Below are 70,629 nucleotides of genomic sequence, written 5' to 3'. Positions count from 1 at the left end.
CATATGTTACATTGTAACTTCCACAAATAGCGCAAAATTCACATATATATATGTCGCTACTGCGCGACAACTTTTTTTTTCCTTCGAGAAAAATGCGCGGCTTTAAAAGAGTTAATAATTATGTGCTCGTATCGTGTGTAACACGAACTTTATTGATTCGCGAGTCGTAGGACGTATCGTACGCCTCGTAATAAGCCATTAGGACACACGTGCTCGTATCTGAAAACGTGACATTTCAGTGCAGATTCGAAATATCGCAGGCCCGAAAGGACCGTAAAGCCGAAGCTTACGTCCGTATTTTTCAATAATCGATACATATTAGGTCGGTCTGCGAACAGAATTTTATACGTAAGCAAAAAACGCTTCTGACATAACTCAACTACAAATCCGTAATCATGCAGCTCTCCGGTTACGGGAGATACTTGCGTAAGTATCTCCTTACAATTTCATTAGAAATTCATTAGAATTACAAGAAAATGCAATATCTGATATTTCATCAAAATGAATTATGCATGTTTTCGTCGTCGCATTATCATATATTGGCTACAGCGAGGGGAAGTCAGTTTGTTCAATCGAGATTGCATTCTTGGTTGCATTCACCTTTCAAACTTGCGAAAAACTTCATTTTCTATAGCCCGGACGCTTACGCGATTGATAGTACGGCCTGCTATTCAACAGACGTGACACCCCAAGTTCACTAAAGCCTCGTAAACTCGGCCTGGACTTGGGCCAAATCGAAGTGCGATAGCACCAGCGTCGTCGTGCACATAACTATATGCGCCCGAAACAGCTGTTAACCCGACTTGTTGCACCGTCAACAGACGTTGCAACCACGCTGCAGCTGATGAACTTTGCCACGCGAGCGTGTAACAGGCTTCTTTGTCGAATATAATTATAAATTATGAACCGCGAGACCACGATCTTCGATTTAAAGTTCAGATACTGACGTGACTGGACTGATTGAAAACCATCCTATCTGTGTTACTCCACCAGACACTCATCAAAAGTCAAGAATTACGTCTACAATCTTTTTTTTTTAATATACATTAATGTGTTAATTAAAGTAGAGGTAATAAAGATGAAGATAATGGAATACACACATGTTTATTAATTATAATGTTACATTGTGTTGTTAATAGGATTTAATTAAAATGACGATGTTACGACAAAACAATATATATTATATGAACAACATAATATTTTAAAAAGAGAAACTGGAAATTTTCCCCCTTTGTCTCTCTTTCTCTTTTTTCTTCAATCAAGATATAAATATCATCAAGGACAAGGAATAATATTTTGCGGTTGTTTGAAAAACTTACTTTGAGAATCATTACCCGATTAACGATGTACATAGATAAATGCGAATTCGCACAAATTCACTCATCGATTTCTTAAGTGCATCGATTGTTTTCCGTTAAAACACATTTGGCCGGAATAAGGTGTCCCGAGGAAAGCTATAGAAAGCGGCGCGGATATTATTTCTGAAATCCGCTCGACTTCTCGACCCAATAACCGAATTTATCTTAACTCTTGCGAGGTAGAGGTCGTGGAGAAAACTCTAGCTATTTCAGGAAATAGGCTACGCGAAGATAATCTGCAATGCTTGCAAATGCATTCACGATCACGCGACGGTCGCGCGGCGCGTCGAGTCCGCGGAGCGCTGCCGCTGGGAGCCGCAAAGCAGCGAAATTTCCTTTAGCCCGGCGAAGAGATTCCGACGGAGCAAAGGAAACTATTTGCGATGAAAAAAAAAAAAAAAAAAAAAAAAAAGAGAGGCGCAAATTTCCGTGCCAGTAGACCGGGCCGTCGAATTTCTCGCGGTACGTCGAGCAGCACCGCGATGTCTCTGTGCGATGCGCTTTTTGTGCACGCTTCCGCTGCACCGTTACGATCGTTACGACACGCGAATTTTCGGTTCAAATGACAATCACCCGATCGGGCAGTCTCGTTATCGGTTATCCCGTTACACGTGTCGCAAGAAATAACGCCTGGGCGTGGCGTGGCGATACAATGGCAAATAAAAAAATATTTGTGCGCCAGCTATATACACCGTATATCGTCATCCGTATATCATAATTTAACGCATTTTATTTTTCATTGTATATTGGTTATCGAATTTGCGATCGATATTTCCTCCGGGGAGAATTTCGCCGCTTCTTAATATTCTCAATATCGAATACCTCGGTACCTCGGTGAAATTAAAATTCTCAAGAAGTAGACTTGACTTGAGTTTAGATGGACAATGAAGTTTCGTTATTCAATTTCATCTCGGAGGCTTAGGTTCCATAAGGAAGGTCCCCTCGCTTTCAAGCGCATGTAACTCGGTAGCTGTCGATGTAGCACGACATTTTTACGGAGAGGAAGGAAAGATTGATTTAGAAATTACATTTGTCAGACTGTCGCGGAAATTAATGCCAAAAATTCCGAATACATAGGTCACAATAAAAGAGTCCGACGTTTAACCGTGAAAGTCTGTAGAGATTCATCACGATTAGACAATTAAAGGCAACAAAAACGTCCGGCTGAATGATTACAGTCGATTATCGAGTCATCGACGTCCGCTGGGATTATCACCGCTCTTTTTGCGTCCCGTCTATCGCACAACATGTGTTGTATACAACACGAGTGGGAGGCAAAAGCGTATGAACAAACGCGCGAAGAGCCGTGTGCTCGTTCGGAGTGAGCGGCGGGTGTGATTGTTTAGTTGCGATTGTCGATCAATAGAGACAATCAAGCTCTTAATTATCGGGACGTGACTAACCATCGGTTGGAATTCGATATCGAGCTTTTCGTCGATTAGCTTCCGCGTAAAAGCTCCCTCGCTAACGTCGGGCCGCGACGCGCTGGCTGGAAAATAAACTCGCGTCGTCTCAACGTCGTTTCCTCTAAAATTGCGCCTCGCTCCATGTTATATTATGCCAGATATACCGTGTCTACACGCGAAATCTCCCGCTTGCATAAGGAAGTATACTCGCGATGGAAATTCGCGGTAACGACGATCTATACGGGGTGTCTGCGCCTCCTTTCGCCCACGATTTCCTTGATCTCTCTTTCTTCTGGAGACGATTTAATGAAAATTTAATCAGACAGTAATCCGATTCCGGTACCTCTTTCTACTTTAAATATCTAACGCAATTAACCTCTATTTAAAATTGGCTGAAGAATAACGCGGCGATATTCTTATCGCGTGAATGCTCTAGATTTTAACTTGATAGTTGTTGACGTTGGAAATTTTTTTCTTTTTCTTTTTTTTTTTGTTTGCGAACGATATTTCGATCTCGTCCAAATATTCGTGCGCGTAAAATTCCCCGAGGGACATTCTCTATATGTTATGTTATATATGCAACGAAGTTACTTCCAGCACGTTAACTCGCAGGCATTCTTCTGCCATCGCGGCTGATGTCGACTGGTGCGTCTATCTGTGTAATGACGTTCGCTCATAAACTCGTGAATCGCTCTCAGCCCTCGCTGCTATCAGAGATTGTTACTTACGCTCAAACACATGGATGTGGGTAGTAACAATACCAGCGACAACGGCGTGTAGTCGCGGCCCGAAACTCGCAAATGAAATAACAGTCGGCGAGAGCCCAATCAGATTACGGTGCGAGCAAGCAAAAGCACTCAGTGGTGGAAATGCTAGCGAGTAGTTAGTCCCGAGTTAAGTAACGACGCAAGACGCAAGAGTATCAGGCGGAAAGAGAGAAAAGAGAGAAGAGAGAAATTAAGAGAAAGAGAAAGGTGGAATCACCTTTTCTACAAGGAACGGACGAAGTGGCGTATCCGTACAGTCTAATTACGACGGGCAATTTAATGGCGAATTCAGAACTTCGGGGGATTCGTCTTTACTCAATTATCGTATGCATCAGACAGATCTCTGATGATATTCCGCATCGGAGATACTTGGAAAATAATTTATATGAATTTGTAATAATAGTAGAGAGTTGCTAAATGCGTACCATTTAAGTTACTTTTTGCTATATTTCTCACTTGGTTCTGATTTGCACGCCAATAAATGATGGAAATTACAGCTTGATATTTCTCTTATAGAAATTTAATATTGGAAAATAACGATTAATTATTTATTTTAGGTGTATTAAAAGCATTGTTATTTAATGCTTTTAATGCTCGAAATAAGTAATTTCCAATAAATTGGCTAATATTAAATAAAAATAAGAAATATTTAATCTTCCAAACAAAAAAAAAATAAGTCTGTTTCCAGTTTTTTTTGTAACATGATACAAAAGATGCAATTTAGTTAATTGGATATCTAAATTGGATATCTATGGCTCTCTTTAATCATGGTTCCTTTGAAAATATCAAATTTATGAATAAAGGTAATTAAAAATATAAAATTAATAAAAAAAATCACACATACACTTAATTAATATCTGTTTTATTAATATCAAAAAGATATTAAGTATTTAATAATTGAATAACAATAATAAAAATGTAAAGCCATTGAAATAAAATTGTTTTGAATTTGCTCTTGCAATTGACATATTTTTAGTTGTATTATTATCAATTATATCAATTTTACAATGTAGGAAATTTGATGATGCGATTTAACAAACTTGATAAATTCATAAAAATATTGATCGGATTTTTTTAATTGCAAATATTTTTTAATTGCAATATTATAAATTATTTTACATAAAACCTTTTTTTGTAAAATTATAAACATTTAGAATAAAATTGCATGAATACTTTATTGTCAACTATATAAATTGATAAAATTAATATCAATTGTATCAGATTTTTTAAAATGTTAACACAAAATAAAATGTAATCTAAACTTCTATCTATATTACTCATTCCTTTTTTATTTCAAATTTTTATCACTAAATATTTCTTATATGAAATAATAATACAGATAATGTATGATAAGATATGATAATAGTATGATAAGAAAATATTGATAACGTATACGATTTGGTCGACCAGTACGCATTCAGCGACTTTTTCCTATAGAGAAGAGTAAATACGCTTGTCGTGCGCAAGAATAGAATTATAAATAAATAATGCTATGTCAAATATCTAGGTAGTTTGCTCAGATTTTAAAGGCGGGCATAAAATTTTTAGGGAAGTAACCGGTAGTGCTCTCTCTTGGGGGAATATCTTTTAACCGACGGCTTTAACCATCTTGCTTCGCGGCTCGAGCGATATCAGAACGAACGACCTGCCCGCAAAGGGTATCAGCCCAGGATTAAATGGGGCGTAGTAATCGTTTATGCCGTAATTATATACTTGCATAATTCTAGATTCATAATATCACTGCTCTCGCGTCGCGACGTGGATTATCGGAGGGCGGTGCGGCGCGCGCGCGCGCGTGCGGCAAGTTTTTAATCGCGTGCCAAATCGAACGAATGAAATATGCGGCAACGATTAACGAGTAAATTAAATATCGATATCGCCAATGGTATATATCGTACTATAATCGTTTATCGAATGAAACGCTACATAGTAGTTAAGTCAAAATAAGTATATCGCAAAAACGCGCGGATGATACATGCGACCCGCGACGCGAAAGCGATTTATAAATGCGGGGCGAGCGATCGCAAATGCAAATACACAGGGGACAGGAGAATCTTTCCATTCGTTTGTTCTGTGCTATTGCGGCGATAAACACATTGTGTCGCGCATAATCGACCGCTTCGGAAACGAGGTAATAATGGCGTATCGCCGTAAGTTTCGTTAAGCCTCCGATATAAATCTATCTTACGGAGGCCATGCTCGGCCGGTCGCTCGCCCAGAAAATATTATGTCACCGAATCGTTAAACGGATGTTTAGCCAGCGTTGACGGGCGAAATCCGCTTAGTGTGATTAAGCCGCGTGGGCATTAAGAGGATAACGCTCCGCGATACACTCGGAACTTTGTCCGATGCCTTTGTCGAATACGCCGTATCCCGCCGAGCAGCGCCGTGATAATCCGATTGCCGATGTCGCTGGTACGGTCCGAACAACCGATGTACCTTGTTGCTCGATTGTATCAAAACCTGCTTCGGTCGCTAGCGTTAAGAGATCAATGTTTCTCAAAGCTTCGCGTGCCGACGAGAGCTTTGTCGTAGCGCGCAATCGTAAAATCAATAGCACACGCACAACGTGTAGGTATTTGTTGCTCATTTTTCTCACATTTGTGCCACATCGCGATCGCGCAAGAGGACGCGATAAACATAAAATGTAAACGAGAAAAGGAATTTCAGCTTCGTAAATGCAACGTGTTTCCCCGGGACGTATGACCTTATTAAGCGTTAGAAACCGATTTTCTTTTTTTAACGTGATCGGAGGGAGATCTATGGCGTTATCTTTTAATTTAATCTTTTCTGAGGAAGTTGTAATAGGAATCCGCACGCTTTGCTGACTGACTCTTGGGCGAAATTTCTACTTGTTGTCGGTGAAAGTATGCGAGTGATGCATCGATCGAGATAAAGTAGATCGAATCTGTATACCTTCGATCGAAGCAATTATCAGGGAAGGAGTAGATAAGGGATAATGATACGAGCTCTAACATCTGCATTTACATTTAGTCTCCGCAGTTTAACGTGGTTTCTATCTCAGTGCCATCAAAGGCTGCCTATTACCATTTACAATATTCATGGTCTGAGACTGTAAGCAGACCGTTACTACTTCCTATGTGAATCGTTACTATTTTCAATAGAGGTCGAGGAATTAAAATGAAAATCAACACGATCGAAAATTGCAAATAGTTCAGCTTGCAGTTAGTTGCACCACCATGTTCACGCGCGTGAACATCGCGGCACGTTAATTCGTGCTTTCGCAGCTTTCACGATTTGGCGAAAACCAACGTGTTCACTTGCTTATTTTTCAGCAAAAAAAGCAAGGATTCGGAATAATGAAAGGTAAATCCTAGTTTAACGGAAATATCTTTCTGGAAAAATTCGCGCAAAAATAGGCAGGAAGTATAAATCTTGGTTTCCTATGTACTGGATCTAATTCTAAAAGAAAATAAAGATGTAGTAGATCTCTCCGAGATTAAAGTTAACCGACTTTGCTCAAACTGTTCATAAATCCTAAAAATAGAATAAGAGGGTCACGTTCGACTTTTATTTTGAGAGATATTTGCACGGCGAGGGGAAAAAAGATACGCGAATGAAAGTGCAGAAAATGTCGATATCACTGAGACATGTATCGCGAGACGAATAACACTCTCTCGTCGCACTCGCGCGGAAGTAAAACATGACGCGGGAAACGATCCGAAGATCTATACGTCAAAAGCTTTCTGGTATTTTGCTTTTCGCACACATTTATATAGCTAACGCGACGAAAAAACGTAACCCCGTTTCCCTCCGACACAGAACAGAAATAAACCATTATCGGGGTAACAATAGCCCTCGACACTGAAACAATTGCGGCCAGTAATTGCGATCTTGCTAGAAGATTTAAGAGTCGAGCGACGCGTTTAGTGGCCTAAATATTGCGAGTGGGAGCTCGGTCGATGTTCGCGATAAAGACAAAACGGACGTTCCTCGACCAGTCGTACGATTTATATTGCTATTTGCTAAACGACAAGAAGTATATCGAAGTCATAATAGTTACCGTCATGGGACATGGCAAAGATGAAACGCGGCGTACATTCAATTTCATTCGAAATGGGTTACTGTATAGCCTGAAGAGGCTGAAAGGAGAAGGAGCGAGAAAGAGAGCAAAGAAAGCAACACGTGCGGCGTATTTTAATGGAGGCTTTAATAATTGCTGCCCACACCCTCGGCACGCGGGCATCAGGTGTCCCATTTAAATATTTATAAAGCCTCACCTCTTGCGTATCGTCTCGAAACCGAGATGCACGAAGCGGCACGCTGCCTTGTCCAGGAGGTAAATTTGCCGAGCAACGATGACGACGAGCATCAAGTTTACTTCATGTATTTTTCAACAAAACGCGTCCACGAAGATTCTCCGTTCAACGATTCGTGTCGCTCTTCGCGAATTTTTTTTATTTATATACGGGTTTCAAATACGAAATAAAAATTAATTAATTGAGATCGGACGGTTTGTGCGATAATGAATTTTTAGAGTTTTAAAATCGGGAAACATTTTATAGATAGAATATCGAATATTATTTGTGAAAAATTATTTAGAAACGAGAATAGCGTTAATATTTATATCAATTTAGCGGCATGAAAATTTTAGCCTTTGATAAATATAAAGCCTTGTACTTAATTTTCTCTCTTCTAAAGGGAAATCTTAGATAACACGATTCAAGTAGCTTTAGTATCATTCACGAAGTAACAACGTTTCTGTCTTTCCTAATAGGTCTTCTCGAACTATCGTGCGTAAAGCGGTGTTAAGCGGTATTCAGAACCTGCTTCGTTGCAATCATTAGACCTCTATTCAACGCGACCAAGTTAGAAATGCACGGCATTATGGTAAGGATATAACGTTTTCTATTATCCTGCCAGTTTCTGCGACCATGTCGCGACTGCGAATATCTAAGTCGGGAAGTAAACTTTTCAAAGAAACGCGAAGAAGAATGTTATCGTATGTGGAACCGTTTCTTCCTGAGTGTAAATAAAGTTCTGTTCTTGATACAGACATTCGAGGAGCATTAGTATTCAAAAGAGACGTGGACTTTTACATCTAAAATAAATCCAACGTTATTGTCCTAAACGTTTTGAAAATATAAAAATATAAAGTGTACAATTTTAAATTCTACAAAAATAAAAGTTTCAGCAAATTCTGTCCATTACTTTTTTATAACATGCATCGATTTAAAAAGCGAAAAAATATTATTTGCATTTTTTCTTTATTATAAAATAATACTTAATGATGTAGCTTTATAATGGTTTTTCATAAATTCTATCCACTGCACTTGACAGTATTCATCTCTTGAAGTCTCTTTTTAATGAAAAAGTTGATTATAAAAATATGGTCTTTTACTTCCATTTTATATTCTATTATTGCAGTGCCATTTAAAAAAAAATATACGCAAAGTAAATGGGGAAAAATATTTTTCAATTAAGCGAATTGTGCGGAATTACTGCATATGTCTTTCGCGTAATGCAGCGAGCATACGAGGATGCGTTTCAAATTTATCTTAAAATATTCCTGAACGTATTTGAGGAACCTGAACCTTCCAATTCCCATGATACCTATATCTTACCACGTTCTTCACGTTTATTTAGTACGCCTCCTTTAAGCTTTTTCAATATGACAAGCATTCTCGTTAAACTTCGTGAAATATGTGATGCAAAATATGTGAATATCGAGCGTGTAACATTCAATGGACTTATCGAGAATTGCATAATTGTAGGCGACTGTATTCAAAAAGTATAAATGCCGACAGTATCACGTTTTACGATCGTATTTGATATTCTCTTAATCTCCGGAAAAAAAATTTTCCCGTCATTGTTGTTACAAGTAACTTTTCAATGTTCTAACATCAGAAGAGGAACAGAGAGGAAGGGAAATATTTAAGAGCACTCGCGCACTAAAATGTGTCTGGAGCATTCGCCTCTTCTCTTTATTCTCTCTTGCCGCTTTAATAAAAGTATTTTCGTCGAAGTCTTCCGCCACGAATCAATTCCAAAGAAAATCCAATCGAGATTCGTGCTCCGTGCGTTCATGCTTGGATCTCGAATATCCTATTCTTTCTGTACTTCTGCCATTTCTTGGGAATACGATGTCGTCTGCATGTCTGGACATCGATGTTCTTTTTATTTATTGGAAAACAAACTCAAGCTTAAAAATACTGGAGATATCATGTATGTTGAGTTGCGCGAAATGTACCCAAAGAATCATGTAACATTTTATTAAGCACAAATATGATGTTTATGGTACAGCGAGAGCCAGTACAGTGGATTTTCCGAAATTTCCTGCATTCTCTCACGAGAGATACACTCCATCGAAATTTCATATAAATGACCTGTCTAAATTTATATTGAAAACCAGAAAGATGCAAACAACACTGATCCTTCAACAATCGAAATATTTTTTTACGCTACCATTAGTTAGCGTACGTGTTGTGTTTACAAAAAAGTTTTCAATCCCTACATACATAAAAACATATTTAGCATACAACAGAGCAAAATTTTTATGTAAAGTATAACAATAAATTATATAAAATACGGGTTATTTTCATGGCATTTGTCTCATTTCGACTAATTAAACGGGAATGGGGAAACTTTGGTATACAACAAGATATATGTGTCTCGAGAGTGTGACAAAAGGACTACGGAATTAAGGGCTAATTGTCACATTCATGAGCGTGTAATTTCCGCAGCTGGAGGCGTGCGGCCGACTTCTGTGCTGCGTGCAGAGGCTCTGCAGAAGTGCAACCGACGAACCCGCCGAGCATAAGATCAACGCTCGCGGTCGGCGAGGAGCAAAAGCGGAGCCTGAGCTGGTGGAGGGTCAGGGTCCCTCGGGCCCGGAGGATGGAATGCTCGCTATGCCCGTCAGTCCAAGTCCCGCGTCTACCTCGTCGCAGGAGGACGCCTGCAAACCGCCGCCGCGCAACTGCTATCGTCTCGTTATGCTCGGCAGTGCCCGGGTTGGGAAGACCGCCATTGTAGCACGGTAAACACCTGAAACTGACAAGCCACGACGTTTAGCTTTAAAATTTTTTTTTTTTTTTTTTTTTTTTTTTTCATTTACGATTGTCTATCATCATCCATCGATCTTCCTTCTATATTAATAAGAAATTTTATCACCACAATTTTATTAAACATATGATATTACATTATTTTCTTATATTTTCCTAAATAATTTTTTTAGAAGTAGTATTATATAAAGATATACAAAATTTTTTTATATTTTTTGCTTAAAACTAAAATATCTTCTATTTAGGTTTAACGTTTTCTATTAAGGATGATTTTAGTCAATCGGTGTTCTATGTTTCAATATTTCGTGTGTTTCGGGGCTCCGATTTCCTAAATTCTGTTGTGCTCCCTTTCACCGATCGATCACTAATAGCGAAAACAATGTTATTCAATTAATCTTTGAACCGCACTACTGGCTCCACCACTATGTGCCGCATTATTGTGTTTGCTATTGTTACTCGATCGCTGCCACCGTGCGATAGGATATCGAAAAACTCGGCCGCCTCGTGTCTCCAAGAACAAACGGAACATAATTCTTCCAAATTGGATCGAGCTGTTGAAATTGTGACCTACTCGTATTTCTTTTCTCATCGTCGAACGAAATCAGAGAATGACCGCGAGTTATTAAAGAAATGATAAAATTCCTCACTCTGGTATTGCGCGTCGATTAATGTCGCGGTTTTGGGAAATGTCGAAAATTTGCGGTTCGGTCGGTTTGAAGTTATGTCTACTATTCTAAATTGATCGCAATTACGAGACTCCCCTTGCATGTTAAGCGAGTTTTTCGCTCATGCGAGCGGACACTGACTACCAACGAGCCCATTTCAAAAATCGAGATAGACGCTTATTTTCTCATCCACAAATGTGTCTCTTTAAACAGTCGGTGTGATGATTAACTTCGTATTTATCATTCTCGTTCATTGGTTCGAACCCGTATCTTCGGAAAATACATAATTAAATTGCGGAAATGCTTTATTTATGCTTTTTCTGAAACGTGTGGAACACAAAGAATGAAATTATCAAATACTATTCATTAATTAACGTCGATGATACAAAAAATTTTAGAAACCGGATACGTATTTAAATTTAAAACCCAAAAAGTAACAAGCGAAAAAGATGGATTAAAAAACTGTGGAAATCAAAATGGACGAGAAGCGTCCATGTAGATAAAATCTCTGCCGTTTTACATTTCAGATTTCTATTCAACAAATTCGAAGAGAGCTACACACCGACGATAGAAGATTTTCACAGAAAACTCTACAGGATCAGAGGCGAGGTTCATCAACTTGATCTTCTAGACACAAGCGGAAACCATCCGTTTCCGGCGATGCGACGATTGTCTTTCCTGACTGGTAAGGCTTTACCTCCCTCGAGAAATGCACTGCTTCGTTTCAAGTAGACATCGCGTTCAAGGTGCCGCAAAGTATTCGCGCATTTCCGTTGAATATGAAAATTTAATTCTCGACAGTGACATTCCGCTTTTATCGCGGCAAAAATTGGTTCAAGAAAAATTAATGGATATTTGACTCTTGTATGAGCGGGTAAAAAATTGCACGTTAGCGGTCGACGTGTTGCAAATGCACCGCGTTGCATTTTGTATGAGAACAACGCCGCAGACTGTGGTAGAACGGGAAAAAAAAAGGTCATAAAGACTCAGACGCTTCTTTTTTTTTTCCACGAATACAGTTTCGTAAATCTTTAAGCATTCAAGAGAGCCGGTCGGTACATACGAAACGTCGGCTCATCTAAAGATTAACACCATACTTTTATCTTAATATCCTCCTCGACGGCCGAGGAAACTTTCGTTCTTTCGACGTGGCCAAAGAATGCCTCGAACCGTACCGATATTATGGGAAAAGATCGTACCGAATGTTTCTGTCGTCGGATACGCGCTTCGTAAGTTTCACGACTTTCGTCGGAATCCTCGACACCAATAGTTCACTATGTCGTGCACACGGGAAAAGTTCGGGGTAGACCGCCCGGGGTGAATGTCGGCTGTTACGAAATTTCAGCGAAGTTCAAATACGAAATTATAGCATCATGCGGTTCCGATTAAATTTTACAGAAATCTAAACGAGAATTGTATGTTCAACGTTAAAATATATTTTTCGAAAAATTAAAAGAACAGAATCGATGGAGTTATTCCTTCCTTGTTTATGTTGTTCTGTATAAACATTTTATCAAAGAAATCAAAATTATTGAAATGAAGAATTATATTTTAAATCACAATTCATTATTCTTTTCTGTTTGACTATTTTTTATTTTTCTCCTTTTGATAATAGTATGAGCTAAAATATAATATAAATTGATTGAAGCTCGCGTAAATATTCTTATTAATTTGTCTAATTGAGTCTCTCTCTTTGTATACAATACATATAATTCCTTAAATATGATTGATCTTGAATTTCATTTATATATTAATGTACGGCACTTCAGTACTTTAATTAATCTTCATGATCGTCACGATATTCAACGGTGTTAAACGATAAAATAGGATATTCGAGAACCGAGGAACGAGGGGTAAGAGGGTGATAAGTGGCAACTCGACAAAGTATCGAAGGACGTACGTTGTATTTGCGAAAACGAAATGGAAGAAACGTACGAGGGGTACGTTCGCTCGATAACTCAGTTTCGTCCACTTTCCTTTTTCTTTTCACCACTCGGTAGCTTTGTCCCTGCGGCACACGAGACCGTTTGTGCTCCGCTGATTTTGCACGTAGATCTCCCTTGTCCCTCGTCATGTCGCGTTATCACCTGTACCCGATAACCTGATATCGTATACCATGCTGTCGGATGCGCGACAATTGCATCAGTATCGCGATTGTCAAGACGGAGGACAGATCCTCCCAACTGAAAATACATATTTACGCTTGGACATATATACGTACAAACGTCACGTCTACCGATACAGAAACGTAATCTAAGTTATGATCTATGCATAGTATGCAATTCCCAAAACGACACTATCTGGCAAGACAATAGTGAATTATAGTATAACGCGACATGCTCACTTAGTGGCATTAAAATACGAAAAATTTGACAAGCTAATTTAATTTAATTTCATGATTGGGGGTTCATCAAGTGATTTTATTATACTGTCAATTATAGATTAATTACAGATTTTTATTTTTATTTTTATCTTGATAACGTAATAAAAATATTTTATGATTAAAAATTTCGTTAACGTTTATAATTGTATAAAAGTTTTTTTAATAACACTTTCGGAAATGTACACAATCGAAAAGTTTTGGTAACAATTTGCTCCCGGGATCTGGCTACCCCGATTCGCTATTTTTAAGCGGAGTTGCACAAATTGCATCGGACAGAACCGATATTCGCCTCTCAGTTATTGCTCCACATGCGCCTACAAACGGCAATGTATCGTCGCATGTTGCCAGTAAGGTTGACCTCACGTAGAAGCGCACGATAAAATTAGACACGTAAATCCGAAGAATTTTTAAATTGCCGTCCGCTGTGCGCGGAAATCAAGAGAGCCACCGTCGATGGGAATTTCATCGCGGCATGTTTAGTTTTGTATTCCGTTCGGTGCTCGTGCCGACGGAAATTCCGCGCATTCGACAGAGCGAGTCACGTTACGCGTTTCGCATTTTTCTCGGTGCCCCACCGAGATCTCTTAATAATTCATAAATCGACCGATTGCCGAAAACATTTTGCGCATAAAAATGTGCGCGAGCGATCGCGCCACGGGCATCACGTTCACGCAAACGATCCTCGTCTCGGACATTTCGAGTGTAAACAAGTGTAATTACAGATCCTTCTTGATTTTTCTAATAAAACATGTATCAAATATAACTGTAAATAACGTGTCATGAAAGGAGGGTTGTTTTTTTTTTTTTTTTTTTTTTTTTTTTTTTCGTAAATGCGATCACGCGCAGGGTTAAGATCGATTTACACCGTTGAGAGCGGTGGAAGAGGTTTCCATGAGCCGTGAATCCGTTGTCGATCTACCTCTGAACACGGAGGAACGCGATATGACCCCGATTCGAAGACAATGAGCCTCCAGACGGGGCTCCGGCTGTTGCGAGAAGAGAGAATTCCTTTCGACACCAAAGACACGAACTTTGCCGCATAATGGCTGACATACATATATTTTCATCTCGCGGCGAGAACAATATCGGGCCTGCCTGGCGTGTTTCGCGAGAATAAGATGTCTCTCGCGGTGCTCCATGTGGTAGCCGCGAGGCGACAAGGTTTTCGAAATATGGAGGTCAAATCTTTCAAGTTCCTCGGCGAAACGCGATATGTGAAGACAAAGTGGAACTAAATGAATTAGCTGGGTGAACTAAATGGATCATCTTTGAAATTTAGGAATTATATTTGCGAGGAAAATAAATTTTGTTACGCGGAAGGTTTCACGGAAGCGTATCACGAAGATATCTCGTGTAGTTTAATTAAATTTTACATGTTTAAACTTCTAGTAGCGGCGTTTACAATTTCGTGACCCGATTGTGTAATAGATATATCTTCATAGAAAAAAGAAAAGTCGAAGAGTTTACACGCAAGACTAACATATCTTTTTATGTCACCAGATCGATAATTAGAGGGATATATATATTTTCAATGCATATATAAAATTATTTTATCGCGTCTCACAAAATTAATAAGATAAATAAAAGTAATGGAATTATTAACGGCATATAATAATATATAATTATTATGTTATTAATTAGTAATTATAATTATTAAATTTATAATAATAATATGTTAATGATGATAAATTTCTGACGGCAAAATGAGAAAGCCGAGGTCTGTTTAGACTTTATGCCATTAATGCGCGGTTAATGACAACGTTGTTATTATTATGTGCGACACTTGATGATATCTTTTAAGCGAGAGAATATGCGATAATAAAACCAAGTGAAGCGGTGTGTTGGCAAAGCAACGTTATTACCGAGCTTATACGTTCTATACGCTCGACTCGTCGAGTTTCTCATTGGACGAGCGTTTTGTTCGTCTACGAGAACAGCCGGTTGATCCTGCTTGCCCTTTTGTTCGCGACGCGTTTTTGTCGGAAACAGCGCGGTAACAGCGCGCTCATAGACGCGACGAGACCCGGAATCGTTACGCCACCGCAACGTCGTCAGGGTGGATTTATAAATACACGAGGGCCGCGCCTCTTGTCCGCCGTAGAAATAAATCCGTCAGGATAAATATTCATAATCCACGCGTGTCGCGCGCATGTGACTCGCGTGACTGTTATAATTAGTCCGTATGCAACAGCGTGCAGCGACTTCCGTCCGGTTCGAAATAATTGCGATCGATGTTGCGCGATAGGAGCTCGAAAGAGAGGAGAAAGAGAGGGTGGAAAATTCAAAATTCCTGTGTTATCGCACGTGCCGCGGAAAAACCGCGTCGCCGTATAAACTGAGACTGAGAAAATATATAATTCGTTCGATTCGTATGTGTTCGTAACATTAATATTTAACGATTCGGCGTTTTGAGAATAAATATTCGCCACGCGATCAAAAATACAACGTTCGATCAGTTTCGACACGATAACCGATTTCGCAGGGGACCTCTTCGTCGTGGTGTTCAGCATGGACTGTCGGGAGTCCTTCGAAGAAGCCATCAGGCTGAGAGAGGCGATTCTCGAGACTAAAGTGAGCGCGACCCAAAGTGCTACGAAGAGCAGAAGGGCTCACTACAGTCTGAAGGTCCCTATGGTCATCGTGGGGAATAAATGTGATAAGGATGTAAAGTACGTTTTCCGTTCACTCTACTCTAGTCCCCTCGAACAACGTCGTTATTGAGCGTCTTCGAGCCACGTAATTATTTTACTGACAATTCTCTCGTCCTCTTTACAGGACGGTCACGGTAGAGGAGGCCGAGCAATATTGCGTGAGTCAGGACGAGTGCTGTATCTTCGTGGAGGCTTCCGCGAAGCGAAACTATCACGTGGACGAGCTTTTTTATCAGTTATTCGTAGTAGCGGGTCTACCTCTGGAGATGGCTCCGAATCATCACAGAAAAGTACCCCTCACCTTTGGCTCGCCGACCATGTTGCCGCCATCTCAGGTACGTAACAATATTCAATATAGCGTTCAGTACGGCGTCCTGTAATTCATTATAGCCTAGCTTCTTCGAAATTAATCAACCGTTTCTGTAACTGAAACTCGATCGCGGAAAATCTGATTAAACCCGATAAAGAATGGCACGACACGATGCTTGTCCGCCCGGAGTCGCGATCGATTAAACGAGCATTACCTTTCGTGATATCGAGAGACACGGCTGAAAAGCCTTAAAAAAGCGACGCTTTTATTTTCCAGCCGCGACACAAAGCCACCCTCAGTATAAAACGTCGACTGAGCGACGCTTGCGGCGTCGTGGCACCAAACGTACGTCGTCCCAGCATAAGGACGGACTTAATGATCATGCGGACGAAGACGTGCTCGCTCGCGGCTGGGAATGAGAACAATACACCAGGATCCAGGATCACGCTTAGAACGGGAAGACCGGAGTCCAGGAAGGCCTGCTCGATACAGTGATATTGCAAACGATTCTCACGCACGCGGACAAATCTCTAGAAATATGATAACGCGTTTGAAAACGATCTTCGGAAACGAGTGTTATTTATCATTTATATATTTTTTTTTTATTATAAATTTATTATAATCCTGGTACGAGATCCTTTTTATCTCTACTTACGTTATAATTGGCGTTTGTTATTATTATTTTAACTTTTCAAATAAATTAATCTCTTTTTATCATCTCTGGCAGAATGAGGTAAACAGAGATATAACTATATTTGCCCAGCGGAAAACTTCACATTGTATTGTGAATTATGCGACTGAAACTTCCAGGTTTACAATTGTCAAACTTCACTACGAATATAAACACGAAGCGACGCGAGTGCTCGCGAACGAAGATCGCCAATGGGAAATCATATTTAAACCGACCACGCTACTCGCCTTAATTAATTAATGGAATATAGCTTTAGCGTAATGTCCCGAAGGTAACACGTATAATTAACTTAAGATGTGACCGAGTGAGAGAAAGAGACAGAGAGGAAGGGGAGAGAGAGAGAGAGAGAGAGAGAGAGGTAGGTAGGTAAGCCGTTACGTTAATTAATCGTTGTCGATCAAATGTTAAACGGGAAATCGATACCTCGATACTGATGAGGATGAGATCGTTTGACATTCGACCAAAGGGTTCTCCGGTAGCAGCGAGATGACCGAAACTCACGAAGAACAGCGTGTATCTCTCTTATCAGGTACAAATTTTTATCGGAATTACTCTCAACAAAGAAATCTCGAATCGATCGATTTGCGCGATCGTGAATGAGAGGTCGAGAAGCGTCAGCGCTGTATCAACAATAAAAGAGAGATTGAGAAATGCGGTGAGAAAGCTTTTTACTGGATTAGTTAACTGCGTAGCCTTACTCGAGCTCCGACACGCGAAGGAGCGACGTTTATACTTCCGCATGAGATCTAAAGCGTTGTAATTCCATTAATAGCATTCGAATCAAGGAACGAATATTTGACGGTAGCGTCGTTCCTTCCGTTGAATCTTCCGCGCATACATATATATATATATATATATATATATATATATATATATATATATAATGTAATATATATATATATAAAATAATGTACTATATCATCAACTTTCGTTAAGGATATAAATAACTCTGAAATTAATAATCTCACTTTGTGGCATATCTCGCGTCCAGTTCGTACTTGGTTTGCCGCTTTCGAGGCGCGTGACCAACGAGACCACATTGTTAACGACGAGACTCACGTTACATACCACATGCGTATAAAATCAATCGATATTTCCGTATCCCGTATCTCCTTTTCTACGCATCTCGAACTCTGTCGAAACGCATCGGGCGAGCGCGCGTAAAATTATTATCTTTCCATCAGCTCGCGTATGAATACAAATTTAAATATAATCAAGTTACAAAATATGTATATAGAATTAAAATTAAATCCAAAAGCGCCGTGCCCGTTGTTAGCAGCGGATTTATTTGCGGGACTTCTATACAGTTTTAGCTTTTCGACAATTATGTGAAAGAGAGTTAAGTATATTTATCCGAGCAGAAATTGCAAAAAAAGACTCGTTGATATTTTGTGAAATATATCCATCTCAGTTCAAAGAGGTATACTTTTCTTCACACTTATCCGATAGATCTCGATAATTAAATATTATAGGCACGTCTCTCTCTGGTGTGTGTGTGTGTGTGTGTGTGTGTGTGTGTGTGTGTGTGTGTGTGTGTTCGAGATGTGAATAAGCATTTTTCTTTTCTTTCCATAGACTCGGCTACAGTACTTACTCTCTAAGGTACAATCAATTTGACCAATTAGGCAGCTCCGTAAGCTGACTCTGACCGAAAACAAGCGCAAAGCTTCATTGAATAGAGATTTACATCGCTGTAAATGGTAAACAAATAAGCAAAAAGAAATGATTAGCCGCGAACATGCACAATTATGTTCGCATTTTGTATCGAATAAATGACATTTTCTCCACATTCTCGCGCAATTCTCTGAGCCGAACTTTCACCCACTCCCGAAACAAAGCGGATATTGAAATACCGTGGGGTGTCCCGGAACGCGTTTTTGTACGCGTCCGCGATAATACTTTGGTCCGTGAAGCGAGAAATCGCTTGCTCCGATCGCCTCGAGCGAGAAATTGACTTAAACCAGATTTCCGTCATTAGCGCCGCGGGCTACGATTTGTCGATTATCACCCTCGGCGAACTGCTCTATCTTATTGGTTTGATCGATAACTCGTTAGTCGAATTTTCTCAGATATTAATCGCTTCAATATGGCGAGAAATAGTCGTTGTAACGCGATGAATACGATACGGTTCCATGCGCGCATTCATTAAATTTTCGGAAAAAAGCTGCATTATGCATTCCCGACAGAATTATTTCCAATGGCAATTACAAGTGGAGCGATAAAACTTTCTCCAGGAGGCATGAAAAATTTAATTAACATTTAATTGATATTATGTCTAATTGATGTGATTGATATTTGGAAAAATGCATTTTCGTAATTAACACTGACCTTTTGTGTTTCTCCTATGTTCTATCGCGCTTTTTTTTAATAAGAAATAATCAATACGTGTTATTCATTGGTATTAAAAGCCCTAGAAAACCTCTTTGTTACCCGAAAGCTAATACAAACATGAGTTCAATAAAACTGAAACAAAGAGACGTGAATGAGTTTTCGTTGTTCGATTGAAAGTGGCGATTGAAAGCGACCCATAGAAATAGTACTCGAGATAACCGTGTTAAAAATACGGCGTCAAAGTATACCGGGATCTTCTTTTAGCATGATAAAAGATTTAATAAGTAATTTTATCCCCGTATATAATTACTTATCTCTTAAAGAATCTCGCAAATTCTTAATAATAATACTATATATATTTTCTTCTGAGATAATCACATTTTTAAGATAGTAGTTATTTTATGATACGCTCGTAAATTACGACATTTATAATCTTTGTGATGTAATTCTAGCATTATTTTAAAGAGAAAAAAATCAACTTTTCGACAAAGTGAACTGATCTTTGAAGTTCACTTTGTTGATTCATTTGCACATTTAATGTTATCTTAGACATTTACATTTATTTATTTTATATTATAGTCACGATTTGGCTTAACAAAAACTTTTATTTAATTTTATTTTTAAGAAAGATAAATAAACACAAATAAGCACAAATGTAAATATTAATTTTAATGACGATATGTATTATATGAAAATTTTTTATGGGAGAACTTTTGGCACAAGATTTAAGATTTACGGCTATTCAACTTTTCCAGTTTATATTTTTAAAAAAGATTTACAACTCGCAAAATTTTTGAAAAAAAACTGCTATGCATTGATAACGGTTTCGGTTTAGCAAAAGGCCGTAAATACGCCACGCGCGCATTCCACTGTCATGGAATGTTTAATTAAACTCTGACGAGAACTTGAAGAATTCTAGACACTATGCGACACACTGGAAGTCTCTATATGTCATACAATTTGCATCTTCACTATGTATGTTGTTAAGACGATATTGGTTTTAACGTTTTACATGCGCGGTCTTTCGCACAAGGCTGTTATAACGAAGAAACTTCTCACATTACAATATTGAAAGCGTTCTTCAGAGTGAGGAGTGAGAATTAAAGTGAGAAAAAGCGGGGAATGCAAATATCTTTATAAATTATTTTTAAATATAGATGTTAAAAAGATAAGAAAAATAACGAAAAGTAAAAAAGGACACGGAAGTAACGGAAATCTTATCTGTAATTAAAAATAAGCATAATAGCGCATATTATTAATTAACTTTTTTTTAATGAGATTTTTAATGCACGAATAAGCATAATTAATATCTATATTCTTACATTAATATATTTATATATTTGTTAGGATAATAGATAAGATATTAAAATAAAATAATTAAATATAAAAATTAATATTAACATTTGCACAAAATAATATGCATAAATATTTCTTCAAAATATAATAAGAAAATTATAGCATTTGATAAAGCAAATGATTTAATATTTACGCTAAAGAAATCATATTTGATCTTTAAATATTCTTTAACATGTGCTTCGTGCAAATATATACTCCACGAAAGCATGAGAATTAAAATTAACATTTAGACCGTGAAGCATCTGATAAATAACAGGTATTTCCACGTAGTTCCCGCGTTGATTTCTTTTCCCGTATGTTTTAAAAAGCTTTTTAAATTTATTTACATCGTTTGAATTATTCAAGAAATGCAAAAGAGACAGATTACAGGTATTTCATACTCAAAGAGGGCATCGCGTTTTCAAGAAAATCAATGCGTATCTTCACGCAATTTCTACCCTTCGAAATCTCATTTGACCCTTTTTCCCTCATTTTGAACCGTAGCGGGGGAAGGGGGGGTCAGGGGGGGGGGGAGGAGAGGGTTGAATTACTAAAACCACCGGTTATCATCCCCTCGTCAACGCGCATGCACGCTACCTCACATCGACCTTTCCACTCTTGGACAGGCGTTTCGAGAGCGCAAGCGTGCTGGCCATACGCATAAGCTTGTTGACCACTACGTCAAGATACTTCAGCGATCGCTCGGGCGTGGATCAAAACGTGAAAACGGGACGGCAGAAGGCAGAAGGTGTAGTCCGCGCGACCGATAACGTCATTCTGCTTTATTACACTGAGATAACGCACGCGACGCTACGCTTGAAACAGCTCGACGTGTAGTCGTAAAGCCAAGCGCGACTGCTTGCGAAGGCTGGAACGCGCGTGTCATGGTCTTCCTCTTATATAAGCGTTATCGCCTTGGAATTACTCCAACAGTGCCAGTGCGTTCGCTGGCCGCGTAGTGAGCATTCGCGCCGTAGATAAACACATCCGCGAGGTACGTCGAGAGAGAGAGACCCGTCGTGATTATATCGACGTAAAAATTTACAGAAATATCGTAAGGTAAATGTAAAATAATTGTGCAAAATTTAACGGGGGGGGACCGGGAAATAATTTTATTTATATTTATATTGAGAATTAAATTGAGAATTACAGGAATTTAAAAAGGTAATTACAACGTAAATTCATTCCCGTGAGAAGAAGTAAATTGAATTATATCGATTTTGAAGTCGCGTATATTATTAACCACTTTTCAAGAGTTAATTAGAGTAATTTGCATAATTCGAGCATTCATTGATTAACCAACACGCCGGTCGTAAGAAAAAATAAATAAAACAAAGAAAGCTTCTTTTCTAATTTTCTAATTATCTTCTTCAGTCAATCAAATGGGAGAATATTATGGAAAGAAGTAAAGTCTTTCATTTAAAGTATATTAAAATGTAAGCTTTATTAATATTTGTATTTATAGCTGAGTAATACATCTGCAAAAAAATTTAAGAACAAAGTCCTAATTTCAGAGATATTTCAAGATATTATCAAGATTATATTATCTTTTTCAGGACTGGATTCTTTCATAAAAAGCGTTTTACGAGTGCTATCGATCGATCGAGACATTCTGCGGTGACGTGTCATAATTTGAATCTACGATGAAACCGCTCAAGATAACAAGTTGAGTTAACTTACACAATTCGTGGGACTAATATAACTCGACTTCGTCGGAAACGCCATAAAAATGGCTAGCGACGGACACAGTAAAAACATCTTTACATACGATACGCTGGTGCACGCGATATCCGGTGCAGCGGTGAGTGTCTATTTTACATGTCGGAAATCTTACACGGAAATGTTACCCTATCGCCATGGGATAACTTTGACATTTCGACATTTCAGGGTAGCGTCGTCGCAATGGCGGTCTTTTATCCCTTAGATACCGTGCGAAGCCGTTTACAATGTAAGTTGTATTCGCGTCTGTCGAATACATAACAAATCAACTATGCGCTCGTTTCCATCGCAAATGCATCGACGTCGGCGAGCAGACCGATTTGATTTTATTAAACGCGATGTCACTAACCGATGGCGCAATATCCTGCTACTTTATTGTCACGATTTTTTTATCATCAATTGGCATCAATAATACCATGTCATGTTAAATACATGCTATGCACAAATTCTTCATTATTATTTCTAGCTGTCGAATAGTTTATGCTATTTTACTGTGTACTTTATAGATTTTTACGTAGACATCCATTTACATGTATTTGCATATTATCTCATTTTACCATACGATTTCCATTAAACTTTGAACAATGAAAAGAAAGACAATAAATATTTTGTTGCCATTTCATTACCATCTTAATTATTGATGTTTGTGCTATTTAAGTGTTCCATAGATTCATCTTTTATTCATTCAGATATTTGTTTACATACATTTACATATTATTTCATTTTGACGTATGATTTCCGTATTGGATATAATACATTAAAAAAATAGTAAATGATTTCTTTTAAATGCTAATTTAAATGCTTATAAAATTATAAAATTAAATTATAAAATTTATTTTAAATTAGGATTTGTCTCAGAATATTCAAAATAAGATATTAACATCTCTATAATATTATGCCATGTAATTATAAACAAGTTGAGAGAATCAGAATATAAATATATATAAAGTGTTATTAATATATAAAAATATATATTAATATATATAATATATATTTTTAATAAAGTATAAAGTATATTAAAATAGAATTATATACATAAAAATACGTGACATAAACATAGAATCTTGAGTCTAAAAATTACATAGATTATTCAAGCTGAACTCAATATATAGAATAATGTACAATATTATCTCAATGTACAGTATTATCTATATCACAAAACATATATATTTTCCGCGTGCTATGTTACAAAAAATACTACAAAAATTATTTTATATATTATCATATAATATACAATGTACATATGTATGCGTTCTATATATTTTAAACATAATAATAATATTGTTATTTAATGAATTTGAATTTTATACTGACGCGCAAAAAATAGAGACATATAAATTGAAAAGACTAATATTACTTATGTTATTGTGCAATTATTTAACTTGCTCTTCTACTTATAGTGGAAGAAGGACGCCAATCGAAAAGCACGTTAGCTACCATACGAGAACTCATTGCGAAAGAAGGACCGTACGTATACATCGTTTATCAAATATACTTTCTCAAAGCGAATTTCACGCATATTTTATCTCGTAGTACAAACGAATGAAATCATATAAATTATGACAAATATTTTAAGAAATCAGTTTCTCCTTAATTGACTCTAACATAAGCACATGGCTAAAAGATTTATCTTGTGTTATTAACATTTTTAAAATGCGCCTCTGGTATAACTCAAGTGTCATTCGTTTCTTCAAGGTATACATTGTATAGAGGTATCATCCCTGTTCTGCAGAGTCTATGTGCGAGTAATTTCGTTTACTTCTATACATTCCACGGATTAAAAGAATTGAAAAGTAGAAGGAATCAAACGGCTGGCAGCGATTTGCTCATCGCATCGATTGCTGGTACCATTTCTTTTTAATAAAGATTCAAAAACCTTAAAACTTATGTTTTAGTTTTAGAGATATAGATCTTCTTTAAATAATTGAAACAATGATGTTTTTTTAATTACAAATTATTAAAGGAAATAACTAATTAAAGAAAAATAAGCAACATATTTAATTTTATTTAATTTTATTTAAAAGAAATTTTAATCTTTTTAATTTAAAATTATAATTTTTAATTAAATTTTCAATTATATCTTATTTGAAAAGTATTAATTAAAAATTCTTTTATATTAATAGAATATTTTAACTAATATTAAAATATATTAGGTTATATAGAACAATTGACGAAGGAAAAATTTTAATTTAAAATTTTCTTACAAGTAACCTTTTTCAAACGTTCAAACTCCGATTTTTTTTAAATTTAATTCAAGATATAAAAAAATGGCCTTTTATTCCACTATATAGTTAAAAATAAGATACTGTATATAAGTGCTATACATAATATTGAGCAATTACTTTTTGTACGAAGAATCATCTCTTGATATCTTGAATCAAATTTCAAAAAACGAAAAAAAATCGGAATTTTGAAGAGGGTTATTCCTTAGAGGAAATATAGATGAAGAATTTTATATATAACATTGGTAGACATTCATTATGTATATATCTATATATATTCATATCAGGTGTTATCAATGTTCTTATCACGACACCCTTGTGGGTCGTAAACACAAGATTGAAGATGAAGGGCATTGGACTTGCTCCAGAAAGAAATAACAACGAGTATACTACTCTATGCGGTATGTTGGCATTTCTTAAGCATTTCTTCGAAAGTATGTAAATATTCATTTTTAAATGGTAAATGGGACTCTTTAATTTTGACCTATTTTGTATTTTCAACAATTTTGGCTATTCCAATTATTCGGTTGATCATTAAAATAAATCTCAGTATTAATATATCGTGTAAGTAACGATAATAACGCGTTGCATATATATTTCCTGTTTGATGATACGTATACTATACATCAATCTATATATACATCTATGGAAATATGTGTCATTAATATATGTCATTATGTCGTGTATTTATTCCATCACTTAAACCATGATATGAGCATGATGTTACGTTATCGTTGATAAATATGTCATCTCGCCGACTCATGAATATGAAACTAAGTATATTGTAACGTGAATTAATTGAAAAAAAAGTTATCGTTTTTCTTCAGAATTATTCTATCATTATAAAAAAATTGCTTGGTCATTTTACATATACATGCATGCTAATTGAGATAAAAACTGCTTCAAATGATAAACTGATAGCACGTTTAATGGAAAATAGTATAAATAATGTATTATGAAAGACAAATAATTTTCTGAAATCTACAGCAAGTTATTTTTAGTAATCTAAAAAGAAAGAGAAAAAAAATTATTTTTTATAATGTGTAACTCTTTATCTATATTAATTATTTTCTAATGAAATTTTACAGATGGTCTTGTCCATATTTGCAAGTACGAAGGCTTGAAAAAGTTGTGGGCGGGAACAATACCAAGTCTTATGCTCGTTGCGAATCCGGCCATTCAATTTATGACATATGAGAGTATCAAAAGAAGGATCAATATATCTCTTGGCGGAGCTCAACCACCGGCATGGGCTTTCTTCGTTATGGGCGCGATAGCGAAAACGATTGCCACAGTGATAACGTATCCATTGCAGCTTGTGCAAACAAAATTGAGGGTATTAAATATTACTAACATTTTCACTTCGTGTTTTATAAAAAAAAAAAAAATAAATTACATGTCATAATCTAATTTTAATCGCAAAATTATTTTAATTTTAGCATGGAGATAAATATCCTAATCTGCCTCCAGATGCAGGCACATTGCAACTACTAATTTACATTTTAAAGTAAGAACGCATATAGAACTCTATATGAATATGTAATATATTTATTTTACATTTTATCATTGCAATTTATATATCGCCACTGACATAATCATATAAATTTTGTGCGCAGAAAACAAGGAATAAGTGGCTTATATAAAGGGATGGAGGCCAAACTTTTGCAGACTGTCTTCACAGCTGCTCTGATGTTCCTAACTTACGAGAAAATCGCACGATTTGTTTTCCGAATACTTTTGCACAAACCTCTTCTTAGATAACGATTCATTTCTAGTAATACATTATTAAGAAACAAACTTAAATCTCAAACTTAAATGAATCTTAAAATTAAATTTTATACATTCCCACATATGTTATCTTCTGCCTATAATTTTTTATGGATATATATAATAAGTTTCCATTAACTATTCATTACAATACAGTGATTAATTGCGACAATCAGTGGTAGTAATTTACTTTTATTAAAAAAAAATTTGTTAATTTTTTCAATGTTTAATATATTTTGTATGCTTTACTTTTATCGAGCAAAAAATATTGTATGTCAGGATTAATGTCAGGATTAAAAAATTAATTAACAAAAAGATATTTAAGATTCCTGTTGTTTCATTGCAGCCATTTTGAATTATGATGAAGAAGTAAGAAAACACATGATGAAAATTTTTGTGAAATATATTAAAATATATTTAGAATTAATTATATTTAGAATTAAATTGTGATTAAGGTATAATTTATTTTTAAATAGATTTATTTTTAGATATGTGATCATTTATTAATTATTGAAGTAAAAGAAAAATTTTCGATATATTTTATAAGTTTTATTTAAATGCCAAAGTTATTTTATCAAAAAAATATTACTATTTTAATATATGTAAAAGTTTTTATCATATGTTTTCTCACTTCTAACGTCATAACTCAAGATGGCTACAGTGAGAGCTGCAGCCTTAAAGCAATTATAGGCTATGTTCCAATTCACACTCATAGCGCTTATAGTATCACTTTATCCTTGTTATTTAACAAATGTTAAACAAGAACAAATGATGCTTGCAAGCGCTGTGAACGTGAATCGGAACGCAATCATAGTGTTCTATAATCGAGTTGATATTGAAGTACACGTAACTCAACAACTTCAACAAATTCAATGATAAGTTGTCATTGACAACGTGTTAAAAGTGGTTAATCAGATGATAGAATTTGTGTAAGTATCTAAGAAAAATGTGATCATTGCGTGAGAGACTGGCGAGTTCACGGAAATCGCAGCATCGCTTTCGGTACAAGTTGAATCACTTGGTGTCACCGCTTCTGCAAACGCGTAAAATAAATACGGGACAGCAAGATGAAAATGCGAAACATGTAACTGCGTATCACAAAAATTCCCGGAAAATTGATCGCAGACGATCCGAGGCGCTATTAAAATTTTTGGCTAAACTTAAAATACGCAAATTATCGAAAAGTCAGGCACGGATTAACGAATGCAAATCCGTGACTTCTAAGTAAGTGTTTGCAAATAAAATAAAATACATCTTCTACTATTAAAAGTAAAAACTGTAGGAATGCATTGCATTTTTTTTATGCATTGCATTTTTTTGTGAATGAGTTATATTAATAATATTTTTTAAATGTGAGGATATTTAAATTTGAATTTCTAAAATGTTTTATACAATGTTTAATGTTTCTAAAACCAAATTTTAATTATTCATAGTCGATTTTATTAAATTTATTAGAAATATGTAATTAAATAAGAGATAATTAGCAATAATAGACAACGATTTTAGTTATAGCATTAGTCATGCTGGAGACACGATGGATCTGCCATTGCATCGCAACACATACGAAAATGCGATCAATAAAGAATCAACCAACTTAATAATTGTTGCGAAAAATAAAACGGAACCAAAATTCCCCTTTATATCTTACAATTATGAGGCAGCTATTAGTCAACCAGATATTCCTATACGTTCAAAAGTTGATAATAACACAAGTTGGTCAGAGCCCATTGACGAATTGTCGGCGCCAACCACAACAAGAAATCTGTATGCTTGTGGAAAAGCAAATGTAACTGTTAAAAGAAGAGGAATTACTTTTAAATCGAAGACACAAGTAAAGAAATTTACAAAAAATCGTCCACTATTATTGTCCTGCAATATTGATAAGATTAAAGAAAAGTCGATACCTTCTTCGGAAATTCAAGATGTCAAAAATTTTGAAAAGGAAAATAATTATGATGTTACTCTAAATCGCAGACTGTCGTTTAATTCTCATCAAGTTCGTTCTAACAAAATTTTTTCTTTAGATCTATTAAATTTGAAACTAATCTGTATAATATTTAAAAGGATTTAATACAAAAGACACCAAGAATCGTAAAAAATGATAAAGATCTTGTGAATGAAGTTGTCAGTGTATCTCAAGAAAATCCCAGTAAAATTAATAAAGATACAAAACCGTACATTCATAAAAATAAAATCAGTAAAATTCCACGTATAAAACCATCGCTAAAATCAAATTCCTTTCAACCAGTATATGAAAAATCATGTGTTAATGCGGTATATAACTATATTTGTATTATATGTATTTATATTGTTAAAATGTATTTTTTAAACAATTTTAATTAACAGAGTTCAAAATTATCAATGAAAAATGAACTAAAGTGCTTCACAGATATGAAATCGCTCACAAATAATGAAGAGGAAAATGTAGTATTTGAGTATGCAAGTAAAATAGGAAGATAATTTTTTTTATAATTTATACGGACAGGATAATTATATTAGTGAATGATTATTAAATCTATATCTTATTCTTATATTTATGCATAGATAATATAATTAAATTTTTACTAAAAGCCAAAAATTATATTAAATAATTAATATCTAATTAATTTTTAGTAATAAATATTAATATATGACATAGATTTTTCGAATAATTATTTATTTTAGTATTTTAGTATTTTTATCGCATTTACATAACTGTATCTTGTTTATAATTATGTAATTTACAATATAATTAAATAATTTGCATAATTTTAATACATTGGAAAGCAGTTTAAAGAAGGAAACATCGAATGCAATGGACTCGCAAAAATTGAAAACCAAGAATGTTTTGCAAACTGTTCGCGAAAACTCGTGAGTATTTGAAAAGTTTTATTATTTACTTTTTATATGTTAGAAAATTATGCAAATTATCCAAGTAGAATACTTTTTGGTTAGAAATCTTTGGTGTCTTGAGAAAAGTTCCGAGATGGATGCTGATGAAGAGTTTGAAGGAGAGCCGATAACAACAAAGGAATTCCCAATTGTTACAAGTGCTGGCGATGATCCGCGCTCTGCCATATTGTTAAAAAGTTTAGCGTTAAAATGCGAATGTCAGTCATGCAACGATTACAAATATGCGTCTATTGATCAAAACACCGAGACTGAATCCTGGAGCTCTCCTGAGATAGAAAACACAGAAAAATGGTCAAAGTAAAATATTTATTTAAAATAATTCTACAAAATGTAGAAATTTTAGATTATGTTCAAATGATTATTATTTATAAATAATTTTTAAGCAGGAAATCAGTAAGACATCGTAAGCTTATCGATTTGAGCTCTGAAGATTTAAATTTTTCGGATGATAACGTTGTTAATTATAGCCGTGTCAAGACAAGCAGAAAAGACGATAGAATGACAAATCTCGCAAGTCGTGGTTGTTTTACGAAATCATCAATGTCAGTTAATCATACAAAAGTGAAAACTTATGAAACTACTAGTTCTTCTTTTTTCAATGTCTTTTTTGATATTGTTTTCTGGCCTTTTGTTTTTTTTCGTGCGAAACGATGATATTGTATTATAATTCGAATATTTTCTATTTCTTATTATTGATTTCTCAACATTTAGATTCACTATAAATGATATTTTTTTCAAAATGTATGCATATGTGAAAATATGAAGTATGAACGAGAAACAACTTTGACACAATGTAGTAAAGGATATGTATATTCATTTCATTTACAAATTCATTTATTTTTATTATTAATAAAATAAAATCTATATATATATATATATATACATAATTATAAGATTTAATTAAATTATTAGGTTATATATACATAATTTTATATATATATATATATATATATATATATAAAAATTAATATTTAATGAAATTTAATATTTTTACCATATTACCATATTATTATATTATCAAGCTGAAAAATGCGAGAAATTTTCTCATAATAAGATTTGTAATTCTTTCGAACTTCTATCACAATTTAGTTAATAAGAATATTGAAGGCTATGAATCTTAAAAATTCTTTTTAAACAATTTTTTTTTTAATAAAATTAATTTAGTTGTGCTTAATTTTATAGTTTTGTATCTTTCTATTTCAAAATGTATTAATATATTGCGATACACTTTTATGATCAACGCACGCAATAAAATCAAGTATTGTCTACTGGAATTAATTAAGCAGAATGAGAGAACTAAATTTCCTTCCTCTCTTTGGCCTATATATGATCAAAATTTTTGGCTAAATAGTCAGAATTGACATGGAGCAACGTTGTGTACGTGCAGTCGTATATAATTACGGATGAAAATAAAGATATATCATCTAGATATATATATATATATACATATATATACATATATTTACGGATGAAAATATGAGATAATATATGAGATATATGAGATAATTACGGATGAAAATAAAGATATATCATCTAGATATATATATATATATATATATATATATATATATATATATATATACATATATCTTTATTTTCATTCGTAATTATATACGACTGCACGTATGTTATATATAACACAACGTTGCTCCATGTCAATTCTGACTATTTAGCCAAAAATTTTGATCATATATAGGCTCAAAGAGAGGAAGGAAATTTAGTTCTCTCATTCTGCTTAATTAATTCCAGTAGACAATACTTGATTTTATTGCGTGCGTTGATCATAAAAGTGTATCGCAATATATTAATACATTTTGAAATAGAAAGATACAAAACTATAAAATTAAGCACAACTAAATTAATTTTATTAAAAAAAAAATTGTTTAAAAAGAATTTTTAAGATTCATAGCCTTCAATATTCTTATTAACTAAATTGTGATAGAAGTTCGAAAGAATTACAAATCTTATAATGAGAAAATTTCTCGCATTTTTCAGCTTGATAATATAATAATATGGTAATATGGTAAAAATATTAAATTTCATTAAATATTAATTTTTATTCAAGTTTGGTTGTGTCATAAAAATATTAAATTATTTAATAAATTTTATGTTTCTTTCTTTATGTATACCATTTATTTTTGAATATATATTTTGCTTATAACAATTAACACAACTTTAATCTCACATTTTTTTATAAGCAAATTTTAATAATTAAATTAAAAAAAAAATTTTTTTTAATTTTACCTTAAGTATCTTTTTTTATTTTTTATTAAAAATTTTTTTTTAAATTTTATCTTAATTTTATCTTATTTTTTTATAGAAACTTAACTATATTATATATTAAAACTTGACTATATTATATTGATACTATATATTAAAACTTAACTATATTATATATTAAAAATGTGGCAAATCCAATCTAAAAGAGACGTGTGCCTTAAAGTAAAATTTGTTGCTCCTTTTCCATGATAGATATCCTCATTTAAATACGTTAGCACGTAATTTTATATGATATTCGCGAACGGATATCATCTCTAATTTTAAAATTACGTGCTAACGTATTTAAATGAGGATATCTATCATGGAAAAGGAGCAACAAATTTTACTTTAAGGCACACGTCTCTTTTAGATTGGATTTGCCACATTTTTAATATATAATATAGTTAAGTTTTAATATATAGTATCAATATAATATAGTCAAGTTTTAATATATAATATAGTTAAGTTTCTATAAAAAAATAAGATAAAATTAAGATAAAATTTAAAAAAAAATTTTTAATAAAAAATAAAAAAAGATACTTAAGGTAAAATTAAAAAAAAATTTTTTTTAAATTTAATTATTAAAATTTGCTTATAAAAAATGTGAGATTAAAGTTGTGTTAATTGTTATAAGCAAAATATATATTCAAAAATAAATGGTATACATAAAGAAAGAAACATAAAATTTATTAAATAATTTAATATTTTTATGACACAACCAAACCTGAATAAAAATTAATATTTAATGAAATTTAATATTTTTACCATATTACCATATTATTATATTATCAAGCTGAAAAATGCGAGAAATTTTCTCATAATAAGATTTGTAATTCTTTCGAACTTCTATCACAATTTAGTTATAATATATAATAAGAATATTGAAGGCTATGAATCTTAAAAATTCTTTTTAAACAATTTTTTTTTTAATAAAATTAATTTAGTTGTGCTTAATTTTATAGTTTATCTTTCTATTTCAAAATGCATTATCTCATTGAGCTTTGTGAAAGTTAGATGTCGTATCTCTTCTACAGTAAGAATGATGGCGAATTCTCTTTCTATAGTTTGCTTGATTTCCACAGCCATCAAAGAGTCCATTCCAAATTCAGCCAAAATTGCATTTTGTCTAACAACTTTCACATCTTTTATATCTGGAATCAAAAATAAAAAATTATTATAATTTATATTGTGTAAAATAATGTAGTAAATACGATAAGTACATATGTGCAATAAATAACTAAGTTCGAATATTACTTAAAATATTGACAACAGCTTCTATCAAACTGCTAAATCCGGAAGATTCGGCTTTCTTTTCAGTAGGCAAGACCATACTGCTCACAACTGGGCAGTTTTGAAGTAAAAATTTTTCAAGCTTTTCAAGGCAGCACGATAACTTTTGCTGCAATGTACCGCTAAGAATCAATTCTTTAGAATTGTCCTTCTGCATATCGGCAACGTAACCCACATCACATATAGAACCCCATTGAATCGCCAATCCGGGTAATCCCTCTTGCATTCTTCTCTCACATATCCTTTCCATGATAGAATTGGCCATGCCATAATTAGTCTGTTCAGCGTTTCCTCTGCCGCAGTTAATAGAAGAGAATACTACAAAATGTCGTAATTTAGGACAGATCTTTCTAGAAAGTTTGTCCAACATTTGCGTTGCCCAGGCTTTTGGTCGGAAAGACTCCGCAAAGATCTTCGCGGTTTGATTTTTCAGAAGGCCATCCTTTAGCACCATAGCGATATTGAATATTGCGTCCACCGGTGCTTGTCTTTCCACAGTTCTTAAGAGATGTTCGCAATCCTCGGAGACATCAACATTGACATTTTTAAAAATCAGAACGTTTACGCCACAGGATTTCCAAAATTGAATTTTCATGCGTTGATACCCATTTTTTATACCACTGTGCGAAATAAGTACGACGTTTTTAGCTCCTCGGCATATCAGCCAGTCGGTCAACTCCAGACCAAATCCACCCAGACCTCCTAGAATAATGTAACTCTTGTCTTGGACGCAATAATAGCGGCGTTGTGCAACAACGTGCTCATCTAAAAGTTTATCTCTCTCTTGCATGTTTATAATTACCTGAAAAAATATTTACATATTAAAGAGACACATTGTCTCATATGAAACAATTTCTATTGTTTCCTATAAAGATATCGTATACATATAATTATTTTTACTACTATTACTTTACTACTTTACTATTAGTATTATCATACCTTTCCCATATGTTTTCCACTCGCCATGTATCTGAAAGCTGCTTCAATCTCTGATTTCAGGAAAACTTTCGCTTGAATTGGTTTAATGGCATCATTCTTAAGACCGTCAGCCACCATATTAGATAATAAAGTTTTATATATATGGTTGCCATTTAACATATTATCAAGTAGAATGCCATAAAAGCTAATACCTTTTTGAAGTATGGACATATCTAAAGGGTTATTAGAAATCATTTCTATCTTGTCAATCTGCAAGAAACGACCGTTTTGCGCTAAACAGCGAACGGATGCGATTAGCTTTTCTTCCGCCAAGGAATTCAACACGATGTCGACTCCGCGACCGTGCGTTTGCCGCATTACCATTTGCTCGAAACTGGTGTCTCGAGAATTTCCAATATGTTCATCCCGAATAGTCGGAAATAACTTTTTAATAAAATCTCGTTTGTCGCACGTGCCTACGGTAGTAAACACCACACATTCTTCTTGGAGAGCGAGATGAATCGCTGCTTGCCCAACAGCACCAGTGCCCGAGTGTATAAGTATTTTATTACCCCTTTTTATTTTTCCACGAATATACAAAGCGAAATAAGCTGTGCTGTAAACGCACGGGATCGTTGCCGCCTCTTCAAATGTCCACGTATCCGGTATTTTCCAACAGAATGTTTTATCTTTAGCAACAATATTTGCTATAGAACTATAGATAAAAGAATTTTATTTTATTTTTTTTTACTGAATTATATAGAAATAAAATAATATTATATATCAGCGTAAAATATACAAATGGAAATGTATTTATTTACTCAGTATCACAAAGTCCCATTACGCGTTGTCCGTCAGCATCAAATCCCACATATTCCATTCCGAGAGGTGTATGCGTAAAACGTCCTTGGGAATTCAATTTTTCTAATTTTCCAGTGGTCAACATTATATCCTTAAAATTCAGTGATGAGTAGACCACATGTACTAAATCCTCACGACGAAAATTAATGGTCCTATCGTTTTCTACCCAACAAAATGAACTCAGATCGCCTCTAACCTACAGAAATGAATATTAATTTAATATAATAAGAAGTTTTATAATATATCATCTTTGCAAGTATTTATACATACAGTTTGGCAAAGATGGGCGGATGGTACAAATTCGGTTGTTGATTGCGATAATCGCAAATGTCTGTACGATCCCCACATCTTATTAGGTCGTAATACATTAATGCTCATATCTTTTTGTAATTGCTGTACATAAAAGGAATTCTGTAATGAGAATTTTGGTGCCTCCTTATCTTGAATAAACACACCCCTGACTCGCGTTCCACCTGGCTCTTTTCTTAGGCAATTGACAAAACCTAACACACCACAATCAAAATCTTTTTCGCCTACAATTATAATTCTACTGTTTCTTTCATTCTTATTTTTATCGCTCAGAAGCAGTTTTAAATTCTCCAGCCAATTAAAATTATGATTATTTATATAAACAACGGTCGTTTCTTCTATACACATTTTATTTTTCAGAAGTATTATTGTTTCTTTGTCGGTGCGCTTTTCAAGAATAATGTTTAATTGATATTGCTGCAAATATTTATCAGAAACAGTTAAATTGCAATTTTCACGAGTTAAGATAAAACCACCCTCTTTGAGGAATGGCAAAACTCGTTCTTCTAAGATTTGCTGTTTTGACAAAAGATTAAATCCGCAAATTATTATAACTTTATCTTCTATAGATGATTTTGTTAAATTTCCGATTGATATATGTGGCGGTAGATTCACTGGATTAAAACGATTTGGCGACGTTAATAGATTGATATCCACTTGTAACAAAGGTATATCGCCAAAAGCATCAACCAACATCGAAGAGGAGAGATCTTCTACTGCAACGTTATCGATATCTTCCACTATCTCGATGGCGTTTACTTTCATGATTTGATGATCGTCAAGTACAAGTTGTGCGCATACTCGTATTACTTTGTCTAAAGACATTTTAGCATAATCATGATGAGCTACAAAAACGTATTCCTGTAGAACAGGATTTTGAGCTATTTTTCTGCAAGAAATTTGGGTGGTTTTAAGGCCGCGTATCTCTATTCCGCCGGCTATAATTGTATCTATTTCTTTGTATACTCGTATCGGCATTTCTGTAATAATACATCTTCGATAATACACAACTTTTCTTTAGAAAAATTTTCTATATATGTTATACGTTATAATTGTCTTACTAAAATTAATGATTATTCATAAACACAAAGAAGTTCTAATTAAAGAATATTTACGTTTTTCTTCTTCTGTTATTTCTTGTAGCTTTTTCTTGTGAAGTAGAGGATTAATGATTAATTTTTGAATACTTGTCGCAATATATAATTCTGAAGTATTGTATCCGAGAATCTGCATCTGTAGCATGTTATCCATGAATGTAACCCAATTGCCTGTCCAAACGATACGTCCTTTGTTACCTGAAATAGATGCGGTTTTCAATCCACGGAACCAGCTGCTGTATTGATAATCACGTAGCTTGAATTTTTGTAGCTTGTAGATATCTTGTTCAGTCATATGTTCTTCTTCATCATTATCCTCTGGTAATAAATCTGTCGAAATCATATCCTGTTCGGGATTCGCTGTCTCGTACACTGTACCTGTTACTACAGTGCTATCTTCTTCAGTAATTTCAAACTTCCCATCTATTAAATTTGTATATTTGTATATAATTATACGCACTCGTGCGGTTATATTATTTTCAAATTATTTATTCCATATATATACCTTTACGAATCGCAATAGTCAATTTAATGACATTATCTTTTGCCAAGTGAATAGCACGAATGAAGCTTACATCTTGAAATATTATTGGTAAAGTTGTATATATTTGACCTTTCATCATTCCGACAGTTTGCCAAACCAGTGCAAGATAACCCGTCGGAGGTAACAAATTCCTCCCATCGATTACATATCCAGCCATATAATCGTAATTTTCATCTTTCAATGCAATCTCGACGCATCTTTCTCCAGATTTCATGCACTTCTGTGCTTTATAGGTTGGTACAAACCAATCTTCCGAATGATCCCACCTAACACGAAACAACAATTTAAAACATTTTTTTTTATATATCACTATGCCAATTTTAATATATGCAATAATGCCACTTTTTTAGAAACAGTACTTATATATATCAGAGATACAATAACACTATATAACACTATACCTGATCGATGGTGAGATCATTGGAGTGCCTCTTCTAACTGGAAAGTTCACTGGCGGATATAAATTAGCTATTCGCGGCTGTAAACCACAGTTGTATAGCTTCCCAATTCCTTGTAGAATTACATCCGTATCTCGTTCATGTATTTCATTTGTGCGTTGTGTTAATATTATATTTGTTACTTCCGAATGTAAAGACTGATTTAAAATGTTTTGCAAAACGCTATCGGGTGCGATTTCGATAGTCACAGCATTATTTTGAATTAAGTGCATTGTTTGTTCAAAGAGGATAGTATTTATTATGCTATTTGTATGATATTCTGCCGATGATAGTTTTGATGTTGAGATGGACCATTTGGTGTGATGTACGGAAGTACTAATCCATTTTAAACTGCGTTCCTTTGGCTCTGGTATTATTTCGTTCAACTTCAGCAAAAGTTGTGTTTTCACGGAAGAAATGTAACAACTGTGATATGGTACGTTACAATAAATTTCCTTTACGGAAATATTATCATTCTAAAAATAAAAAAAAGAATTATCAAAGTACATGAAATTAAAGTGTTCGAAATTTTTAAATGTATATATAAGTTTATATCTTAAATCTATAAATTTAATATTTCAATTTTTATTCACTTTTCAATTGCAATAATTAATTAATTTTACCTGTAGCTTCGTTATAAACTTTTGAATGGATTTCACAGGCCCGCTCACAATGTTGTTGTATCGATTATTACGGCATATTATTTCAATATCCGTCGGACATATATTTTTGAGCTTTTCATAATCAAGTCGGATGACCGCCGCAGAGCTACGAATTATTTTCCTATCTGTACATGCCATAGCAATAAAATATGCTGAGACAATGGTCTGTTCAATGGTAAGACATTTATCCGCGTATGCGCAACCTAGTTCACCAGCGGAATGACCAATCATATAATCCGCAACAATTCCTAATGATGTTAAGAGATCTACTAATCCAATCTGTAAATATTTTTTAATATAAAGTTTTGATGATTAATTATTATATTGTGTATTATATTATATTATCGGTTATATTATATTATTTATAAATTATTAAATTGAATGTATTTTATTTATTACTATAAGAGATAAGGGGAATATACTACTCTAGAGAAGTTTAAGTCATTAATAGTCATAGACGAGATGATATAAAATCGATTATATTTATTGCTTGTCAGTAAACATTGTGTTCTTAATATATAAATAATATAAAATTTATAGCTTTGAATTGTACTTTACCTGAACAGCGACGATTCCAACGAATGCGTGTAACGCATAGTTTTCGCGTATTTTTTCATCTTTTCTTGTCAAAATATCTGTTATACTTATATCATATGGTTTTAAAGTTGCATCGCATATTCGAATGGCGTTTGCAAAGACATGAAATTTCAATAAACTTCGGCCTGTAAAATTTGAATTTAAAAATAAGATTATTTTCTTACTCAAATATTTTATTATATATAAAATATTGAATATTAAATATGTACCCATTTCAGGCCATTGCGTGCCTAAAGAAGAAAATATAAACCAAACAGGCCGCTTTACATTCTTAAATTTTTGTATTACTTTTATTGAATTCTGTTGCAAAGTATTTAACTCATTTGCAATATGATGAAAATGAGATTTTAGTGTCAGCACTTTATGTGGTAAAAAAAAAGTTTCTTAAATTTCGATATGATTTTAATATTAAAGTTTTTGAAGTTGCTGGTAGCACATCTTTCTTCTGTGCACATACGTTACATACATTGTGAAGGGGTTAATATAGTATATCCTCTCCATGAATGGCCATCTATATTGTCTGCATGGATATCGTGTAGTAAACGTATATATTCTACATCTATCGGATGATTAGCGACCTACAACGAAAAACTTTGACACGTAAATGCAATATATTATGTGTATAATAGCATAATGTAATTTTAACATTATTTTTGTTTCTTTTTATGATATAATGTTTATTGTACAATATTAAAGTTGCTTTTGAAATAGCTACTAACATCAGTTAAGAACAATTTTACTGATTCTTCCGTGCGTCCAGACAAAGTTACAAGTCTTGGTAAATCATCGTCCGGTGCTGCGGTATTAATCTTTGATTTAATATTCCACTTGAATAAGATGTGTGCGTTAGCTCCACCGAAACCGAAGCAATTTGCAGCTACATATCCATTTTTAACTGGCATTGGTTCTGTTATGATTTCGACACTTCCATTGTGTAAAGCATTTATATCGTTTCGTGGTGATGTATAGTGAATGTTTGATGGAATAAAGCCGGTTTCGAATGCTATTATTATCTTCAAAAATAAAAAATTTCCTTCAATATGAAATATAAATTTAAATTGTTTTGATTTAATTAGGCGGAAATTAGTTAACTACTTCATTGCTAATATTAATTATTACATCGTATTATTATTGTATTATTATCGTTAATATACATAAAATAATGGAAAGAAATGTAAATTCCTAAGGTTTTGGTTTATTTTCAATGATGAGAAGTTGAAAAAAAAAATAGAAATTTATATATTTAAACAATAATTAATAAACAATGTCGATAAAATATTTTTGTAATCAAGACTACTCAAAATTCGAAAGAGATATGTTGTTCACAACAATTATAAAGTCGAGTAATAAAAATTTGATCTATATATGCACAAGACATCATAAACGCATAGGAGTAAACAAATTCGCCATACAACAAACGAAACATAACTTCGTCTTGATAGCCAAATAAAATCAATCAATTAAAAACGACGAACAGCATTAATTAAGACTAATGCTGTTGATTTAACAGCATTTTTTTCTCAGTGTAATACTGTCAATATTTTTTGAGAAAAAAGAAATCTATAATATCTACAAAATATTTCGTGCTTATAAAATACAATAAAAATTAATATAATAATAAAAAATTTTACAGTTTACCTTAGCGATTTGCGTGAGACCGCTGGCAGCTTCAGAATGACCAAGATTGGATTTTACGGAGCCGATCATTAATGGACTTTTTCTATTTTTACAGATGACATTATATATAGCATTAATTTCCGCAGGATCACCGACTTTAGTAGAAGTACCATGTGCTTCAAAGTAATCCAAGTAAGATGTCGGTATTTTACATTCATTATAAAATTCCTCAAGTAAGATACTCTGCATAGTTGTCGACGGAAATGTTATTCCTTCTGCTTTGTAACCATCATTGTTCATTTTAGCATGTGAACATATGGCATAAATTCTTTTCGCATTTTTTGCTTTTTGAAGATATATCACAGCCACTGTTTCGCTACGTGTATATCCATTTGCAGCGACATCAAAAGGTCTACAGCAACCATTGGGTGACAAAATACCTAAATTACACATAATTTGTGTACCGCAATATATAATTTATTAGTTGATGTCTCAAAAAATTAAATGATAATCTCTCTAAAAAATAGACAATATGTTCAAATCTAGCAAGTGTATTTTATTATAAATAGCTTTTCAAAAGTTACACAGTCTTTAAATTATTTCGATTTAAAAATTTTTTTTTTTCATATGATAAAAATTATACATATTTTCATTTTTACTTTATTTTATATATATATAAAATAAAGTAAAAATGAAAATATGTATAATTTTATATTATATTACTTATATATATATATATATATATATTACAGAATGATTGATGAAAATAATTAATTTCTATAACAATACCAAGGAGAGCGTGTTGTATATTTATGAATGGATGAAAACATAGATTTGCAACTCCAACAATTGCGTCCTCGCATATTCCTGACCTAATACAATGATAACCCAGGGCTACAGTATAAAAAGCAGTGCTGCAGGCCGTATCAACTGTATAAGATGGTCCTTTTAGATCCAAGTAATGCGATATCATATTCGCTATTGCAGATTTACTACATCCAATAATATTGAGGCCGCCTACCTAATTATAAAACATCAGCGATTACAAATTCGCACACTTATATTATTTGATAATTATCACATTAATTTGTTATACCTGCAGATCTTCATAAAGAAGTTTCTCTTCAGCTTCAAGAACGCACGTTCCCATTATTACAGCAGTATTCTTTCCTCGCAATTGCTTTGGATTGATTCCCGCGTCGATAATTGCTTCATGCGAATGTTCCAATAACATTCTTATCTCAGGTGAAAATACATGTGCTTGCTGGGAAGATATTCCAAAAAAATCCGCATCAAATTTGTTAACATTGTTGACTGTTCCCATATGAGTTGGTAAATCTAGATGTTCTAAGAATGAAAACAGTTTTACATATAATATTATATAAACTTGTTCAGTTTACGCATACATTTTTAATCCATACATCATCAAATTCAAAATCAGTACACAAAGCTTCTCAAAGATGATTTATAATTTGATTTATAATTTATATTGTTGGAAACTATGCATTTAGATTTAATTTAATCACTGATTATGCTAGAGACATTTTTCTAATAAACAATAAAATTGTAAACATCTTGTTATTAGTTTTTTAATGCGTATGAATTAATTACCTATTTTCCAACGGTCGTGATCTGCTCGAACAAGATTAATTTTGCTAAATAAATTTTCTCGTAATTGATTCATGTTGTCTGAATCTGGAAATCTCCCAGCAATTCCAGAAATAACAATTTCATCTTCAAATGTATAAGATTGCGGTTTATATGTTCCTTCGTCATTCATGATTGCAATAATTTTCTTAAACAATTTAAAAAAGAGAGTGTTACATACAATTCATATTAATTTAATTTTTATTTATAATCCTATAATCCTACAATATCTCATATACAATAAGATATCTAGGCTAAATAGGATCTAAAGAAGACCCACTTTTAAATTTCTCGTTTCAAAATGTATCTTATGCTAAAGTGTAACACAACAAAGTGTGATATATATATATATAGATATGATATATACTAAGCTCATTATGAAATTCGATTTGAATACAAAGAATGATTAATATGGATGTTAGTTTTAGCTTTTATTTAACCTTTTCTCATTTTGAATACAAAGAATGATTAATATGGATGTTAGTTTTAACTTTTATTTAACCTTTTCTCGTTTTTCCGTTTTTCTCGTTTTTCCGTTTTTTCGTTAAAAATACTTATTTTTATTTTTATTGGAAAAAAAAAACAATATTCTGGAATTTGTTTCCAATTATATTAAATTAAGAAGATACATCTTCATGAAATTTTTTTAAATATTTTTCTTTAATTCTGTTAATTTTATTCACGTTCTTATTAATAGTTAGAACTAAAAATCTAATATTATATATAAATTATATTAAAACTGACATCGGTGTATTTAATATATTCCCAATTTAAGACTTTATCTAAGACTTTATTAATGTTTATTAAATATTGCATTATACATAATTAGTATCATTAATTATATCACGTCCCGCAGTTTTTTTGTGTAAAAATTAATCACTAACGTTTAAATATCTTTCAAAACATATAAATGTCTAATGTTTCATCCAATAATGTTAGCATATTAGCATTATATTAAAACGTAATTGTCTACTTATTTTCCGCTTATAATTAGATTATACTTTAAAATGTAAACATCTATGAAGATTAATTCTCCAGACATCCTCTTTAATAATTTAACCTGAGTGATCATCGTTGTCATCTTATGATTAATGGAAATTTTTTTTCAATATAGATAAAGAGACTAAAAAATTATATAACTATAACTATTATATCCGAATTTTTATTTCCAAAATTTATTCCTATTCCTAATATTTCCTCCATTGTGGGCCTTACTTATTTTTGAAAATATCGCAGAATCTGATTCGTCGATATATCGAAATGAAAACGAGCCAATAATGTCACGACGCGATAAATCGATACCTCTGGATCTAGGTGTGACACTCCCTCTCCTCTATTATCATACCTAACCTCAAAGTACGGTCGCAACATGGACATCGATACGGCTAGCGATAATACGTCCATCGATGACAAGATAGACGATTTTTGCGAAAATCCCACGCGAGATGCATTAACGGAGGGTCTCATGAGCCTTCTGAAACCTACGGTGGACCAATTGGATGACAGGATTCGTGCTACAAGGTAACAGCAAATTTTTCGGATCACCATTGTAAAATGTCATTGTATCTGGACATATATTGTTTCATTCATTTTTTACGAGATATAATATTTTTAATGAAGAGCCTGCGTTTCAGATTTTACTGTTAGTATTGGAAATGTATAACTTACGTCACATATAGATTTTCATTATAATAAAACGTTTAAATTATAATACTTTATTTGTATGTTGCATGTTATATGTAAATATGTGAAAATCAATGTTAATCGTTTAAATGCATAATGAATAGCGGAAAATTATTGAATTTTAAAAAAGAGATGACATATTTTTTTACTATTTATACTATTTAATACTTCTTATACTATTTGAAATATATATCAAATAAATATATTTCGATTATGAAGAAATTAAAATAAACAAAATAATATCTTTTAATATTTAATTAAAAAAATAAATAAATAAAAAAATCTAATGAGTCATCTTGAATTTTAATGTTCATTGGGATAAAACAATAATACGTATACTTATACGTATTAACCTATTTCTTTACTGTGACATTAATGTCAATGATTTTCAAATAAAAGTTGTAAATAATTAGAAATGTAATTTAAACTATTTGCATATACTGATAAGAAAAAAATGTTTTCTTTTATGATATCAAAAATTATGTTGAAAAAATTATTATTTATCAAATGTGAAATTCAGAATTATATCATTAATTAACTGGGTTGCCATCTCAAATCTTAAATTGGATCTTAATTATTGTTAATTTGGAAAGTAATCAATATAGTTTGTATGCGTAGAAAATTAAGTATATATCTTGTACTTATTATTATTTAAAATCAAATAATTTCCAAATTATCTAAGGAATTATGCTTATTTTTATATAGATATATAAAAAAACTAGTAGGACTATATGTAATTTTTATGCCTCTATCAATATTTTTATGTATATCATATTAATGTATGATATATTCTTAAAAAAATTTATTGATTTGATTTATATGCAACTATTTCTTATGTTATAGGATATGTCAAATTGAGCTGAAGCAACGAATTGAATCCTTAACGGAGGAACTTCAGAGAATCAACGAAGCATTGCAATATCCACTAGACACAGATTCTTATGTAAAAAAACTTGTTAATGCAAAGCACAAGATTACCATTGTTAGCAACATCTTGCAAACTACTCAAGAGCGGTTGAACAAGATACATCAAGCTGTTGAAAAGAGTACTGCCAAAAGAAAGACACTTTTAGATAACAGTTCTACATACAGCAGCGCAACTGAAGCGGATAAAGAAGAACCAGTCAAAACGGAGACTGATAAGTAATCATTTTCGATATTAATTGAACAATTTATAGGATATTATTACTAAATTGTTACTACAAATTATTGTTTTATAAGTTTTATACAAAAGCATATTACATTTTTTCTTGTAACTTATGGAGACTCCAATAGTTAAACTATCTGATGAAGAGCTTAAAACAGTTTATGAGCCTTCTGAAGATTCCTATATTTTAATGGATGCTTTGGAAGTAGATTTAAAGATTTTGCATATGATGAAACCTATGATTTGTTTAGAGATAGGTAGTGGTTCCGGCATTGTTATTACGGCTCTAGCAATGGCATTAAAGAGATATCATAATGCTCATTTTATGGCAATTGATATAAATCCTGATGCATGTAGAACCACGAAAAGAACTAGTCTAATTAATTCGGTCGATGTAGATGTCCTTCGTATGAATTTAGTAGATTGTATACGGATTAAATATACATTTGATATTATTATATTCAATCCACCATACGTAGTTACAGAATATGAAGAAGTGTTAGACGATAGACTTATATTTAAAACTTGGGCAGGTGGTAAAAATGGTAGGCAAGTTATGGAACAGATATTTACGGTAATTCCAGAAATATTATCGGACACAGGGTTGTTTTATTTGGTTGTTATCAAGGAAAATGATCCCGAATATATCTTAAGTGCTTTTCAAAAATTGAATATGTGTGGTAAAGTCGTTTATGAGCGAAAAATAAGAGGAGAACATTTGTATGTTTTACGTTTTTGTAAAATCAAGGATGTGAGACGTTAATGTCATACATGTTAGGTTTATAACACATATAAGACAAAAAATTTTTAATTTTATAAAAAAAAAATAACGCATCATTTCACTATTCGTATGTTTTTTTTTCGTAATTGTGATTAATATTTATAATGATAATATAAGCAGCGTACTACATTTATTCCAATAATCTTTTTGTATATAATGTTATTTATTGTACTTTTTGTGGATAATGTTGTTTATTTGTAAACTATTTTTATGTATCATATAATTGCAATATAGACATAATATGTTATCCAAAATAATATAATTTCTTATCTACATAAATTTGTATTATATTAAGCACTAATTATAATTCGTTTAGGAGGAAGATGATAAAAGAAAGACTACATTTTTCTACAAATATTATAATTTATTTTCGAGTACTTAAAACTTATATTACGCTGATATTGAAATATTGCACATAAATACCATATCATATCGATATTCGAATATTACGCGATACGAGCACTATCGTGATTCGAGGACTACACGAATAGTTTGTACAAGATATATTTATAAATTGATAAAATATGGCTGCTTCCCTGTTCTGCTATCGAACAAAACGAATTTTTATTTAGAAAAATTAAAATTTTATTAAAATTTTTTTATATATAAATCTTTTAAAGCAACAAAATCAAAGAAATTTAGTATTCGCCAATTAACGATGATAATGAGTTTATTTTAATTATTTCAATTTAGCAATTTCTTCATAATTTAGAGATTAAAGCGATAAAGTAATTAAACGATAAAGTAATTACTTACTATTTAAGTTATAATTTATTATGCAATTATTTGATTTCTGGCACGCGTTTGTCATCTGCTACGCAACTTCTTTCCTGGCATTATTGCAATAAAGATATTACAAAAATAATATCTTTCTACGAATCCACAGATTTCGGTCTGCGGATTTGTTGTAATTTAATATATAGCACAGCCGCGCTTATCGTCGCGATGAAGAGCGTGCTCAACATTAGAGAGAAAGTCGTGTAAAATCCACTATTACTCATGCAAACCTCTTTTGCTTTTGTAAGCGCCTCGACAGCTGTTTCCTCCATACTATCCAGGATTTGACTGGATGCTGTGCTTAAATCATCGAGCATAATCACTTTAAAACGTCGTCCTACACGAACCGGATCTGATAACAGAATTGAATTCGTCGAGGTGTTTGAAGATGGTGCATATGTTACAGAACGACGACGTCTTCCTGGTTCAATTTGCTAAAACAAATTGTTTTAAATATAATACATGAACTATATAAAAAATGGAAATCTTTTTTTTATGATCTCGCAAAATCAGAATTTATAAAAAATTTAAAATAATTTATTTTAAACTCTCATATTTTTTTTTTATTTATCTATCATAAAAAATAAATTTATATATCGTGCACATGTTTTATCTGTGGATGGGATATTTAATTCTAATAAATATTATATATATTATATTGATTATTGTGTCTTACTTGATTTGCTTCTGGACAGGGCTCGCAATTTGTTTTACATAACTCGACATTACATTCGATGAATAGATCCATAACATCGGGAAATTTAAAAGCTTGAAAGAAAGCATAAGCGATTATAGAAGCGCCTGTATTGCCAGTATCGTTTGTTTTTTGGAAAGCACCGAACAGCTTTGGTTTCAAAATGCAGCCTCTTTCGTCAGTGAGCTGCAGCATATTGGTCGAAGCTTCATCTCGCGCCAGACAGTCGCGTACCTTGAAAATAATTATGATTGCAATAATTCGTTTAATTCATATCTCTTATTTGCAATCAAATCTCTCTGATGAAATTCTATCTTTTTAAAAATAAAAATAAAATACGTAACGAGAAATAATTGCAATTATTTATATTTTTGAATCAGTTACCATATACTGTTTATATATTTTTCGATATATTAGAATATAAAATGATTTTTAATGCGTACCTGAAGATCGAACCCGGGATCACCCTCCACGGAAACGACTAAGGTCATTGTCTCTCCGATCTTTACAAGTCCATCGGCTGCAGGTGCGAAAGGTCCTTTGCCAATTTGAATATCCAGCTTAGCTGTCGCAGTATCGCCGCTGAAGGTAACAATTTCCTGGTTCAACATATCTACCGAAAGATTCACCGTCAGGGCCTTATTAATATTTCCTTCCCAAAGACATCGCACTCTTCGAACTGTGTCCCAGACTTCTTGTATACCCGGTTCATTCTTAAACAGAAAAAAATTTTTATTTCAATGTCTAATAGTCAAACGATTTTTTTAAAGTCTAATGAAATTTATATAAAGAACTCGAAACCCGAATTGATAAATTTAACTAATTTGATACCGACTTGTAATACGAGGACGTGTTCCAAATACGCTTGACCAGCAGCACCCTCGAAATCATTGATAAATTGCGTTCCGCAGGAGTCCAGACTCACAGTAAAAGAGTATTGTGTTAAACCGGAATTCTGTTTTACATATGTGCATTCTGGATTCATAAAATATCCCTGAAATTAGACAATCGATAAATTATTACCGATGATACTCGGTGACAAAGATTATTCTATTTCATTTACCTTAGAATAAATAACTCCATCGAAAGCGCGATTGAATTCAATGTTAATTGTCATCATAGTCTTACTGCATTGAACGTCAAGATTGTGAATATGTGGGGGATGACTGAGATCATCCTCCGTTACACTGGTCGCTGGACGATAAAATTGATTAAATTATTTCCTCATGTACTCTGCATTTGTACTAATTTTAACAAAAGAAAACATACTTCCAGTAGCAGTAACTCCAACAGTCCCAGTTGGTCCAGTAGGTCCAGGACCTGTTCCTGTAGTAATTACATTAGTACCAACGTCTACGCTTGGTCTTTGATCTGGTGGGGGGAAAGAAGGGCGTGGTGTTGCAGTAGTAGTAAAATATCCTTCACCAGTCGAAGGATATCCTCCACCAGTCGGATATCCACCAGAAGGATATCCTGATGCAGGATAACCTGCAGCGGGTGCTGCATAAGCAACTCCACCTTCTGAAGGATAGCCATATAATATAGATATATAATATAATTCTGAAAATCTTTAGTTGGTATAACTTGATGTATTGACTATAATATAGTAAACGAGCAACATTACCTAGTAGTACTGGAGGAGTGGCTGGAGCATTTCCGGATTCCTCGATATCTGTACTTACACCCGTACTTCCACCCAAAGAAAGACCTCTGGCAAGTGTGGGAATCCCGGTACCTGTACCGGTAGAAGATGGTCTTGGAGACTGGTTGGTCGGTAGGACAGATGGTGGCTGCGGTGGGAGATAAGTGGACGACGATTCCGGGGGATTCAGTGGTGGAAAAGCCGACGAGCCTGTGTTAGAATATGAAGGCTGACTTGGTCGAGGATTGTAGGACGTGGAGCCTCTGAAACCTTGCGGCACGTATGTTGACGAGGGTTGTAGATTCGGTCTTGGGGTGGAAAACGGTGTAGAGGAAGGTTGCCTAGATGCTGAATAACCGACGTTCGGTGGGGTGTAAAGTGATGATGGCCGCTGTGCAGGATAGCCTGTTACCTCGTTCTGTTGAGAGCCCGTGGCCACCTGGAAGGGTCGGGGTTTTTCGGGTGGTCGTTGGGTGCTGAAGGGTGGCAAGTACCCATTTGAGTCCGATTGCTGACGAGCTGTAAAAATATGTAGACTAATCGGGATTTTGAAAATCCATTGTAATGATTTTCGTGAACGTAACGACGTTAATAAAAAGTGAAATTATTACAAAATTCTTAATTAGTTTTCTTATTAAATATTTTTTTATTTATTATTTACGACAAAAATAAAATATTGCGATAAAATAAAAAAAAAAACTGTATATAATTTAGAATTATCATACTTTCTTAAAAGGCTGACTATTGGCAAAATAAGCTTAAAAAATGATCGTAATCAGAAGTTGCCAAAAATGCACTTATGACTATCTTTTTTATTGATCATCAATAATGCCTTCAAAGTCAACGAATATTGATTAGATTTATATGTTTGTTAATATGTCTCTTTGAATTCTAATTTAAAAAAAAAAAAACTTAAAAAAAGGTGTACAGAGAAGTGTGTGTTCTTAAGAATTAATTGAGAGTGCATTTAATAGTGTTTTGTAAGAGAAAACTGTCGGTCGGAACAAGCGTGCATTAAAGCCAATCCCAGCGTCGAATGAAGCCGACTTCCGTGATGTCCAGATGCGACGATAAAATGATTGATTAATAGCGCGGCGAGTTATGGATTAATAATTTTGTACATTTAACATCTAAATCGGTGCGGTGGCGTCGGCTGCGCATAGTCGCAGCTTTTTTTGCGCCCGAAACCACACAATTTACGTCCATGGTAGTAGCGTCCATCTCTGACCATCAGCGGCACTGAACTGTCTATAAATCAGCGCGCGACGTTGGACGAGCTAAATCTGATATTGAAATCGTGAGAAAAAGAATACTCGCAACGACGGGACGGCTTTGTGTCGCGCCGTTTCCTGTTGACGACGAAACTCGGAAACCTACTTTTACGTGTGCCCTGCTGGTAGATGCCCTGAATCCACTCTAGGATATTTTGCGCCATCACGTCTGCCGGTGATACCGAGGCAGCAGCCCGTTGGACTCTCGAGCGTGCTAATGAATTTCAAACCATTCGTTTGTGATCAAGTTTTTATTTATCACCACCACGACTCGCCCTTCTTCATTGATCGCGCTTAAGGTAGACTCGTAGAATTCTTTCGTATTTTCCTTACCGGGATCCGCGTCCGCGGTTCTCACGAAGAGCGCATGACCGCCGACATCCTGGCTGCACACCGTGGTTGCACCCGAGAGAGCGACGACGAAAATCGCCGCGATGAGCCTCATCCTTGGTCTGTAAATTTTATTTTCGTTAATGACTGGCCTCGTCTCCCCTTCTCGCTGCGTCAACACTCTCGATTTCGAGCGGTGTCTCTTCAATAGAAATAATCGTCCCACGCGAAATCCTACTCGATGCCGCGAGGGTCAAGTGTCATCGACACGTAGGATGCGATGGTGTACCCAAGGATGATGAGCCGCGAATGCGGTAGACCGATCTCCTCGTCGAAAGTAGAAAGTGATCATTATGAAATCTATGGCCATGATCGCAGCTTTTGACAGTTGACGTCACCGTTAACGTGCAAATGAGATGACTTATTGCGAGAAGAGGAGCGAGAGTGATTTCACCTCAAGGTCTGGGCTCTTTCCGTGTTCCGGGACGACATGTACATAAAAAAAAAACTATGTCGACGGTTATGAAAATCGCTATTTACACATTATGTGTATTTATATGTTTAGGCATTAGGTGTTTCTTCAAGGTCTCCGTGTGCGTGTCGGAACGCGCGGGCTGCACGGAGAGCAACTACCTCGGTCGGGCTTCTGTTTCCACCGTGGATTTCGAAAGTAGCACCGCCAAAGGATATCACAGTGGTTGTCTAATTGGACTGTAATTGGCGGTGGAATCAACTCAAGGTTCCGAATGGCGCACGCGAATGAAATTCATCTTGCGGGAATTAACGGCAAGGATTATTTCGGCAACGCGATGACTGTATAGATAATTGTCCTGACGGCAAGTTGCAGCTGGCCGGGTGATCTTCAAGGTCCCGAGAAAATTAATCGTTATGGAAGAAGAAAAAAAGAAATCGCGTGTAATTATTTCGACAGAGCTTTAGCGAAAAAGCGTTTAGCATTTAGCGAGTAGTGGCGTTCGTTTCTTTAATCTCGGATCGCGATCGCTAAATATCGTCTTTTTATGTATTTGGAGCTGGCGGTTGTGTTTCCATTATTGTTCGCTTCTTCTCACGTGTTGCGGCGTGTGTTAGTGGCGTGTTTCATCAGGGCGGATTACGCGCGGCATAATCGTGCTGTCTTGTCTCACATGTCTCGTAATTCTAGACCGTCTAGTTGGGGATAATTATAATACTCGTAAGAATACGTTCACGAGTACTTAATTTCGTATTTCTGCTTACTCGAATGCTACTTTCTTTCGTGTGGCATTTTTTTTTTTTTCACGGCGATCTTCATAATTAATTTTACAGCGTCCGGGATCATCATAAATCCAGTTTTAAATACGATTTTGTCGTCGCGTTTATAATCGCATTTTTTACACTCTCGTGTGAAATGAAAAATGTATATGTTATAAATGAAAATTTAAATAGAAGCTTCTCATGCATACAAACGAATAAAGGACAAAGTACACGGTATTATTAATTAAAATACAATCAAAATTATAATATTTAATTCACTCAGCAAATTCGCAATTGCGATAAATAAATTACAATTTTGCACGATAATAATTATTAGATTAAAATAATTACTGAAATACGCGATATTGCACACACACACACACACACACACACACACACACACACACACACACACACACCACACACCACACACCACACACACACACACACACACACACACACACACACACACACACACACACACACACACATTGTGATTCAATCATCCGCACGACTTAACAGATAATTACCGCTCATTCACAGCATTACGAAATACATAGAGACGATCCCGCACGACTCCTCTTCGGAGTTAACGAACTTTTCCTTCAGGTCCAGCGCCTAAATGAGCGTCATTATCTCGTTACACGAACTCGAAATCTTACGGTCACTCTCGGTTAATCCGACATCGTATCTGCGGGAAGTATCTGCATCCTCGCACGGATGCTTTCCATTGCCTCAGTTTTATGCCACGAATCCGCTAGTGAAACCGAATCGTGACGCGCCGCCTTTGGTTGCTACCCGCACTCGTACGATCGAGCACCGATGCGCATTCGAGCGCCGATGCCGCGTCGGATCAGCGAGGTAAAAGATCGAGAAGTCAACGGTGGAATCGTGCCTGAACAAGGTGAAAGGTGAAAGTCGTACCGCGCCGACTAGAGGAACGTGCGGATACCGACAAGCATGCGCTTTTACGTGTCTTTACGTACGAGATATATACATACGCATTTGCGAGATCTATCGTGAGAGCTATCTATCGATCGATAAATCTCATAGATCAATGCACTTTTTCCTCCGGTTTCTTCTTTTTCGTACGTTTCGAATTAAATGGCATAATTGGATTCACGTTAGATCGCTAATGTTACCAATTTTATGAATTTATAATATATTTAAATACATATAATATATTTAGATTAATATATATATATATATATATATATATATATATATATTAATCTAAATTTCTTTATATATTTATATATTTATATGTATAATATTTTATATATTCTGTCTTAATTATATGAAGATTATTAGTTTTATATGTCTGCAACTTATTTACGCAGAATTACGATAAATGTTTGCTTCACCGGATCTCTGATTTCATCACTTGTGCTCAATACTCGGGTTTCATAAAAATCTGCTCTCTTAAATCATTAGTTCCGCAAACTTACGAACCGAAGATCTCTAGAACGATCGACGCGTTTATGTGAAGATTTTCTTGAGTCTCACGATGGATACATTAAATTGCGAAAATAAGTATGGGAGTGAAATTCCCGTCGTGATAATAAAAGGGGATTGACCCGATTGCACAAATCAGAAATTTCAATTAAATTGAGTTGACTCATATAAAAATTACGACTACACGTACAAAGTACGATGGCAAGATAAATCTGTTACCGATTTGAAAAGTTGATTCGGGTGAGAAGAACATTATTTCGTAATGTTGTGGAGCAACAATCTAATATTCACAAGCGTGAAAAAAAGGAATTAAGAGAAAAAAGCATACAAGAACGATGCACTTAACTTTACTCTTAATGAACATTTGCATATTAATCTATGGAATCCTAAAAATTTCAACTTTTAATATGAAAAAAAAAAAAAACGAAATAAAAGTAATCGCTTTACACTTTTTATATGTTTTTGTACTCGCTTGTAATTTTCAATTATTATTTATACACAAAATCTAGTTCTACTTGTATTTCTAGAATAAAATTATAAATTGATAAAAATATTACAAAATAAGTAGCACACACAGAAGTCCTAAAAACTTCTTATCTCTTTCTCTCAGTTTGGTTTCTTAACCAGACAAAGTTCATTCAGCCTTTTTCAATGAACATTGTTATTAGCAAGAGCTATACTTGTCATGAGAGAATTATGTTTGCAGTCGTTTCTATTCAATGTAATTACTACACGTGCAATAGATAATTGATACCCATGTCAATATCATTAAACTACCGAACAAATAGCTGTTCGTTGTAATTTCATGACGCGTGCGAGTTGCGAAGATTTTATCCGCGCGTCTCATTTTTCCCTTTCCGTTTCCGTAATTTACGACAAACGCAATATCACTAACGTACACTGGGATGATATTTTCGATCCCCATCACGTCGCAAGTTAAATTAACGCGCCGGTACTAATTACTTGCTAATTAGCACCCCCCCTCCCCCCCCACCGCCTGCCTCGCGCACTCTCGGCGCTGCGTGGGGAAGGCGTATACTCTTTCGAAATCCTCACCGACTCCTCGGCGTTTTTTAGAATTAGAATATCATAATTTGTGCCTCGAAGAATCACAACTCGACGTCTGCGTCCCCGCGTCGTGCAATTGTCGTGCGAAATTCGTGTAACTCCGCGCAGGCGGTCCGGCCGTAACGTAGCTGTTTGCGGTCGCGCGATTAAGCAAGTGTAGCATGCACTTGAGATGCTGCGGTTTTCTTCTCGCCGCATCGCCGGCCGCTACGTTGTCGATGTCGGCATTTTAATAACGAGGCGGGCTAGCACTCGTACATTATGGAGATTTCGTAACGAGCGTCTCCCGGGACGGTGCCACGCCATGAAACTGGGGGCTACTCGAGGTTATTACGATTTTCATTTCTGATGCGCGTCGTCTGCTCGGACATTGACCGGGAATCGCAGCGGAAATCGAACGAATATTATTAAATGATAATATACCCTCGATTCGGGATTCGGGAACTATAGAACTATAGAACATTAACGTCTTTCTTCCTTTAAACTGAAAAACTTGATTGTAATAACAAGCGACTGCATTATTTGTAATAATTTAGATTGCGTATGTCAAAAGAATGCAGAATTAAACTCGTTATGATATAAAGTGAAATTCTCTTTGTAGTCAAAGTTTCGATACAGTATGCAAATATTTCCACATTTTGTAATGATTACTTGGTAATAACCTTGGTAATAAACTAGCACTAATCGCGCGACAATTTTATTTTAAACGCGCCGTTGAAAGATTGGTTTTAATCTCTAACCGGACGTATGCTCATTTATGCGTTGTATGCGTAAATATAATACAATGAGACTGGTACCATTCAATGGCGGGCAACCGGCGTATAAACGGCGTATAAACGGGAGGTAGATGAAAATTACGGTGATGCATCTTTCCGAGAGGCGTGCAATATTTCAGCGCGAGCGCGAAATTAGTTCGCGTAGTACGTTGAATTAAATTCGATATCAAGCGGGCAAGCGTGCACGATGCTAATGGCGCGAATGATGCTGATGACGAAACGATTTAAGCGCAGAGGAGACCGGAGCGATTCGTGGCCGGATCTCGGACTCGCGCAGTGAAAACTGTTACGTCCAATAGGTCTGGGTTACGGGGACATCGATTTTCCTTACACGTCGGCGTGCATACGCGGCGAACGCTGCCTGCCTTCTTTGAAATCGACCGCGTCGACGTGAAAAATCACCGACGTTCGCGCGTGATCTCTACCGTACAATGTCAGGCAGCCGACGACTCCAAATACGTAACTCCGTATAATGCGCGATAGTCGGGGAAAATGGATGGATTTTCGTTTCGGCCGCATTCGACGATGGCAAAAATAAACGCGAGTGGAGCTCCTCGACCATGTTAACTGCCAGATCTTACATCCTTCCCGCGACGTTTTTCCGCGCCGTTTCTCGCGTCTTTTGTTTTCTTTTTCGCGGAATGATTTACGCACTGATCCCCTTTCAGTTTCCTCGCGTCTCGAAAAACAGTAAGTCCGTAATGTTCGATGAAAAAAAAAAAAAAAAAAAAATTTACAGTCGTCTGGCAGAGATTTGGCTGCGGATCTTGCGCCGGAACAATTTGTCTTACATACAAGCGTCGTTCGCGAATTTTTAAGCAAAAAACGCAAAAAACGTGCCCCCTGGGTACGGCTGGCTGAAAGCGTGAACTTTACTGTTAAATTCCTTGGATGGTGAGGCATGTGCGTTTTTTCAAGTCCGTTCATTGACATTTAATATTCTTTGCGCACGTACAAGCATCATCTCTATCCTCTTTCTCTCTTTACCATCTCCCCCTGCGACCTCCATCTTTTCTCCTTTTTTTGCTAAGCTCTTCACACACGTGTCTTTACTATTATGTAGTGCTGTAGAAAACGCATTTTAAGTACCGTGACTAGCGAAAGGATGTCAATACTATAAGGCGGACATAAAAATGTGGCGTTATGAATGTTGCGATATGATTTTGATGACTCACTTTAGAAAAGTTTTTGCTTCAAAATAAATTCGTTTTCAATTTCTGCTTGGTAACATCTAGACGTTGTTTTTACAATATCTTGTGTTAATAATATATAAATTTGTTAGTTGATATATGTCGATTACGCAAAGATCTTTTTTTAGCGTTAAATAATATATATAGATCAAAAAATGATTTAGATAGATACTTCTTTGATCATCGATTTGTACGACAAATTATGGTATTATACTATATAAAAATTCTTATAAAGGTATCTTATGAGAGAAGACATATTGAAAAATATCTTCATTAATTATATATAATAAAGATTATTTTTCTCATTTCAAATCAATTAAATGCAAAGTCGAGAACTTTACAGAGAAAGTTTGCATAGCGTACGTTTCATAATTCTTTATACGCTATAGACTGTGTTGGTCAATGCGAATAAATTGTGAATACGTTTTTCCTTAAATGTAATTTTAATCCACTAGAATTCCATAATAATGAGAATAATAGAATCGCATCAATTTAAAAAATGATTAATAATTATTATATAATAATAATAATCTTGATCAGAAGAGGTTAAAATCTTGCCATTAATTATTGCATCACTGCGTTTACATTTTTATTCGGTATCGGTTTATACGGTAGAGTCCAAGTATGTCGCAAACTTCTTGTTCCTTCGTGCGTTTCGTAACGTCTAATCCTCGAAGATAAATGTCACGAGGTGTGTGCAACGAAAACTCCAATAATCATTTTTTCTTCCGTATCTGTGCGCAAAGTCAGATTGTCCGGAAGACATGCGAAATAACTTTTACTATTGTACGAACGAGCTATACGATTTTATCTTCTTCCCACGATGCGAATGGAAAATAAAATATACTCGCTTTTGAACTTTAGTATTACTTCCGTTTCGGAGTTTTCGTAAAAAGATAATTAGATATTGGAAATTTATCATCTTCGTATTTTTTGACCTGTCGCATTATTTTGTGACCAGTTCTCAGAAAAAAAGAAGTTCTTAATTATAACTTAATTATAAATTTGTTTTCTCAAATCAGTTTAATCTTCAATTAATTTTTAATTACTCGACCTTCAATTAAAATGCATTAAAAAGGATAAAAGTGATTACCGAGGGTGAAGAAGTCGAGGTTTGTTTTTCGATACTCGACTCGCTTGACTGTTTGTTGTCAAAGATACTTAAAGATCGAGAAGAGATGAACCACTACATCTGCATATATCTATATGCGTGCAACAAGTGAGTTCCGCACCATCATCGTACTGTGCGTGTTGCGCTCGTACTGTATGTGTATGTGTATATTCACGCGTGTACTCACTTTCTTCGAGGATGCGGTGACCAAAACGAGCAATCATCATTTCTCACTCTCACTCTCGCACAATGATTCTCACACTCGCTTCTCTTTTCTCCCTCAGCTGCAGTTTGCTTGCGGCTTTGACATCACATACGTTCGAGGAAAGTAACACACGACAAATAAAATAATTTTATTAAAAGACTACTCGTCAGAGATCTCGATCTTTCAAGTACGAGATCTGAGAATAATCTTTAGAAGTACAGGAGTATGAGCACTGCTTATGAGAGACACTACTAAAGATATTAATGTTAACGGTCAGATATGTTGGATAAGAAACACGGAATTACTTGTAAGCGTCTCAATTTATTGACATTTATAACGTTGTCTTCTATAAAATTAACGAACCTCGTCGCGAATTTTAATATCTAATAAAGGTGGGAATAAATTAATGATATAAAATAAATAAAATAATTAAAATAATATTCAAAAAAATATAATAAAATAAATATGTCTATTGTATATGCATAAAGTTAAGATAATAAATAAGAAATATTTAATATGTCTATTGTATGTGCATAAAGATAAAATAATAAATGAGAAATTTAAATATAAAATATCAAATATAAAATAACAAATATTAATATTAATTTTCTTTTCTTGAACATATGTTTATGCATACGATATTTAATATATATATATATATATATATATTAAAGTTTGTAACTTACCTATAAGTGAAATCCTTTCCGTGGAAAATTATTGCCACTGGGTAGCTGAGGTCGATCTTCCTTCACGATTCGGCCGGAAGATTTGCGTTGTGCGCGCGCTTATGAGAAAGGTGAGAGTGAATAGCTGGGAGCATCTTCATTCAAGCTTTATATAGGTATTGTACCCCCTTACCTAGGCAGACTCTGTAGAAAGAGCGTGCCATCTCTCTCATCGTGTCTGCCGTAATTTTATCATCAGTGAGATGAAAAAAAGCACCTGCTGATGAAATTGCATTAGGCAAAAATATTCCACGATTTGAAGTTCCGCCAAATTTTAAGTAGCCCAACTTTTGTAAATTTTTTCGCAAAAACGATTATATATATTTTCCTATCTATACCGCTATTATTACAAAAATAAAATGTAAAAAAATACTTCAGTTTTGTTGTAACAATAAAGAAATTAATTTTTAACAACTAAATGAGATATTTTAAAGGGGATAAAAATGTTAAAATATTATGTACAATGTGGCACGAGATGTTACTTGAACTCGCATTTCTTATTTCTTATCATTTTTTGTAGTACAAATTAAGCGCTTTAAGTAGAATTCAGATATAGCCATTTAATTTAATCTGTTGTCTGAAGACAGAAATATTGAAACTTTGAATTTAAGATAAATGTAATTTGGGGCATCGACAAAAGATCAAGAATACTCTCTTTCGTATAAAAATAGTACCGTGTATCCTACATCCTTCACAAGAGTTTGATCGAGTGCTCCACGAAATAAAGGCAAATCGATAAACGACTGTTAAATGATTTATCTTCTCGATATTATCGGAGATGCAACGTCGTTTTGTGGGGTTTGTGTTGAGGAACGTGACTTTTCAAGTCACGTTCGGAAATAATGACGATAATATATAAATTTCCATGTTCACATATTCGTCACCCTTACAAGGAGACGATGTCGCGATCTCTTCCGGATACCAAGTGTAATCCTAATTTGGCGAACCTATATTTTTGCGCGAATGAAATACGATGTTCCTTCTCTTGTTGATAAAGAAATGAATTTTCCGGATGCGACCTAATTCGTTCGTCCTGAATTCGTTTATAATTCACATGGCAGAAGAATCGTATAACGATTCTTATGCAATTATGCCTTGAAACTTTTTCTATGGTATTCTATGGTAATCACATAGCAGTTATAGAATTAATGAGGTAATAAAAGGGAATTATATTTCTTCTATCCTCAATACGAAATGTTGTTGTACGATATTTTTTTCTCAAAAACGATTTAGCATTATTTATTAATTAATCTACATTTAATTTACTATTATTATTTTTTGTTATCTTAACATAATATTAAAACATGTTAAATAGTTGTCGCTTTCAATATTTCTTCCTCTGGCTTTCTCTGGAGATTGAACTATAAAGCATTGTAGAATCATAGATTGAATCTTAGTTGACAGTAACTAATATTACGAGATCGACTCGGTATCATTTGTGAATCAGGTTCGGCCAAATATGGGATGATGGAGATTACACCCGTGACAAATTTTGAAGTTTTATTGACCTTTAACCGAGAGAATGGGGACTCTGAAGAAGAGAAAGCTGACGTAGGGACAATACAGACGAAAATATATTTATAGTCATGCCAATTTCGATGTCGGACAAAATATCTTTGCGCGTTGACTGTCGATTAAATTTTGTCGTGCTTATTTTATCGCGCTAAAGCGGAAAAAAATTCGCCGCTGGCGCGAAAAATTGAAAAATTCAACAGCCGAATATCGCGTCGGTATACGACGTGTTAAATATTCAACGCGTTTCCATGCGATCGTCCGAACGCGCCCGCGAGGGTGGTGAATGCAACGTGAGTGCATCGATGCACCTGTGCGCTGCAACTGCCCATCATACGTCATTAGGTGTCATTAGCGCTTCGGCGCATTTCGCGGGGGCATTTTCGGAGATAAATTTCATCGATCTCGTGTATGTACATACGTGCGCAGCAATTTCATGAAATGCAACAAAGCGCATTGGGACACTGCATATCCCGCACTGTCAGCTTCTCGATCATGCACTATATGTCGCGTATCGATATGATTTCGCGCGAGAAACGCGCGTGTTATTAAGTCGCGCGCCGTTACGTCGGGTTCGAGGGGAAAAAAAAGTTTACGGCGTGGTTAGAATTTTCTCCGTGGCCTGCGGTATGATTAGCGGTTAAGCAACATGCATCACCGCCAGGAACTGGACGTATAAAAGGGAACGTTCCATTCTTATTGGCGCGTCTCGCGAATCGCGAACAGCTGATGCGTTTTCCGGAATTCGCATCCCGAGTCGCAATCCCTCCCTCCGTCACCCTCGCGTTGTTTCAACGGCGCGCTCAATAAATTTAACGAGATAATCTAGGATTACTCACGGTTCATGCTTCGTGAGTTTCACTCTCCTGGCCGCGGTTCCGACGCAGTTCGCGCACAAACGCAAGGCCGCACTCTATTTGAAAATCACACGCAGGGTGTGAAATCATCACGAAATTAAATTGTACGTGTTGCGTTTCCTTGGAATAATAATACTTATAAATATTTTAAGCAATATTTTATTCCCCGCGAGACAGGACTCCCCGCTGATCTGAAAGATACAGAACAGTATCCGTTATCATATAATCGACGCATTACCGGTGCCTATATAATTAGGCCTCATTACCATAACTCTCCCAAGCATCCCCGTTACGTCAAATAATAAAACCATCACGTGCCCTGGCAACAATTATTTCCATACACGCACATCACGCGCAGAACCACGGGGGGAAAAAAGTGTAGGCTCGTGCGCTATTACGTGCTTTAAACGTACGATTTAAAGACGGAATGAAGGAAAGAAATATGCATCTTATATATACGTTGCGAGATGCGCAGCGAGATAGTGTAGAAAATATATAGAAGAAAGAATTATGTGAGAAAAATGTACATACATGTTGTTAAATATCCGGAAGTTATAAATATTAACAAATTTAGGAATATATTACGTCAACTTTTGTTTTCACGAGTATGTAATTTAGCAATAAAAAGCTAATTTATTATGAATACAAAATTATATATAAAAGAAAAGATATATTTTTTTATAAATAGTATATATATATATATTTTTTTTTTCCTATGACATACAATTGTATTTCTTTTATATAAGTTTATTATTCATCAGATATTAAAAACAAATATTTTAGCGATAAATTATGGCGAACGACATATAGATCAATGACACGTGATTATAACAAATTCTATTTCATTTATTACAATTTTAAAGTACGTATGTTTGTCATCAGAAATTCAACGGAGCGTTTATTTGAAATTGTAGTATAATAACAATAGTAATTCCTAGTAATAATATCGATATTATCTTACGCAGTGCGTGATTAATTAATAGAATCACCGAAAAAAGCGATCGAACGGGATTACCAGGAAGCCGCCGGCTTCCGCGCTATTCCGCTATTCTGAATCGCGATCGCGCATCTCCGCATGCGTGATTACGCCGTTCTCACGTACGGTTCTCACACAGCGAAGCGCGCGCACAATCGTATAAGATAAAAGCATTAGCTGACCCATTACACAGCCGGGACGTTTACACAATCCGGCTGGATCTCCGTGCGCCGTCTGTCCCGCGGTGCGTGTCGAAACTCGCGACGTCACGCCGCAGCGTCGCGTCGTATCGACACCGCGTGATAACCACTTGTCATCAATCACGTCGCATCAGATTCACGTCGCAGAATCCGGGCCGCATGTTCCACGGGCCCCGCGGGTCTTAGCTAAATTCGCCCGCCGGCGAGATTGGATATTTGCGCCTCCGTTTCTCGAGATCCCTGCTCGAGATTATTAATTACCGACGCTGCCATCCCTAAACTGCTATCAATTGCTCGACGGCACTTCGGACAAGTTTCGAGATAATCATTAAGTTCTAATAAGCATTTAATATATCCGATCGCTTCCGGTCTAATTTTCCGACATGCGGCACGAGCCGGAACGAACGTGCTCGTCGAAGGTGATAGACTTATTCCTGACTATCCGCTCGAATGTGAAATGTTCTCCAATCGACTCTGACGAGGGGAAAGAGAGAAGGGGAAGGGGAATTGCTATCTCTCCGCGATATATATTCCCGACTTCTGTATTTATTTAAACCGATCGTGTATTTTATACGTTTGCATTGTATTATAAGCAAATACAATTGGGGGCGCGTCTCATTGCGATGCATAATAATTCCGCTCGTCGGTTAATTTGCCAGACGCGATATTTACAACGCAAATACGCGGACGTGTGTGGGTTATTAATGAAATATAATTATATTTCGCTCTTCGCTTTACGATATTTGGAGGTGAAGTGCGTGGCTTCCTCTCACGTAACGCGATCGTGCATTCTCACTTCTCATCCGGAATTAGCGTGTCTCGTAGATAAGGATCAAATTTCGCCGGCTGCCTTCTAATCGCGATTAAATTCCTAATGAAAATCCCAATGAAAGACTTTTGCCATTTTCTGCGACGAAAATCCGGCAATTATTTCACGACGGAAATAACTTTATCGAGCATTTCGCGAGGTTAATCAATTCACCCAAGCTCCATTTATCACTTGCTGATTTCTTCCACTGATTCTACGGATTATCCTTACGTGTCAATTTGTCAACGTTATTTTCACCATGATATTTTGATGAAACTCTATTCGCTCTTTATTCCGAATCCCTTTATTTATTAAACATCATTTCTAAGATTAATAAGATTGCTTTATGAAAAATTTATTGACTCGACAAAGTACCAAAAAGCTCGCGGAACTTTATTTTTTTCGATGAATGCAATATTAATGCTCGGCATGCCGCTTTTATAACATGTGTATCCTATAAAGCAAAATAGATTTATGACTTTAATTTCAATCGTAAAACTCCTATATCGTTTAAAATCGCGGCCTCCGTCCAGCGGAGCTTGAAAAATTGCGTTTGCCTCGTCCTTACGCTTAGATTTTTAATTTTCGTCGTGCGAATATAGAAACCGTAAGATTTACGAGCGAAATCCGGGGGTTTTAACGGATAACGGGATTACGGGAATTGAAACGATCCGCAAGCAAAACGGAGTCATAAAGTCCGGCGGCGCTTTCTTATTGTCCGAAAATCGATGCGAGTCGTATTTTCCGCGACGTTTAAGCCCGTAATTTCGCAACGCGCAACTTTATTCACGTCATTTCACGACGATGTATTTACAAACTCTCGCGCGGCGCAGCCGTTTACCATAGATCTTGTAACATCGCGCTTTCTCGGTGCGTTAATCTCGCGCGCCGTTTGATTGCGATTTCGCAATACCCAATATCCAAGCCATCTCTCGCGATTGTTCGCGCTCGCCAATTATTCCGGTTCTGTGCAATACGGGAGGTTCACACAGAGAGGCGAGAATGCCTCTCGTTTTACGGGTTGAGAATCTCGCTCGGAAAAGAAAGAATGAGAGCGCTGAGAGGCGCTAAAGACGAATTTTCGAGCATGCTTCTTTGAGGTTCGCGAAGCGTGAACGATCCGTCTATCGATTCGCTTTCTGGGTTACCACCTGTCGTTCGCCGGGATTATGCAAAGTCCCGACCGGCGGTGGACCGCGGAGAAAATGTGTAATTAATCAGCGGATATATTGTTGGACGGTTCTCGTCGTGACGGTTGCGCGCGCGCGCGCGCACGAGCGTTTTACGACCTTACTACCGCCGCACAAAGAGCGCTGTCACTTTCTCGTGACGCTTTTTTTAGAGAATACCGAACGATCCTAGCTTACAAATATTACGGTCATTGTGTATAAAAAAAATGGCAGGAAAGAGAAAGAGAAAGATAGAGAGAGAGAGAGAGAGAGAGAGAGAGAGAGAAAATAAAAATTAAAATAAATTTGGAGAACCGCGCGGAGAAATGTCGATAATCAACTCGTTACATCCCCCAGGATTGTCTCAAAAATTATCGTTCCCGTTTTAAATGACGGAGAAAGAACGCTCATGGCATTTGTTTTATGTACTCGTTGGCTTTTCTCTCCCATGCAAACAAAGCTGGCCGAATCTTTTTCTCTCTTTTTTCTTCCTGCTTTTTTTCGAAACTGCTTCCCGAACTGCCGCAAATTGCGTTAACTCCTACTCGCCCGTAGCCACGGCGAGCTCTCTTCAGGAAGCCGAGGACGGCAAACATTGCGCAAACAACGATACGTCGATGTAGTCATCACGTTTGGAGACGCGTTCGGACGATAGAAAGTTAAGTGTCCTGTAGGCATACAATTACAATAACAACGATACGCTCCTGTAATATAGGAGGCACGGATAAGTACGGCGTAAAGAAGCTAGGAAGACATGAATAGCCTGCCTGTACAATACCCGCGTACACGATCATTACAATTGTTGCTACTTATTTCATTTAAGGCGCAACGTAAAAATACGATCTCGAGGAGGGCTTGCGCAAGGGAGAAGCTGTGCGCGAGCTCCGATAAAACGCCGACGGCTGTTTCTTCCTTCTTCCATCGCGGGGTCAAGATATTTCGTTTCAGACGGTCGTCGCGCGTACGCAACGCAGCCAGCGAGCACGAATCGCGTTGAAAAATCTGCGCATCGAGCAGCGATAGCGATGTTTTCCATGTCGAAACAAAAGCCGAGGTAAGGGTCGACTTGACGTGCGCGAGCCGCGAGTCCTCGGGGGATCGCGGAAAGGATAGCCGAGCTGCCGAGCGCTGAAACTCGTGCGAAAGTTCAGCGGCGGAGCCGAGATCGCGGATTGCGCAAGAATGCGGCCGTACCGTCCGCCGGAGGTGGAGAAGGAGGAAGAGGACAACGCTCGGCGGAGGAACCAGTTCAGCAAGGACGAACGCCTGCATCTGCTGAGCATAATGGGCCAGTACGCGCCACTCCTGGACGACAAGAGCGCGTCGGTGTTTGATCGCCGGGAGATTTGGCGGGCGATCGAGCGGGACTTCCACCAGGCGGGTTTCACCGGCAAGACCTCGGCGCAGCTGAAGAAGTACTGGCAGAACTACAAGTACCACGGCAGGAGAGCCCAGGCGGTAAATCGCGCGTGCGGATTCCCCTCACTCGCGCATGAAATTAGCATCGATAGGTGACCTGAAATTCGCCTGCTAAATGACGCTTCTTTTTCTCCCCCTCCCCCCTCCCCCCTTCCCCCGGTTCCCCCTTCGCTCGCCTTCGGCTGTCTCTCTAATCGGAGCTCTTTTTCTCGCGAGCCTCCTCTATTTCTCATCCTCGAGAACTCGAAAACGGATGATACATCTGTGTCTGAGATAATAAGTTAGATGTATAACAGCTTGCGGATTATTCCGACGGTCTCTTAATCGTCACGAAAGAACGATGACTCTCGTCCGACGGGCGATTTCTACTTTTTTTTTTTTTTCTTTTTATTTCTCGCGAACGACGAATTTCACTGAAATCACCCGTTTTAAACTCGACCCACTCGTGCCAGACTGCTTGAACATTTGCCAAAAATTATTCGAAGCTTCAGATCTTTGGATCTTCTCGTATTTTCCATCGAGCTGTTATCTCTCACCGCAAATCCATCGCTTCGTCGTAAATCGACTTGTGCGAAATTGTACAGGGCGTAAAGAAGCACTCGGACGCGAAAGAACCAATAGAAGAGGCATCGCGTCCAAAGGTTCCCGAAACCCATGATAATTCCGAAATAATGAAGATCGCCAAAGAACTTGCCACTCCCTGCGATTCTCCTCAGCCCGACACATCATTGCGAAACGTCGACGAGTCGGATGTACGTCAGATGTATGGGGATAATGGAACATTCTTCCGGAAATTAAGTGCCACGCCGATCCACCCGACCGGTATGCTATCTCTCTCTTTAAAGGATTGTCTCCGTTTTTAAGGTTCCCCAGAGCGATAATGCGCCTAATCCGAGCTACCGATCTCTTCCGAGTTGTAATTATTCATTTTCGCAAATTAGGGCGATCTAAAGGAGATGTTATCGGAGAATGCATTGTCTGAATTATAGGAACGTGAAACGGGACCATATTGCGATGATTATATGCCGCGAACATTGGAAAGATCTTTTTTTCAATAGCAAATTATACTACGCGGATGATTCACGTGTAATAAAAGGAGATGGCAATTTTTATTCCGCTCTAATAGCGTCGTCATTTTTATAAGGGGGACGAAAAAATATCTAAACTGTTCAATCTCTTAGCGTGTGTCTCGTGACGATAAGCTACTTCCACTTTGAAGTACTTGCTACGCTTCTAAGAAGTCTTAAGTTTTATTACGTTCCTTATTACGGTTCCACCCGCTTAACGTCGCCGTCGCTCTAAAGAATATTTCGTGCTTCTCTGTCAGGTTCCCGTGAATCGATAAGCTTCTCCTTTAGATTCGCTCGATCATTCCGAGATCAGAGTCGGCTTTTATCGAGACTCAATAACGCGGGCTGAATTCTTTATCCTTTTTATTATTCTCGTTTATTGCAAACGTGCTAAAAAGTATCGCGACTTTCTCTCTCCGCGGACCTTTCGATTCTTCATGTGGTTACCACCAACCGCATCGTTAAAAGGGTTTCTTCTTCAGCAGCCACCTGTCTACTTTTACGATCTCACCCCGATCGATGTGATATAACATTTTTATTTTCATTCGTTCGATCTATTACGTATAGAGAGTGATGTCACCACGAAATATAAAATTAACAATCGTTTTCTTTCTCACCGAATACATATTTTTCCTATAAATTCTAAAAATATTTAGAAAATGAAACAAATACTTTATTTAAAACAAAATCAGAGAAATATTACGGACGTTGAACTAGATATTATATAGCGACAACTTACAACTTTTAGATTTGAATTCGTCTGGAAAGAACCGATCCAGCTCGAAAATTTCGCAGAGTAAGACATACTCGAGTAAGGTTTACGAAGAATCAAGATCGTCGAGTGTGATAGATCGCAAAACGGAGAAACCAGTAGGCTCTAACGTGATCGTATCTAACACCGACGTCTCGGACAATAGCGTGACTGTGTCGGTGATTTGCCCTGAAAGAACTCCCGAGCTTTTCTGCAGGAATCAGCCGAAAAGAAAACGCGAGGGCGACGCGTCGCTAGATAGATTCTCTTTTCAAAGCAGCGTTTCCGCCGCCTCAGGTGAAAGAATTCAATTTCATTTCCGCACTTTTCAATTTTCCTCGCCAGGTATATTATGCGTTAAGTTAACGCCGTATAATAATAACTGCTGCTGCTCTTGTTCCCGTTTTATTTTTGATATTGATCGTTAACGAAATTCTTCGTTTAATTATATTTATGCAACGCGATGAAATTCAAAATAGCATTTTATCTAGGGAAGAGAAATATCAGCGTTATTTCTTGCTTCAATAAATACGTCCGCGCGATACTCGTATAAAAATGTCGCAAGAAGGAAAGTCGAAATTGCAGACAAATCGCTGGCGTGTCACGGTGACAAAAAATTTCATCTCTCCGTTCAACCACCAGCTGCATCGTCGAGCAAGAAGTGCAGGGACGACGACGATCAGTCCATTTTCCCGGCCACTGCAGGTGTGGCGAAAGGATGCTGCTTCTTGCTGCAACCCCGACAGACTGATAATCACGATGAGGTAATTAGTAACCGAAGGAACGCAATTGAGGCACGCCGGAAATTGGAGTCAGCGAGGGAAGAATCCATTCTGCCATCAAAATTCACGTCGCGCAGCAAAGTTTCGTGCCCCGTATCAGCGAGGACGATCCCTATAACGACCGAGGAAGATGACTTCGCGAAAAGAGATTCCGCTGTCTCTGCTATCCAGGCCACGGTTCGGGAGTCGACGTGCCACAAAGAAAGATCCGAAGAGCCGAATGTCGGCGGGAGTACAACGCAATCGCGAAATCAATGGGACGAGCCCGACGAAACGGCGAACGGCGCTGCGAGATCGCGTATTCCAAATGCGCGATTATGGAATCGGGATGCGGCTGGTTCAGTTCAATCGGAACTGCGGGACGAACTGAGTTACCGTTTGATGCTGCACCGACTGGAAGTACGCGATTCCCCGGTATGCGGGAGAGGGATTCTCGGCGACTACAGAGAACGATTATGTTGCAGACCGAGGAGAAGCGGCTGAAAGTGAAAATCGCTGAGATGGCTATACAGGAGATTCGATTCAGGATCCGGGCTCTGAACGAGGACATTCGACGCGCGGACGAGCTGCACGAGTTGCATCTGGCACTTGCGACGGCTCAAGCGGTAAGCCGAGTCGAATCGCGAACACGATAGTGTTCGAAAGCACATTCACCGGAAATACTGTCATCCGCAGTCAATGCTTCTATTATTATTATTTTTTTTTTATTTCTTTTATTTTTTTTTTCATTACATGTGTTCGTTATATCATCCAATTTTTCGAGAGAAATATATAAAAATATAATATAAAGTTTTTCTGTCTAGTGAACATAAATATTGTATTGTCTGCAGGAAAATTATTTTTTATAGAAATATATGTTTTTATAGAGTCTTGTAACAATCGCAAAAGATATTTTGGTGAAGGTATGAAAGAAATCAAAATATTAATATTTTTCGTGCATAACTTAAAAGTTATATATATATATATATTCTACACATAATTAAAAAAAATAATACAACAGAGTTTTATTCTTTTATCAGCAGGATACTCGAGGACTGCATAATAAAGTTTAAGGATTACATAATTCAAGTGGAAGGAACATCAGCTGGAAAAGTTATACGGAAAGAATAGGCATTGAAAAAATATGAAAAGACAGCTGTGTGTGCTTGAAGTTATTTTTATTAATCGCCATCATATCGCATGTCATCATTTAGAAAAAACGCATGGGACCATACAAAATAACAATGCGCTTAGATTTTTGTGGTAACCGAGCAACGTCTCGAGGTCGCGTTATTTGTTGCGTTCGCTCTCTGCTTCTGTATATTTTCTTCTTCTTTTTTTATTTACTTTTTATCTGTCGCAAGATCAGAGCAAGTGCAACCATTTCAACGGATCGTCGATCGTACAACAAACTACGGAACAATAATTTTATATCACCTAACAAGACGCCTTTCGCTCCATCAGCACCATACTTCATCCCTTATCGCTTAACTGAGCCTTTTCTTTCCCCCTCATTAGACTTTCCGTCATCTCGCTCCTTCTCCATTTTCTTCGCTCCGTACTTAGTATTTTTCCTCGTATTTAGTGATTGTTAATAATTATCACAGAAAGTTCGTAAAACAATGATGTTGACGTTTATTAAGTGTACGTGTCGTGTTCCTTCTTCCGTGTGCACGGAATAGATACGATGTTCAAGTATATATATGTGTATATGTACGTGTGTGTGTGTGTGTGTGTGTGTGTGTGTATGTGTGGTGTGGTGTGGTGTGGTGTGGTGTGTGTGGTATGGTGTGATGTGGTGTGTGTGTGTGTGTGTGTGTGTGTGTGTGTGTGTGTGTGTGTGTGTGTGTGTGTGTGTGTGTGTGTGTGTGCGTGCATATATGTATTTATGTCTCTCGAGAATGTATATTATGCATTTAGACGGAAAAGTTTCGCACGTTGCTGCAAATATAGTAACAGTAGTTAGCGTTAAAGTACGTATACTAGCGGTAATAGTAGCGGTACAAGTAGCGATAAGTATAACGGTACACATTAGAGTAGCCTTCGTGCATCTCGCAGCGCTTACGAATAATAATACCTTATTATAGTATAGAGAATATACCTTTTCCCTTTATTTAACGTTATCGAAAAGTTATTCTCTTTTCGAGATCGCCGGTGCATAGAACCAAGTGAGAGAAATAGAGAAAGAGTGAGAGAAAAATAGAGAGAGAGAGAGAGAGAGAGAGAGAGAGAGAGAGAGAGAGAAGGTAATTGTGGAGAGAAATGTCGGAAAAAACTCACGCTTATCCCAGTACGTGTCTCTGTTCAATTCCATTGCAATTCCGTTATACCCTTCGTCTCCCAAAGCGCTTGTCCTCGGAAGAGATTACCGAAGGAAACATATGAATAATTCACGATATTGACCATCGTATTTACACTTTGTAACTTTGCGATATATAGTCGAAGTAGTATATTTAATATAGAGATGGTTAACTTAAGAGATTCGTTCCACACATTGAAATTTGGAATTAATACACATAGGTTGTCTCAAAACTATTATTTTTTTCCACTTACGATTTCTTTCACTGTTGTAATTCTCAGGGATATATAGTTAAATGACATTTTCTTTATTCGAAATGTTTTAATATTCAATATTAAACATCTTTTATTAAAAATGTATAGATTAATTTAATTAAAAATGAGATTTTACCAATGACTTGCGTTGGATATTAATTTAAAAATCATTTTATTTCTTTTAATTCTTAAAAGAATCCCTTGAAAAGAACGACTAATGGTATTCTCACTGAGAAAAGATCGATTCAAGAATGGTCAAAGAATTCGTTAAAATAGGAGGAACGACAACAGTTCTGGGCATTCTACATAATCGCGTAGGACACTGTTGTTACGTCAACCTTCTATAATTCACAGTGAAGTAACATTCTAACAGCTATTTTCACGCTACCGCGATAGATATACCGGTTCGTATACCTTTGTGAAATAACTAATCTTCCCGGAGAAGTAATATAGTCAGAGTAACTCAATAACAATTGGAAAATGGGTTACAGCTTAACAAAAAGAGCTTAAGCTTCACAATCCTTCTCGAGGCATGTAAAAGCTGCAACATATTTATCTGTCGCTATTAATAAAAATACCAAAGGCGAACGCGAAGGCCGGAAATACAAAATGTAGATCATGGAAATTCTTCATCACGGAGTCTAGCCATAGCTGCGTTGAAACGATCGAATCACCATAAATGTGCCGTTTCCGCGGAGCGTTGAA

At 35.6% G+C, this 70,629-nt stretch overlaps 10 protein-coding genes across 15 annotated transcripts in view; 7 read left to right on the top strand and 3 right to left on the bottom strand.

Annotated features, from left to right (window-relative positions):
* The first annotated feature begins 10,394 nt into the window (after positions 1-10,394).
* Positions 10,395-19,045, top strand: LOC105426866 (GTP-binding protein Rhes). The gene is made up of 5 exons (XM_011638267.2): positions 10,395-10,531; positions 11,749-11,906; positions 16,087-16,273; positions 16,380-16,590; positions 16,842-19,045. Exons 1-5 carry the CDS (start codon positions 10,395-10,397, stop codon positions 17,058-17,060), a joined length of 912 nt encoding a protein of 303 aa, XP_011636569.1. The 3' UTR covers positions 17,061-19,045.
* Positions 19,046-21,625: 2,580 nt separating this feature from the next.
* Positions 21,626-26,945, top strand: PMP34 (Peroxisomal Membrane Protein 34). 3 transcript variants are annotated; one of them, XM_089070746.1, is made up of 10 exons: positions 21,626-21,981; positions 22,297-22,358; positions 22,479-22,723; positions 22,810-22,870; positions 24,042-24,108; positions 24,337-24,485; positions 25,151-25,264; positions 25,952-26,199; positions 26,303-26,370; positions 26,480-26,945. In XM_089070746.1, the coding sequence occupies exons 3-10, from the start codon at positions 22,652-22,654 to the stop codon at positions 26,622-26,624; spliced, it is 924 nt and encodes a 307-aa protein (XP_088926872.1). In that variant the 5' UTR covers positions 21,626-21,981; positions 22,297-22,358; positions 22,479-22,651; the 3' UTR covers positions 26,625-26,945. The 3 variants fall into 3 exon arrangements, with proteins under 3 accessions (XP_088926872.1, XP_011636571.2, XP_011636570.2); XM_011638269.3 differs by lacking the exon at positions 22,297-22,358 and having other exon boundaries at positions 21,626-21,916; XM_011638268.3 differs by lacking the exon at positions 22,297-22,358.
* A 134-nt stretch (positions 26,946-27,079) lies between these two features.
* On the top strand, positions 27,080-29,369 carry LOC105426869 (uncharacterized). The gene is made up of 3 exons (XM_089070748.1): positions 27,080-28,626; positions 28,695-28,904; positions 28,977-29,369. The coding sequence occupies exons 1-3, from the start codon at positions 28,165-28,167 to the stop codon at positions 29,088-29,090; spliced, it is 786 nt and encodes a 261-aa protein (XP_088926874.1). The 5' UTR covers positions 27,080-28,164; the 3' UTR covers positions 29,091-29,369.
* Positions 29,370-29,374: 5 nt separating this feature from the next.
* Positions 29,375-30,035, top strand: LOC105426870 (uncharacterized). Its single transcript, XM_089070747.1, has 2 exons — positions 29,375-29,480; positions 29,565-30,035. Exons 1-2 carry the CDS (start codon positions 29,425-29,427, stop codon positions 29,821-29,823), a joined length of 315 nt encoding a protein of 104 aa, XP_088926873.1. The 5' UTR covers positions 29,375-29,424; the 3' UTR covers positions 29,824-30,035.
* A 2,521-nt stretch (positions 30,036-32,556) lies between these two features.
* LOC105426871 (fatty acid synthase-like) lies at positions 32,557-42,097 on the bottom strand. Its single transcript, XM_089070745.1, has 18 exons — positions 42,041-42,097; positions 41,725-41,908; positions 41,210-41,460; positions 40,903-41,134; positions 40,135-40,553; positions 39,216-39,509; positions 38,963-39,074; positions 38,706-38,855; positions 38,458-38,621; positions 37,861-38,178; positions 37,202-37,713; positions 36,762-37,066; positions 36,275-36,679; positions 35,121-36,139; positions 34,811-35,046; positions 34,011-34,704; positions 33,036-33,873; positions 32,557-32,932 (listed from the first exon to the last, which is right to left on the bottom strand). Exons 2-18 carry the CDS (start codon positions 41,891-41,893, stop codon positions 32,745-32,747), a joined length of 6,306 nt encoding a protein of 2,101 aa, XP_088926871.1. The 5' UTR covers positions 41,894-41,908; positions 42,041-42,097; the 3' UTR covers positions 32,557-32,744.
* A 993-nt stretch (positions 42,098-43,090) lies between these two features.
* Snapin (SNAP associated protein) lies at positions 43,091-44,745 on the top strand. The gene is made up of 2 exons (XM_011638276.2): positions 43,091-43,281; positions 44,287-44,745. Exons 1-2 carry the CDS (start codon positions 43,130-43,132, stop codon positions 44,588-44,590), a joined length of 456 nt encoding a protein of 151 aa, XP_011636578.2. The 5' UTR covers positions 43,091-43,129; the 3' UTR covers positions 44,591-44,745.
* On the top strand, positions 44,703-45,633 carry HemK2 (HemK methyltransferase 2). Its single transcript, XM_011638275.3, has one exon. The coding sequence runs from the start codon at positions 44,703-44,705 to the stop codon at positions 45,351-45,353; it is 651 nt and encodes a 216-aa protein (XP_011636577.2). The 3' UTR covers positions 45,354-45,633.
* An 81-nt stretch (positions 45,634-45,714) lies between these two features.
* On the bottom strand, positions 45,715-60,875 carry LOC105426874 (uncharacterized). 3 transcript variants are annotated; one of them, XM_011638277.3, is made up of 10 exons: positions 57,810-60,875; positions 50,089-50,207; positions 49,862-49,969; positions 48,467-49,003; positions 48,112-48,363; positions 47,906-48,036; positions 47,678-47,836; positions 47,286-47,555; positions 46,825-47,076; positions 45,715-46,582 (listed from the first exon to the last, which is right to left on the bottom strand). In XM_011638277.3, exons 2-10 carry the CDS (start codon positions 50,198-50,200, stop codon positions 46,244-46,246), a joined length of 2,160 nt encoding a protein of 719 aa, XP_011636579.2. In that variant the 5' UTR covers positions 50,201-50,207; positions 57,810-60,875; the 3' UTR covers positions 45,715-46,243. The 3 variants fall into 3 exon arrangements, with proteins under 3 accessions (XP_011636579.2, XP_088927293.1, XP_088927294.1); XM_089071167.1 differs by lacking the exon at positions 57,810-60,875 and adding an exon at positions 51,849-52,488; XM_089071168.1 differs by lacking the exons at positions 49,862-49,969; positions 57,810-60,875 and having other exon boundaries at positions 50,089-52,487.
* A 4,362-nt stretch (positions 60,876-65,237) lies between these two features.
* LOC148937695 (uncharacterized) lies at positions 65,238-67,061 on the top strand. The gene is made up of 2 exons (XM_089071171.1): positions 65,238-65,611; positions 66,608-67,061. Exons 1-2 carry the CDS (start codon positions 65,461-65,463, stop codon positions 67,036-67,038), a joined length of 582 nt encoding a protein of 193 aa, XP_088927297.1. The 5' UTR covers positions 65,238-65,460; the 3' UTR covers positions 67,039-67,061.
* Positions 67,062-68,532: 1,471 nt separating this feature from the next.
* LOC105426892 (frequenin-2) overlaps positions 68,533-70,629 on the bottom strand; it is a 48,402-nt gene continuing 46,305 nt past the window's right edge. For both annotated transcript variants that reach the window (XM_089071170.1, XM_089071169.1), the window contains exon 8: positions 68,533-70,629. This exon is cut by the window's right edge and continues 11,431 nt beyond it. The gene's annotated coding sequence lies outside the window, so the exon portion shown is untranslated.

The sequence above is a fragment of the Pogonomyrmex barbatus genome, unplaced genomic scaffold, assembly GCF_055798465.1.
Source record: "Pogonomyrmex barbatus isolate J1 unplaced genomic scaffold, ASM5579846v1 scaffold11, whole genome shotgun sequence".
Taxonomy (NCBI): domain Eukaryota; kingdom Metazoa; phylum Arthropoda; class Insecta; order Hymenoptera; family Formicidae; genus Pogonomyrmex; species Pogonomyrmex barbatus.
Note: the sequence above shows the minus strand (reverse complement) of the source record. Positions and strands in the feature narration are given on the sequence as shown.

Coding starts and splice junctions, on each gene's coding strand:
- LOC105426866 (XM_011638267.2), top strand. CDS start 10,395: ATGCTCGCTATGCCCGTCAGTCCAAGTCCCGCGTCTACCTCGTCGCAG. Junction 10,532..11,748: donor AAGACCGCCATTGTAGCACG/GTAAACACCTGA, acceptor TTTACATTTCAG/ATTTCTATTCAACAAATTCG. Junction 16,274..16,379: donor AAATGTGATAAGGATGTAAA/GTACGTTTTCCG, acceptor TCCTCTTTACAG/GACGGTCACGGTAGAGGAGG.
- PMP34 (XM_011638269.3), top strand. CDS start 22,652: ATGGCTAGCGACGGACACAGTAAAAACATCTTTACATACGATACGCTG. Junction 25,265..25,951: donor CGAGTATACTACTCTATGCG/GTATGTTGGCAT, acceptor GAAATTTTACAG/ATGGTCTTGTCCATATTTGC. Junction 26,371..26,479: donor CTACTAATTTACATTTTAAA/GTAAGAACGCAT, acceptor TTTTGTGCGCAG/AAAACAAGGAATAAGTGGCT.
- LOC105426869 (XM_089070748.1), top strand. CDS start 28,165: ATGGATCTGCCATTGCATCGCAACACATACGAAAATGCGATCAATAAA. Junction 28,627..28,694: donor TGTCGTTTAATTCTCATCAA/GTTCGTTCTAAC, acceptor AATATTTAAAAG/GATTTAATACAAAAGACACC. Junction 28,905..28,976: donor AAAAATCATGTGTTAATGCG/GTATATAACTAT, acceptor TTTAATTAACAG/AGTTCAAAATTATCAATGAA.
- LOC105426870 (XM_089070747.1), top strand. CDS start 29,425: ATGGACTCGCAAAAATTGAAAACCAAGAATGTTTTGCAAACTGTTCGC. Junction 29,481..29,564: donor CAAACTGTTCGCGAAAACTC/GTGAGTATTTGA, acceptor CTTTTTGGTTAG/AAATCTTTGGTGTCTTGAGA.
- LOC105426871 (XM_089070745.1), bottom strand. CDS start 41,893: ATGAATGACGAAGGAACATATAAACCGCAATCTTATACATTTGAAGAT. Junction 38,622..38,705: donor CACGCAATGGCCTGAAATGG/GTACATATTTAA, acceptor CAAATTTTACAG/GCCGAAGTTTATTGAAATTT. Junction 37,714..37,860: donor AGTTTATAACGAAGCTACAG/GTAAAATTAATT, acceptor TTTTATTTTTAG/AATGATAATATTTCCGTAAA.
- Snapin (XM_011638276.2), top strand. CDS start 43,130: ATGGACATCGATACGGCTAGCGATAATACGTCCATCGATGACAAGATA. Junction 43,282..44,286: donor GACAGGATTCGTGCTACAAG/GTAACAGCAAAT, acceptor CTTATGTTATAG/GATATGTCAAATTGAGCTGA.
- HemK2 (XM_011638275.3), top strand. CDS start 44,703: ATGGAGACTCCAATAGTTAAACTATCTGATGAAGAGCTTAAAACAGTT.
- LOC105426874 (XM_011638277.3), bottom strand. CDS start 50,200: ATGAGGCTCATCGCGGCGATTTTCGTCGTCGCTCTCTCGGGTGCAACC. Junction 49,970..50,088: donor AACCGCGGACGCGGATCCCG/GTAAGGAAAATA, acceptor GAAATTCATTAG/CACGCTCGAGAGTCCAACGG. Junction 48,364..48,466: donor CACTCCTCCAGTACTACTAG/GTAATGTTGCTC, acceptor GCTATCCTTCAG/AAGGTGGAGTTGCTTATGCA.
- LOC148937695 (XM_089071171.1), top strand. CDS start 65,461: ATGAAGATCGCCAAAGAACTTGCCACTCCCTGCGATTCTCCTCAGCCC. Junction 65,612..66,607: donor CACGCCGATCCACCCGACCG/GTATGCTATCTC, acceptor TACAACTTTTAG/ATTTGAATTCGTCTGGAAAG.